This window comes from Telopea speciosissima, unplaced genomic scaffold (assembly GCF_018873765.1).
Source record: "Telopea speciosissima isolate NSW1024214 ecotype Mountain lineage unplaced genomic scaffold, Tspe_v1 Tspe_v1.0014, whole genome shotgun sequence".
NCBI lineage: Eukaryota > Viridiplantae > Streptophyta > Magnoliopsida > Proteales > Proteaceae > Telopea > Telopea speciosissima.
This window is the reverse complement of record NW_025317350.1, coordinates 387,769-459,857: the sequence shown is the minus strand read 5'-3', so window position 1 is coordinate 459,857 and position 72,089 is coordinate 387,769. Positions and strand designations below refer to the sequence as shown.

At 42.7% G+C, this 72,089-nt stretch overlaps 1 protein-coding gene and 1 long non-coding RNA gene across 3 annotated transcripts; both read right to left on the bottom strand.

Moving 5' to 3' along the window:
- Nucleotides 1–29,361: 29,361 nt before the first annotated feature.
- On the bottom strand, nt 29,362–48,824 carry LOC122647228. The gene is made up of 4 exons (XR_006330827.1): nt 48,749–48,824; nt 42,241–42,247; nt 41,849–41,853; nt 29,362–29,372 (listed from the first exon to the last, which is right to left on the bottom strand). It is a non-coding gene; the product is annotated as an uncharacterized LOC122647228 (long non-coding RNA).
- Nucleotides 48,825–51,066: 2,242 nt separating this feature from the next.
- LOC122647202 (adenine DNA glycosylase) lies at nt 51,067–54,559 on the bottom strand. Of its 2 annotated transcripts, XM_043840657.1 has the most exons (8): nt 54,133–54,559; nt 53,963–54,022; nt 53,420–53,536; nt 53,243–53,340; nt 52,204–52,748; nt 51,994–52,100; nt 51,371–51,479; nt 51,067–51,258 (listed from the first exon to the last, which is right to left on the bottom strand). In XM_043840657.1, the coding sequence occupies exons 1-7, from the start codon at nt 54,526–54,528 to the stop codon at nt 51,387–51,389; spliced, it is 1,416 nt and encodes a 471-aa protein (XP_043696592.1). In that variant the 5' UTR covers nt 54,529–54,559; the 3' UTR covers nt 51,067–51,258; nt 51,371–51,386. The 2 variants fall into 2 exon arrangements, with proteins under 2 accessions (XP_043696592.1, XP_043696591.1); XM_043840656.1 differs by lacking the exon at nt 51,067–51,258 and having other exon boundaries at nt 51,325–51,479.
- Nucleotides 54,560–72,089: the final 17,530 nt, after the last annotated feature.

Below are 72,089 nucleotides of genomic sequence, written 5' to 3'. Positions count from 1 at the left end.
GCGGAACCAACACTGTGTAACCAAGAAGCTCAGCACCAATAAAATACAGGGTAGGCCCTAGATAGTGGAGACTGGAGGGTGACTTGTGAGTAGTACTGAATTAGTACAAGTTGACAAGCTCACCATATCCACCAATCCTTATCACTTGTGGTTGACAAACTCTTCATAATTATGTATGAACTCGAGTCAAACAGATTCTAAGAAGTCTTAATAGAGTTTTCTCTCTCAGCTGTAACATTAACATAAGCCTGCAATCATAAATGACCCAACTGGGTAATTTTTTCTAGACTCGGACAAAATCACCGATCCAAGGGAACTTCGGATTGACCAAGACCAAGTATTGAGTTTTGGATGCCTGGCGACTGGCGAAGCCGTGAATGTCCATGACTCTTGATCAGATTTTATGATTTTGTTGATTTGTCCGAGTCAAAATCTGGTCCAATTATGATTTAAAATTTAAATGTTAAAATAAATAGAGAAATAAAAAAATAAACCAATACACAACTCACAACTCACAACTCACAACTCACTAAAGTGACAAAGCGAAATAAACCAATACACAACGCACAACTCACAAAAATGAAAAAGTGAAATAAACTAATACACAACTCACAAAAGTGAAAAAAGTGAAAAAAGTGAAAAACTCAAGGTCGTCAAATCCCTAACCCTAAGTCCCTAACCCTTGCAGATACGAAATAGGAAAATACCAAACACTTGAAACCCTTGCCGAAAATTGGAACCCTAACCCATTTCCCTTCCTCTTTTCCTTCTCCATTCTCAGACAAGTTTAGGCATTCAACAGCTTCCTTCATCTTCTCGGTTTTATTCCCAAATCCCAATTGATTGTTGAGAGTGCAGCAGTAGGAGTCTCTCTTGGTTCGGCCAGAAAATTGGACCTAGCGGTCTTAGCCCCTGCCCTTGCACAACCTTCTTCTCAGGCTCGGTTTAGCCTCTCTCTCTGTCTCTCTTTCTCTCTCCTTCAAATGTTTGCCCTTTGACTGGTATTAGAGGTTCATGGCTATAGAGGCATGCATGATCCATGAGATTATGTAGGATTTTTATCTGCTGCTGTACTGACACACTTCATTTTACTGCTGTACATACTTAGATGCTTGACATGTGTTTCAGACTAATCCAACGGTCATAAAACTAAATAAAAAATTTGCTTTTTCTTTTTGTCATTTTGCATTTTAATTTTCAATTCTTTTATGTTTGGTTTCATTTTTTTATTTTTACCTTTCTCTCTCTCTTCTCTCTCCCCTTTCACGAGACCTTTCGTTTCTCTCTGGTCTCCGGCCACTTTGAAGAAGTCTCCGCCAGTGAAAAAAAGAAGAAACCAATACATTCGAACAGAAATGGAGAAGTGTTTCTGACGGAACCGTAACGGCAAAGAGAATAAGAAAGGAACTTACCAAGATCCTGGCGGCAAGCGAATGCGAAGGATCTCTGTTGGAAAGCGAATTGAGCGCTACCTCCACTTCAGAGTGCTCAGCTTGCCCCAAGGTCATATAATAGTTGGGGCTCTCGAAGATCTCATCGTTAAAGTTAACTGTAGCCTTGAATCTCGGCGTTTGATCGGGATCTTCCCTTATGCAAGTATATGACCGAAGATTAAAGCAGCTTCTCTGCGCTAGCTCCTGAAGCTGGTTTTTATACATCTCTTACTTCTCCTCTCTTCCTCCTCTCTCTACTGGTCTACTTTCTCGCTCTTCTCAAAAGAACCCACTTACGATCGACGGGAAAGGCCAAAAGCCCCATGTCGCAACCGTTCCAGAGTGCACAGAATCGATCAACGGTTTTTGGACTCAAAATGCAGCAAAAACTAGGGCTTCTCTGCGGATTGGCAAGAAAAAATGAATTTTTCCCAAGGAGAATCAGGAGATTTTCTAGGGTTTATGAATCCTAATGTCCATCTTTATACTAGTCCCTGTTAAAGGTTACATGGCTGAAGCAAAAATTATGAGAACAGTCAAAAGCAATAGAAGAGGCAAGAGCAAAGATGTTACCACAAAGAAAAGTGATGAAGCATTGCCAGAAATGAGTTTTCCCTTCAAATGGAAAAACCGGTGGGTAACTCTAAATATTAATGAAATAATGAAACAATTCTATTACCTACCAAAACCCTCCCTACATCAATCAATATTCAAGACCAGTATCATCTCTTTCTCTAGCTAGTTCCTACTTCATCAATTGTCGTGCATTGCTCACACACTTGAAGTTATAGAGTTGAGATTTTGAGGGTGAACAGAGAAAATTAAGAAGATGCAAATGCAATGGGAATAGTCAAATACAAAGAAATCGGCATAGCCAATCTTGGTTAGGATTAGTGACCCCCAAATTTGGGCTTTACAGAGGGAGAGAGGAGTGAGAGACAGAATCGAACCTGAGAGTGGGAACCGCCTTCGCCGGTCGGAGGTTGTAGAGTTGAGTGGAGAGAGTATTTCTCTTACGAAGAGCCTTGACGGCGGTAGGTTGAAGCGATGTCCAAAGTGACTCGCCTTTGCCTTCACGAGGTTGCTGGGAGAGAGGAACACCTTCGCCGGAGGTTGCAGAGGTAGGTTGCAGCGGTGCCCACAGTGACTCGCCTTTGCCTTCGCGAGGTTGTTGGGAGAGAGGAACGCCTTCGCCGGAGACGATAAAAATCGTCTCGGGAAAGGCGAGAGAGAAAGGTAAAATTAAAAAAGTGAAAACTAAAAAATAAAAAAATTGAAAATTAAAATGTGAAATGACAAAAGGAAAAAGCAAATTTTTATTTGTTTTTATGAACGTTGGATTAATCAGAAACACGTGTCAAAAATCTAAGTATGTACAGCAGCAAAATGGAACGTGTTAGTACAGCAGCAGATAAAAAGGGTAGAGAATGTTCAACGCTTTCATCTTATTTAAACCATGCTGGGACATGTTGAAAAAATCGTCCCTGACACGCTGATCCGACTAAGTTGTATCTCTATCTGTCGAGACCGAGACCAAGACCGGTAGCAATATTTTAAACCATGTTGGGATATGTTGAAATTCTGCTGGCCTAATGTTAAAATATTTCTTTTATAAGGGAAAAAAAATTCTTTACTGAGTACAAACCATGAATGTCGGCTCTAACCACTGCCATGGCTTTTCGGAGTTGGCAATTATGCACCCCCAAGTGTTTAATAGTCACTCTTCTAGTTATCTTGTCTTGGTATGGACTCGTTGCATATTTTTAATGGTAAAATATGAACCATTTAAAAAACCTTTGCTTATTTGCGGGGTGCGGATTTTGACTAGTGTATTAGATTCATGATCTTCTCTAGGGTGTTTTGGGGTTTGTTTCTTCCCCAAAATGTTGGCTTTTTGAAAAAAAAAATTATCTCTTCAAAGAACTTACACATGTATATTTTAAATTTGTACAAATGTCAATGATGGAAGATAACATTGGCTCAAATCCAACAACTCAACCAAATGAGTCAATCCCTGTTCCGATTGAGGTATCATCTAATCCAGAAGTAGTAGGACGAACCGGTGTTTGGAATCATTTTAGTAAAATTATACCTCTTAATGGTTCAAGAGTGAAAAAATGTACTTGTAATTACTGTCACAAAGAATTTACATGTGCTTCTGAACATGGTACAAGTGCATTGAAACACCACTTGGAGAGATGTTTTCTATATTCATATAGTCAAAAGGACAAGAAACAAAAGCTATTGACTTTTGTAGTTGAAGGCACTGATGGTAAGAACATCCCCACTCTAGCATCTTGGAAGTTTGACCAAGAACTTTTTAGAAAGGAACTTTCCCTTATGATTATTATGGATGAACTACCTTTAAATTTGTAGAACAGGATGGTTTTAATAGATTTTTAAAGCTTGTGCAACCTAGGTTCAATCTTTTGTCATGTACCACTGTGACAAAAGATTGTTATGCATTGTATGTGAAGAAAAAAAAGAAATTAATAGATATGTTCAGGATAAGTAATCAACAGATTTCCATTACTACAGACATGTGGATCTCAATCCAAAACTTTGCTTACATGTGCATAACAACATATTACATTGACCAAGATTAGAAGTTACAAAAGAGGATTATTAGCTTTTGTGTTGTCCCATCACCACACACTTGAGAAGTTATTGGTAATATTCTTGAATTATGTCTGTTAGATTGGGGTCTAGAGAAATTATGTACTATAACCTATGGATAATGCATGTAATAATGATGTGGCAATTAGGAATTTAAAGAGGAGGTTGACCAAGAAAAATGGATTGTTAAATGGTGATAACTTTCATGTTAGATGTTGTGCATATGTTCTGAATTTAATTTTTAAGGAAGGTCTGAAATTTTGTGGGGATTACATAACTAAAGTCCGTTCTGTAGTGAGATATGTAAGGAGCTCAACTGCAAGATCACAACAGTTTAAGTTGTGTTGTGAGTAGGAAAAGATTCAATTTAAGCAAACTTGTGTCTAGATGTTCCTGCTCGTTAGAACTCTATGTATCTCATGTTACAAACGGTTTTAGAGTTTCAACAGGCTTTTGAATACCTAGAAGATAGGGACTCCAGATTCATAATGGATTGCAAGGCTATGGTTCCAAGTGAACAAGACTGGAAAAGGGCAAAAGTTCTATGCCATTTTTAGTGGTTTTTTACAATGCCACCAATAGAATGTCTGGGTCTCTTTATATCGCATCAAATGCTTATTTTTCATAAGTTTATCTAATTGGATCATTATTGTTGGAGTGGTCAGGAAGTGAAGATCCCATGTGTCATGAAATGGCATTGGCCATAATGGAAAATTTTAAAAAGTATTGGGATAGCACTGATAAAGTTAACAACGTTATTGCTGTTGTTCTTGATTCTTGTTCTAAGTTATTGCCAAACCTGCTCCTAACTGGCTGGGAATTTGATTGAAGGACAGGAATCCCTGACATGGCATCCAAACACACTGTGGAGCATCACTCCAGTGATTGATTAATGGAGAACCCCCAAGGATGTCCTCCTACGTACCTGTCAGAAGATGGATTGCAGACCCTTGCTGTTGTACAGCCCACTGCATAATGTACAGCTTGGACCCCAGGTATTCTCTCTCCTCCTCAAAATGTGGGTACCACACCTGAAATGGGGTGCAATTTACCCTGGGTGAGGCGTAGGTGTAAGGCCTAAACCCTGGGCCAAACCCCTGTGCAAGCCCCATTGAAATATTGCTTTGCTGTATTCTATGGGTGATGCACACATCACCCAGTGAATAGGCCAAAGTGGGAAAAATGATTATTTTAATCATCAAATGTGTGGGGACCACCCATACTGGCCATGGGCACCCTCCATAGGTTGATGGGAGTCTTGGGAACCACCACATACCCCTGGACCCTTGTGGACCCCACCAGAGTGCCCAGAATGATTGAGAATCAGTTTCAAAAATGCATTTCTGGAATGGATCTAAGCTGCCAAATAGGCCTTAAAAGAGGCTGAACTATAAATAGGGGACCTCAGCCTCGTTTTAGAACCTTATATCACTGCTAAAACCATGGGAAGGGAGAGAAGACAGAAAAGAGAAGGAGAAGAAGAAGGAGAAGAAGAAGGACGGAAGGAGAAGAAGGGGAAGGGCTCACCTTTGCATTCAACCAACTCCAGTAGCCTACCAAACCAGTTCAGGTATAAAAAGTCATGTCTTTACCTGCTGCCTTTGCTGGTTGACTATTATTCTCCTTAGATCTCTACAGTTTGGATGAGTTTTTGGTCATGGACAGCCCAGATCACCTAGGGGCTGCCATGTACCACCTCAGATCCAACATGCAAACATGTTGCATGGAAGATCTGAGGGATATTCATGTATTTTTTCTACTGTTTTATACTTGGGACCGAAATCCATCTCTATGCTAGATTGCACTGCACTGTTGCACCAAGAACAGGCAGTCTGGGCTTGGATCTGTGCACATAGGCTGCTTTCAGCCTAGCCCTGTGTTGCAGCAGCCCTAAACCACCCTACCTTACGTGGGATTACCCTTGCATACAGCCCAATCCATGGCCACATGCTGGAACACAGCTAGGTTACTATTCACTAGGCTATCTAGGCAGCTCCTGGCTGCCAAGTGGTGGGCCCAGGTCATGATCCATGAGGACCACTGCAAACTACTCCACATGGGGTCCACAATGACCTAACATGCATAAGGGGTCGACCATGGCACTGCTTATGGTGCAAAACCCAAGAAATTGAGCCTGTTCACATTCTAAACAGGCTCTGGGCGATGCACACATCACCCAGTGCAAAGCCCAGAGAATTAAACAGGGCTGATATGCAGATCTGACCATTGGGGCTTCCACCAATGGACTATAAATACTGTAAGAAGGTGGTAAATGACCAAAATACCCCTCCTCACATCTGTCCACATTTATTTGTACCTTGGGTACCCAAGTGGGCCCCGCAGGGCTTGGAAACCCTGTCTGTGTTGGTCCTACAGCACTACTGACCTAGGGACTGTATTATACTGTTGGGACCTAGAACCATGTACTACAGTGGTAAAATACCATACTGACCCTAAACCATATTCTCCGGATGATGCACCGAGATAGACCTAAAGCCCAGTGCAAGACCCAGAGAATTCCAAGTGATATCAAACTGAGCACCGAGTCAAACCAGTGAGCCTAAGTCAATACTAAAACACCCAAAAATAGTTTGAACATTAAACAACACATGTCTGATTTGACACTTTAGGATTTGACCCCGTGCTCGAGGTGTACTGCCAGACTACAGCCAAAACTGAAACAACGACTAATCTTATAGAACCAGGCCAACGTGAGTGGAATGTTATCGTGTATGTATGTGTAACATAAATAATATGCTAAAATTAAATTCCTATAATAATAACATTGTGTTACATGTTCAATTCAAATCTCATAATTATTACAACACTGTGTTGACTGTTGATCAATTATGCTTGAATATTTCATGCTGATTGTGAATGCTAGACTAGATGTCGTAGCCGGCTTGGAAATGAGGCATGTGGTAGCCCGTAGAATGGGATACGGTTGACATTGCCCGACTCATACGATGCCATATAGACATGGGGTTAGAGTTTCATCACCCGTGCTACGCACCCTTGCCAACAGGGGTTAAGGTGTTGGATGTCTGTGGGAGTGACCGTATATATGAGCTATATGCCGAGCTTTAAGCCATAAAAGAAAAGAAATATGATTATGAGCTATATGTCGGGCTTTATGCTAGAAAAGAAAAGAAAAGAGAAAAAGGGACAGATGCCTCACAGGTTAATCACAAAGGCCTAGTCGGGCTGACCTTAGTGAACGAATGCGAGAGCTGATTGGTCCTCTCTGACAACTCAATGGGTGTATCGCGGGAAGGGGTTAAAAGCCCACACCAGGGATACATGTATTGGGGATTGTAGTAGCACTAACCTGCCCTAGTTGTGATGTTAGGTGACTAATAAGTAACTGGACTGCATTTTCATGTAGGATCCACATGTTTGTGGTTGCATATGCATGCATGATGATATGTTTTACTCACAGGCTCAGTGGGTCTCACACTCTGTTATATATTCTTTTCTATTAGATGATTGTACTGGTGGATGTCACTGTTGCGGGGAGGCTCCTTACGCGGAGAGCCTTGGTGGTTATGACCATATTGGTGTGGACCACGACGGAGGTTGTGCCGATGGTCCGAGTGTTCTCGGTGACTACTGAGGACTGACCTGTGAAGGGTGTTGACGTGGATGCTGATGCTGCTTTTTATCTTGGGGACTCCTTTTTGACTTTGTCAGGAGTTTATCCCCGTCTTTGCTTTTAGTTTTCTTTCTTTCTTTTTGGGGCTCGAGTTGTCTCGCCCTGTATATATATTTTCCTTTCTTTTCAGCTGATGTATTTAGTATCTTTTACTGTTCAGTTTGTGGGTGTGAGAGAGGGAATGATTCAGCTTACTTATGTATATAACAATCATTTCCTGTACTGTTACGCTTCTTTTATCTTTCAATGTAATTATAGTTTCTGCAGCACTCTGAGTTTACATGTGGTAATACTATGGATGTGTGTTTGTGAATGTATTAACTATTTCTAGATCCGTGGGATTTGGCGGGTTGTTGTTATGCAATCTGGGTCACCTACCTAATCCTCCCAGGGGGTGGTTTGGGGTGTGACAGTTATCATTTTTGGAGACTTGTTATTTGTAAATATATTCTCAATCTGAGGTTGAAATGAAGATTGGAAATATTAGGAATGTCATGAACCAGCTTTGTAAGTACTACCAATCATATGAGTCGTCTCCTAGTGCAATGGAAAATATTTCAACTCTTAAATCTATTGATGCCCCAACAAAAACTTCTGGTAAAGATATTGAAAGCAAAATGCGTCAAAAAATGGAAAGCAAGGTGGGTTTAGAAATTGGAACAGAGTTGGATTGTTATTTGTTGGAAAGTGATGTAGATGAAAATAATACAGATGATTTTGACATCTTGAATTGGTGGAACGTTAATAGATCAAGATTTACCATTCTCAGTAAGATAGTTCGAGATATTTTACTAATTACTGCTTCCACTGTAGCTTCAAAGGCAGCATTTAGCACTGGTGGTCGGATTCTAGACTAATTTCGTAGCTCATTGACACCACAGATTGTAGAGTCCTTAGTGTATGCACAAGATTGGCTACGACAGGCACCAACACTTATTGATGTTGAAGAAAGCTTAGACGACCTTGAGAAGATCGTACCAGGTAACAAGCTTTCAGATTTTTAAATTTTATCTAATTACGTGTATTATTAATTGGATTATCTTACTAATTTTGTAATTGCATTTATTATGTTTTCAGATCATATTGAAGATAGTGCTATTAAAAGTTTGAGTTAATATTTTGCATTTTCAGGTAAAGGCATGAGTAGGAGATGTATTACTAAACCTTTCATCTTTGAGTGGGTGACCACCAACACTTGTTTGTCGTTTTTCTTTTAACTTACTCTTATTAGGTTTTAATAGGTAGAGATTTTATGATTTTATGTGATTATTCATTACATTTGAAAGGTAATAATAGGTGTATATATAGATGAAGGAATCCACATCTTGGAAACTCAATCACCTATAATACACATTCCAAGAATAAAGGATTACAATGTGATATTATACTATGCATGGAAGATATTATACAATGCTTGGAAGATTGAGAGAAATATTATAGAAGATTGCATGGGATTGCATGAGATTATGAACTTGATTCCCAAGAAACGACAGGTAAGGAAAGAAATCGGGTATGGTTATGGTCTGCTACACCCCCTCAACATGAAGATGTGAGCGGGTGAATCTTCAACTTGTCTCTAAGAAAAGTGAATCTTGTCGTACCAAGACCCTTGGTCAAGATATCCATAATCTGATCCTTAGTGGAAAGAAATCGGACCTGAAGATCACGTTTGGCAACCTTGTCCCGTACGAAATGAAAATCAATTTCCATGTGCTTGGTCCGGGCGTTGAAAACTGGGTTTGCCGAGAGATACGTGGTGCCGATATTATCACACCACAAGATAGGGGTTGAAGAGGTAGTCAGCCCAAGTTTGCCAAAGAGGGACTGGAGCCAGGTGAGCTCAGCGCAGGCATCAGCGAGGGCCTTGTACTCGCATTCAGTCGAGGACCGGGCCACAGTCTTCTGCTTTTTGGAACCCCAAGAGATCAGATTTGTCCCCATATAGATTGCATAACTTCTAGTGGACTTACGATCATCACCATCACCGGCCCAGTCAGCATCAGAGAAGGCCTATAGATCCAGTGAAGAGGACCTGGATAAATGCAGCCCGTAATCCTCAGTATGTTTGAGATAGCGTAGAATACGTTTGACCATGGTCCAATGTTCCTCAGCTGGATTGTGCATGTATTGGCAAGCACGATTCACAAAGAATGCCACGTCCGGGTGTGTAAGAGTAATATACTGTAGTGCCCCCACTATTGACCTGTACTTCATAGCATCAGAGAACTGAACACCCCCTATAGCAGATGCTTTGAAAGTTGTGGCCATTGGGATAAGGACCGGCTTGCAATCGGACATGCCAGCCCATTGTAGAAGGTCACTGATGTAGCGGGACTGACATAATGTGAGCCCATCGGGCTGATAACTGGCCTCGATCCCTAGAAAGAAACTTAGTTGGCCTAGATCCTTGATGGAGAACTCCGACGCAAGCTGCTGTAGTAAAGTGTCAATGTGTACGGGCTGATTTCCAGTGACCAAAATATCATCGACGTACACCAGTACATAGGAGGTCGTGGGACCTTGTGTATAGATGAATAATAATGGGTTTGTCAGTGAAGACCGAAAACCAGATTGTATCAAGAACTGGGACAGTCGACTAAACCAGGCCCGAGGGCCCTGTTTGAGGCCATACAATGATTTATGTAGTCGGCATACATGGGCTGACCGATTGGCATCCTCAAATCCCTGAGGCTGAGTCATGTAAACTTCCTCATTTAGAACACTGTGTAGGAAGGCATTTTGTACCTCAAGTTGTCGAACACCCCCATCCATTACACAAGCCAAGGTCAGCATTGTTCGTATGGTTGTAGGTTTGACAACAGGGCTGAATGTCTCATCATAGTCCAAGCCTGGTTGTTGGTGAAACCCCTTTGCCACTAGTCTCGCCTTGTACCTTTCAATAGACCCATCAACCTTTCTTTTGATCATGTACACCCACTTACAACCAACCAAATTTGCATTAGTAAGGAGAGGAACCAATGACCATGTGCCATTTTTAAGTAAGGCCACAAACTCATCAGACATGGCCTGGCGCCAATTAGAATCTTTCACAACCTGAGTGTAACATGTTGGTTCAATAGGTGGGGAAGGTTCTGATGTAAGTGGTGTAAAATGGGCATGAGGGGCTATGGTTGGGTCGGCATACAGGTCACTTAGAAGACATGTGTGATGTGGGGGAGAAGAAGGAGGGGTAGGGGATGGGGAGGGTAGCGGGTTAGGGTAAGTTATCGGGCTAGGGGACATGGGATCAGTCTCAGGTATGGGTGTGTTGAGTATAGGTGTTTGCTAGTTTGATGGAGTGGGAGGATGGGTAGTTGGAGCAGGTGGGTCAGGTATGACAGTGAGGGGTAAAGAAGCCCATGTGGGTGTGGGTGATATGGGAGGGGGTTTAATTGGGATTCCTGAAATGGGAATCTATGCTCATCAAACCACACGTGTCGTGCAATGTAAATGCGATGTGATGTGAGATGCATGCAACGGTAGCCTTGGTGATGAAAACTATACCCAAGAAAGACACAAGGAGCAGATTGGGGATCTATTTTATGACTATTATAAGGACGAAGAAAAAGGAAGCAAAGACACTCGAATACCTTGAGAAAACTGTAATCGGGTGGATGGGATGAGAGGAGCTGATAGGGGGAAAGGTTCCCAAGAGTGGGAGTAGGCATTCGATTTATTAAGTAGACTGTCATTTCAAAGGCATAATCCCAATAAAGTTGAGGGACTGAGGCGTGATGCAGAAGAGCTAGCCCAGTCTCAACAATATGGCGATTACGCCTTTCAAGGGTGCCCTGTTGTTCATGGGTATGAGGGTAGGAGATCCAGAAGGGGAGGGGATAAAAGAGTGGCCAATATAAGAAATGGGAATGGATTGACCATCACCAACCAACAAACCGTGCTTACCATTGTAAGGAGCATATGATGAGAGAGACTGCAGGTCCGGTGTCGCCTGATGTGTGGCCCCAGTGTCAAGAATCCAAGAGGCTATGCTAGAGTTGGTGGAGGGTGGAGGATAATGGCCATGGGGGGGTGGATGGGACGGTTGGGCTGGTGGCTGATATGGGTAAGGCCGTGGGGTAGGAAGCAATGGGGCATTATTGTTCATGGCAATATAGGCAGATGGTGTGGGAGTTTGCTTAGGTTGATGGCCAAGGGTCTTATTTTTGTAATAACAGGTGGTGGCCTGATGGTTTGTACGACCACAAATGGTACATGGACTGTGTGGAAAAGCATTTGATCGTCCAAAGCTACTTAGGCCACGACCCCTTCCTCGGCCACGACCACCAGAAGTGCCACGGCCTTGGGCCTGGGTAGGGGTATTGGTTTTGTATTGGGAGACATTGGCAGTGACATTGGCACCAGGATCAACAATTGCTTGGCGCGACTGGAGTAAATATTCATGGCTGACAAGGAGGCCATGCAGATCTGTATAGCTGATCGAGTCCTTGCGATCCATCATGGTTGGAACAAGAAGCTGAAACTCGACACGTAGAGCATGAAAGATATGCAGATTGAGATCCTCCATGGGGAGGGGTTTGCAGGCAGCCCTAAGTTCATCAGAGAGGGCTTTGGCCCGACTTAAAAATTGTGTAACTGTCTCTTCTGGTTTTTGAACCAGCTGTTGAAGAGTGGCATTGATTGCTAGAATGCGTGGGGTTGAGGCATTGCTATAGGCAGCATGGAGGACGTCCGAAAGCTCCTTACTGGTCTCACGTCCGACTGCTAATGACATTGCTTCCTCATAGAGAGAGGAAATGAGAATACTCATAATCAGGGAGTCTTTTTCTTTCCATTGTTCAACCTGCGATGCATCCTTGGGACAAGGATTGGAACCAGTAACATAGCCATAGAATCGCTGGCCCTTTAGATAGGGAACAATTTGTATCTTCCAATAAACAAAATTTTTTGAAGATAGTTTGATAGAAAGGATTTGAGAGAGACTAGGTGTAGGTGGAATTGGAGAAGAGATAGAAGAAGAGGTGGGGGTGGTGGGAGCGGAGCCCATTTCGGCCAAGGTAGATGGGACGTTGGGGACTAGGAGGTGGAGAAAAAGAAAGATGAGTTATCTTGCTCGGTGGAGCTAGGTGCTCTTGATACCATAATAGGTGGAGATTTTATGATTTTATGTGATTATTCATTACATTTGAAAGGCAATAATAGGTGTATATAGAGGTGAAGGAATCCACATCTTGGAAACTCAATCACCTATAATACACATTCCAAGAATAAAGGATTACAATGTGATATTATACAATGCATGGAAGATTGAGAGAAATATTATAGAAGATTGCATGGGCTTGCATGAGATTATGAACTTGATGCCCAAGCAATGACAGGTAAGGAAAGAAATCGGGTACAGTTATGGTCTGTTAGGTTTTATATAGGTGGGCTGTTTTTTGTTTCTAGCGGCGAGTTTGTCATTGAATGATGGCTTCAAGATGTTGTGTACTGATGCTGAATGACTTTTGAAGATGTATCCCCTTCCTGTGCATTCTCCTGTGATGGATGAAAAAGAATATTTTTTTTTTCAATGGGTTGGAGGCTTATGAAGACCGAGGGAGTATTCTTTTCCATTTGAAGAAGAATTGTTTTGAGTCAAAGTTTAGCATCTTTTGTATGGGTCTACCTCGAAATTTTGATTTTATTGTTGGAGATATTACACTTATGGAACCTTTTTAATGTGTGAAAACTAGATCACTAAATAGCAGTTTGCTGCATTGTTTTATGTTTATTAACTGTGAACAAGTAAGTTTGATATTAGTTAGTTTTGTAGTGAATGCTTTGACTGGCTATTGTTCAGTGGATAATATTTTGTGATTGCTTTAATCTCCTTGGCTTTATGTTGAAATATTGTGATCGATGCTGTAATATTGTGGTTGATGTTGTTGCTCTCTTTTAAGGAAGAGTGCTTGAAGAATATGACAATTGAATTTCGTAGAACATGACCATTAAATTGAGGTTGTAGATTTATATGTGATGTTGTAATATTGTAGATTTTTAAAAAAAAATTAATTTCATTTCCATATGATGTAGCTTGGGCCACTTGAACCATCAAGAACCTAGGTCGAACGTGGACCTGGTTCATGGAGTTATCGAGTCAGCCAGCTTTGGTTGAGATATCCAGCTCCTGGGAGCTGTATTAGCTACTTTAGTTTCTTTATTTCTTTCCTAGTTATAATAGGAATAGCCTATTTAATTCCTCTTAGTTAATTGCAGTTTAAGTTTGATACATCCAAGATTCACTGGACCAATCAACGGCCACCACGTGTCACAAGGCGACCCGCTCCAGAACCAAGGGGAACGAACTGGGGTCCCACCACCCGGGCGCGGCCTCACCCAGGGGGGCCAGCACCCAAGTGCGGCCTCACCCAAGCGCAGCCTGCACCCAGCGGCCAGCTCTCAGGTGCGGCGGCCACCACTCAGGCACGGCCTCACCTAGGCGCGGCCACACCCAGGCGGCCTCTCACCCAGGCGCTGTCCCACCTAGGCGTGGCCACACCTAGGCGCGGCCTCTCACCTAGGCGTGGCCTCTCACCCAGGCGCGGCCTACACCCAGGCGTGGCCTGCACCCAGGCACGGCATCGTGGGCACAGACGTGAGGTGCACGAACATTGGGGCTACTCATCTATGACCCGATCGTATCACTACAGACTCATATCACCACCAGGACTCTAGGCCACCGCTTAGAAGTCACATCACCCGGACGGATTCAAGCACCAATGACGTTATCACTACACGCGGGTATCTATCCACCAAGGATCTTGATACCACCAGGACACTCCTTCCGCGGGAGATGGTCAATCGAGGATAGAGCCCCGTTACCCGGGCCTCTATCCACTCAACGGCAATCGCCATCAAACCGGGACTCTCCACATCGCCATACACTACTATAAAAGGCAAGGTACACAACCCCATCAAGGGACATCTAAACTCATCTTGAATAATCACTATTCATCTGTTTGCTCGGGAGATCTAACTTTGGCATCGAGAGAGCCCTAGGTCGGAACCACACCGGTTCTCTCTGTTGACCCCTTGGTCCACTTACGGTGACGGCACTCGCAGAGACCGCTCGATGATTTCTTGATGCAACAGATTGGCGCCGTATGTGGGAACGACGCTAGCCATTACAGCTACTAGCTCGCTTCCATATTCATTCAATGGCACGAAGGAAGACTACCACCACCAACAACGGAGCAAGGAATGGATCACCACCCCGAGTGCTCTCGCCGCGAGCCAATGACCAGGACCATGTCCCTCTCGGAGGAAGAGATCCCCCTCAATGACCAGTTGTGGTCGACAAGCCCAACAATGACGAAGGCGACGATGTGGTGGTGGAGGTGATACCGACCCCAATGCTCCAGCCCACTCGTGGGTCGATCAACGACCTGCAACGATAGATCCTCGATAAACAACGACTCTTTCGAGAATACTTGAAATAGCGTGCGACTTCTCACGTCGAAGGACTTCACCATCGGCAAGGGTGGAGTCCGTACCTCGACAAGAGCGAGAACCCTAGGAGATCATCTCCCGGGCGTGAGATCGAGAGAGACTTGCGCAGGGCAACCCCCACTCCGCGGCGGGGACCCTTCCCAGCATCCCGGAGAACAAGAGACCCTCGCCACGGTCAAAACGTGGGAGGACGCCAACACCCGGGCGAGGGTATCTAGCCCACGAGATCGGTCCGGAGGTCCGTGTTCGACGAACGACTTGAAGAAGGTCACATACCACGACGCCGGACCTCAGAGGCGAAAGCCCCTCACCTTCACGATAGGGTTCATCACGGCGTGACCATTCACCATCCCGCCAACACTCAAGGCGGGAGGGGACATCCAAGAGAGAGCGTGAACGGGGTCTCAGCAAACATCCAGCCAGGTGCGAGGGACAGACACGGGACGAGGAGCTCGATCGAAGACTCCGTGACCTGGATGAGAAGTTGGAAGGGTTGAAGAAGCAGACCAAAGGCGAGACACATTCTATACCTGGACAACACCCATTCTCGACGGAGATCATGTCAGCCACGCTACCTTCCGGTTTCGACTACCCACCTTTGAACTCTACAGGTGGTACCACTGACCCTAATGACCACATCAACTACTTTAACGGCATGATGACACGTATGGTGGGTCGAACGTGGTCTCCTGTCGGGCATTCCCTACATCGCTCAAGGGAGCAGCCACATCATGGTTCTCTAGGCTACGACCGAGATCTATATGCTCGTTCACAGAGCTATGCGAACAGTTCGTCACCCGCTTCCAAAGCAACGTCAAGCGTAAGAAGACCACCGTCAATCTATCAACGTGGTACGTAACCCCGGGAATCTCTCGGGAATACGTTAACAGGTTCACCAAGGAGTCCCTGGAGGTTCGAGACTTGGATGACTAGACACAACATGCAGCCCTAGCAGGAGGCACCAGGGATCTAGACCTGATCAAGGACCTGGCACGTCATGAGACCAGGACTATGAAAGAGCTCCTGGAGCGGTGCAACGAGTTTGCAAATATGGCCGAGGTACTACAAGCTAGAATGAAAATAATCGAGGCCAAGCCACAGGACAACAAGAGGTCAGCACATGATGACAGCAAAGAGGGTAAGAGGTCGAGGACAGAGCATTGACAAGAGAAGAGCGACCGCCCATCTAAGAGAACAGACCGCCGCCCAGAGAGAAGTGAGAGGGCAAGCACCCCCTGAGTTCATACCACTAAACACCACCAGGTCCCAGATACTCATGCAGATCCAAGACCATGACCTACTCCATTGGCCACGACCCATGCTAGCAGGACCAGAGAAGCGAAACCCTAACAAATATTATCTCTTCCACAAAGAGAATGGGCACGACACGGAGGAGTGCTATCAATTGAAGAGAGAGAGATAGAACAACTAGTAAGAGCAGGAAGCTTGAACAAGTATGTGAAGGGGAGACGTGACAACCGCTCAGGCCAAGGAGATAGAGGTCACGATGGAGACAAAGTAGGACCAAGACGAGAAGAAAGAAGAACAGATCGAGAGAGAGACCGCCCAGAAGAACGGAGAGATGCAACAAAACCTAGTGGCACCAAGGGACCTCTTATCCTCACCATACTTGGAGGACCGGGGCAAGAGTCCACCAAAAGCTAAAGCTCATGCTAGGTTCGTGGGAGTGGCAGAGAAGCCAAGCAAGATAACCAGGACCGAGGCGGTGATTTCCTTCTGGATGAAGACACTGGAAGGACTAAACTTCCTGCATGAAGATGCCCTGGTAGTACAGGTGGAGGTAGCCAACCGGCCTGTACACGAGTCTGATAGACACAGGGCGTCTGCGACGTACTCTCCTTGGACGCCTATCGACGAGTTCGGGTTCGGGGCGACCAGCTCAAACCGAGCCCACTCACCTCCATGGATTCTCGGTGCCACCGCCTCCATCGAGGTACCATAGAACTACCCGTCACCTTCGGGTACACCCTCAACAAGTAACCATCATGGTGAATTTCATGGTAGTCAAGTCCGTGGTATCCTTCAACGGCCTCTTAGGGCGACCATCACTAACAGCCCTTAGAGGAGTTATATCGCCACTTCACCTGAAGATAAAGTTCCCCACCGAGAATGGGGTAGGCGAAGTCCAAGGAGATCAGAAGAAAGCAAGGGAGTGCAACGCCACCTTCATGAAAAAGAATAATGGTAACACCGTGGAATGGCACTCTGCCTAGAGAGCATGGTCGATGACTAGAGAGATGAACGCAGAGAGAAGGGAAGGCGTGGAAGACCTCATCCCATGGCCCCCACCAGATGACCCCTCCAAGGTCGTTCAGTCGGCTCCTGCTAAGCAAGGAACAGAAAGAAGGGCTTGGACACCTCCTCCAAGCGAACATGGATGTCTTCGCATGGTCGACCTCTGACATGCCGGGAATACCACGTTCCATAACGGAACACCGACTACATGTCGACCCAACCAGGAAGCCCGTTCAACAGAAGCGGCGTAACTTCGCCCTTAACCGATAAGCGGCAATCAAGGAGGAGGTCGAGAAGTTAAGCCAATCGGGGTTCATCGAGAAGGAGAAGTTCCCAACCTGGCTCGCCAACGTGGTCATGGTACCAAAGCCAAGTGGGAAGTGGAGGATGTGTGTCAACTACACTCGGCTGAACAAGGCATGCCCAAAAGATGAGTACCCACGCCCAGATCGACCCTGCGATCGACGCCACCGCCGCCATGAGATGCTTGAGTTTCATGGATGCCTACTCCGGATACAACCGATCCTCATGCATGAGGGTGATGAGTCCTACACTGCATTCCAGACGGACAAAGAGAACTATTGCTACAACGTCATGCCTTTCGGGTTGAAGAATGTAGGGGCCACCTATCAGAGGATGGTCAACAAGATGTCCGAGGAGCAGATCGGGCGCAACATGGAGGTATATGTGGATGACATGCTCGTGAAAAGCATCCACGCCAACCAACACCGACCGGCGAGAGGAAGCATTCACAAGATCGAGGAGGAACCGGATGAAGCTAAACCCCCGCAAAGTGCGCCTTGATGTAACGTCGGGAAAATTCCTGGGGTTCATGGCCTCGATCCGTGGAATAGAAGCCAACCCATCCAAGATCAGGGCCATCCAAGAGATGGCACCTCCTCGGACGGTCAGGGAAGTGCAGAGGTTGAATGGAAGGGTCGCCACCCTTTCCAGGTTCGTGTCACGATCAGGTGATAAGTGCTTACCATTCTTCAAAACGTTGAAGAACCTCCGAAGCCCTAAAGATTTCACATGGACGGAAGAGTGCTAGAAGGCGTTCGGAGAATTGAAGGAGTACCTAGAGAGCCCACCATTGCTTAGGCGACCAGAACCTAACGAAGAGTTGCAGCTCTACCGCCGCCACCGCTGTTGCGGTCGACAAGATCTTCTTGAAGGAAGAAGACAAAGTCCAAAGGCCTATCTACTACGTCACCATGTTCGATCGACGAGAGACCAGGTACACTAGGATCGAGAAGGTAGCCTATGCATTGGTAATAACAGCCGAGAAGCTACGACCATACTTTCAAGCCCATAACATCATAGTCCTCCGGACCTACCTACGAAGAAGATCGCACAAGCCGGACGTCTGGGGCGATTGATAGCATGGACGGAGTTAAGTGAGCATGACATCAGGTTCCAACCAAGGACAGCCATCAAAGGCCAGGCTCTTGCAGATTTTATTGCAAAGTGTACCTTGTCTGAGATGGAATAAAAAATAGGGGAGCCCAAGGAGAAGGATCACGGATCATGGGACATGTTCGTGGACGGGTCGAGTAATGCGGCGGGAAGCGACGTTGGTCTCATATTAACCAGCCCCGAAGGATTTCGTATCCAATATGCTCTCCGATTCACCTTCCAAGCATCCAATAATGAAGCAGAATCCGAGGCACTACTAGCTGGACTCTGGGTGGCAAGAGCCATCCAAGTCACATACCAATCCACCCGGAGCGACTCCCAGCTCGTGGTGAATCACGTGAATGGAGAGTATGAGGTGAAAGATGATAGGATGGCATCATACCTAGCACGTGCTTAAGCATTGATCGAGGGTTTCTTGAAGTTCGAGATGGTTCGAGTTCCCAGGAATGAGAACGCCGCCGCCGACGCCCTATCCAGGCTAGCTAATGAGGAACTCCGAAATTTGGCTAGCGCAGTCTATGTTGAAATCCTGCATGAGCCAACGTATAAGGAAAAGCAGGTTAACGAAATCGAGGAGGGACCTAGCTGGATGGACCCTCTACTCAACTACCTCCAGAACGACGTCTTACTAGAAGACAAGGCCGAGGCAAGGAAGATCAGGATGAGACCTGCAAAGTACACTATTCTAGACGGGTCTTACAAGTGGGGGCAACAACACCACTACTCCGGTGCCTAGGACCCAAGGGGGCGAGTACGCCCTAGCCGAAGTCCATGAGGGGATATGTGGAAGCCACATGGGGGACGAGCCTAGCCTACAAAATCCTCTCGGGGACTATACTGCCACGAATGCAAGAGGAGGCCATCCAATATGCCAAGAAGTACGAGCAATGTCGGTTGTTCGCCCCATACCCATCTACCCGCCACCAAGTGACATCAATCCTCAACCCCATACCTTTTGCCATGTGGGGTGGACATCTTAGGCAACTTCACCGCAAAGCCGGAAATAGAAAGTACACTGGTCGTCGCGATTGACTAGTTCACCAAGTGGGTCAAGCTAAACCCTTGGCCAAGATAACAAAGACAGAGATGGAGAAGTTCATCCGCAACGACGTCATCTATAGGTTTGGGGTACCACAGATCCTCGTCTCAGACAACGGCAAACAATTCAACAACCCCAAATTCCAAGCATTCTATCACGGCTACAACATCGACTATCGGCTGTATCGGTAGCATACCCACAGGCCAATGGTCGTGGAGTCACCATGAACACTACCGAAAGGAGTCAAGAAAGGCTAGAGGGAGCTAAAGGAAAATGGGTGAAGAGCTGCAAGCGTCTGTGGGCATACCGAACTACGATACGGACACCCACGGGAGAGAGCCCATTCCACCTAGCATATGGCATGAAGCATTGGCATCGGTAGAGTGCCGCCATGTCCCATGGGGTTACGCACTTCAACGAACATACCTATATCGACGGACTACGGGTGAACCTAGACTTTATAGATGAGGTCCGTGAGAGAGCACTACTAACGAACGTCGCCTACCGACAGCGTCTTGCCGAGGTACTATAATGCCGGGGTCAAGGAAAGGCTATTCCACCAGGGAGATCTAGTCCTACGGAGGGCAAGTGCATCACGACCCGAGAGGCGGGGAAGGCGCGTCGCCAACGGGAAGGACCCTACATAGTCTCCCAAGCGATCGTCCAGGGACCTACCGGCTGAAGACTCCGGGGGCAAAAAGGTAGATCGTACAAAACTCGAGAACATCCAAGAAGTATTACGGTAGAAGCAAACAGCTCCATCAATAGTAGCGATCAAGTAGTAGCAATAGTGGTAGTGGTAGCAAGATAGCGAGTGCGATAGCGATGAGACGACATCACTGTTTCAAGGTCAATTTGAATTTCATTCAAAATAAAGAGATGTTTCAGGAATACTTGTCTTCTTCTACCACTCAATCGAATCACTGCCACTACATCAAGGCGTCACGTCACCCCGGAGGCTTTATGCCTAAGGCAACATGCCACCACTGAGGCTTCATGCCTAAGGTGTCATACCACCACTGAGGCTTTATGCCTAAGGCAACATGCCACTACTGAGGCTTCATGCCTAAGGCGTCATGCCACCATTGAGGCTTCATGCCTAAGGCGTCATGCCACCACTGAGGCTGTATGCCTAAGGCGTCATGCCACCACTGAGGCTGTATGCCTAAGGCGTCATGCCACCATTGAGGCTTCATGCATAAGGCGTCATGCCACCACTGAGGCTTCATGCCTAAGGCGTCATGCCACCACTGAGGCTGTATGCCTAAGGCGTCATGCCACCACTGAGGCTCTACGCCTAAGGCGTTAACCCACCAAGGTCTGATGATCACCAAGGCGCAACGCCACTACCAAAATCCCATGACTATCAAGGGTCAGAGAGCATCAACGCGCAAACAATCACCAGGAGACAATGCAATCAAAAAGAAAAACAAAAGCGATCACATAGAAAAGTCATAATAGTTACAACTCAAGTTCAAAAAAGGAAAAAGGTTGAGACGTCTACAGGATCGGTACAACCGTAGGGTCAAGGGACCACAGAGTGGTGGGTCACCTCCGACCCAGTAGGAGACATCATGTCCACCTCAAGAAGACGCACGAAGCACCCCCTCGGCAGGCAGCAGCTCCACCTCTAACACTGGAATGCTCTCCACCACCGCTACACCCGGGCGCCGCAGCAAACTCGTGAGAACCCCAAGACAGAGAAGTCATAATCGGGGTCACCTCCAGGACACAAGCGGCTAAGTCCCGAACCCCTCCCTCATAGGCAGGCTGAAGCTACGCCTGATACAGCATTGAGAACGCAGAAGACGCCTAGAACTCAGCCACAGCTCGCTCACCTGCAGATGCCAGCTCCGCCTCATGCCTTCCCCTCAATGAATGAAGCTCCTCCTCCAAGGCAAGAACCCTAGCCGAGCTCTCGGCCGCACCAGCAGAGGTCACACGCAGCTCCTCAGATACCTCCAGGAGCTTCCTGGACGCCACTGCGAGCTCCCCCAACACCCTCTGCGCGTCGGCCTCGGCCCTCTTACGGGCATCGATCTGTCCCTGGAGCTCCTGGCCTCGGCCCTCTTACGGGCCCTCTTACGGGCATCGATCTGTCCCTGGCCTCGGCCCTCTTACGGGCATCGATCTGTCACGCAGGGTGTGCTGTATCTGCACCTCACGAGAAGCGTGACCCTCCAATCGAAGCACCGCCTCAGCAACACGGTGATGGACCTATAATCAACATGGCAAGCGATAAAACAATCTAAGAATAAATGAAGCAATGAACATGACGAGACAAAAAAGGGATAACTCACCGAAGCCATATCATGGTAGAGAGTCTAGGCCAGAAAAGCATCGCTAAGCCTCTGCAAGGCCACCCTCGCAGTAGGGAGCCCGCCCCTGTCCACCAACTCCCGCGACACACCGGCTCCGGCCAAGGTCGGCCCTCCGTACGCCCAACGTGATCACCGAGGACTCATCCAGCGTGGGAAGATCAGTGGCAGTACCACCAGAGGAACTCACACCTCTCCCCTTGGAGAGGGGCAATACAGAAGACCTGGAAGGGGCGATAGAGGGAGGCAGAGGCACAAAGCCCGAAATGCCATCATCATCAGGAGAAGTACGGGGAAGGAGGACACGCACTCCAGAGCTCGTCACGTGGGCATGTCCTGGACCACCCTTCCACTTCTCTCCAACAACCACAGGCGCAGAAGCACCACCAACATCGGTCACTCCAGCGAGATGGACCACCACCGAGAAGCGCCTTCCTCCGCAGATTGCCACGGAGCAAATCGAAGTCCTGGATGCATATCCACTTTGCATAGACCGCCCAACCAATCGGATGACATATATATTCAAATACCAACATGCCAATCAAGTACAAAAGACGATTGCTCTTACCAAGACTCGGCTTTGAGGGGGACAGGAAGGCCTCCGAGTCCAACTCTGGACGTGGAACGGATCGCGACCCGAGCACGGCTTAAGGAGTCACCCTCAAAATCACTCACTCAAGCCACCGATTGACCCTCTTGAGGTCAATAACTTCCTAACATTCCGTAGTGGGCATCGGGGGACCGTGGTAAAAAGAAGCGATCCCTCCAATACTTCACGTTGCTAGTGATCCCCGTGAGAAGCTCCACAGAGGCATAGGGCCCCTTGAGCACGCGGCGAGCAAAGTGATAACATCCATGGTTCCCCTTCTTCAACAGATAAAAGTGGGAGAACAAGAGAACAGTGGCGGCACGCCCAAAGAGCGAAGAAGACATAGAAACCCAAGATCACCCTCCAAGAGTTGGGCAACACCCGCCGGGGTGAGGTGCCAATGCTCTAACACCAACTCGACAAAGCGAGGGATAGGAAGGCGAAGGCCCTGGAGAAAAAAGGAACGTAGAGAGACAGATCTGATCCGCACGGTGAGAGAAGGCATACTCGCCAGGCCCAGGAGTACGCAACATGACCTCAACGGGAATATGGAACTCCTCACGGAGGGAGACCAAGTCAGAAGGTGACAAGATGCTAGCAACAGGGCCCAACCTATCGCCAGGACCGCGGCCGAGATGCCGCCCCGAGCACCTACGATCCCTAGTCGGACCGGAGACACTAGAAGGTCCCGCACCTCCATCAATAGCACTGGGGGAGGGTATAGAGGATGGAGTACCCACAGAAGAAGGCGATCCTGGGTAACGCTCCTCTAAAGATCCAACCCCGACTGAAGCAGGGCCAAGGTCACCCAGGACGACATGAAGGAGAAGAGAGGAATGGACTACTTACTCGAGAAAGCGATCTCCCGAAGCTAGCAAGAAAAAATGAAATGAAGGCCACCGCAAAGTATAAACAGCAGATCCATCACAGGACAAGAAGAAGAAAAGTGAAGAAGCATGAGGGTCCATCACACCCAAGCCGCGGCCACCATAGGCGCGACCTCACACCCGCAGGCGGCGGCCACCCGGGCGCGGCAACCAGGAGACCTCACATCCGCAGGCATGGACACCCCAAGTGTGGCCCCACGCCCGTAAGTGCGGCCACCCGGGGGCCTCACGCCCACAAGAGCCTGAGGGGTCCCGGGGGGGGCCACCCGAGCGCGACCGGGGACACCCGCAGGCGCTGCCTCACCTAGGTGCCGCCCTACCAAAAAAAAAAAAAAAAAAAGGAAAAAGAAAGAAAAGGGACCGAACTTACCTCGGGGAAGGCGATCGCACGGGAGAGGCAGCACACGACGACGAGGCCACACCACTAGCACGATCAAGTGAGAGAGACCACCGGAAGCAAAGCACTCAAGCCAAGCACCACTCAAGCCCTCTAAGCAAACAAGACACCAAGTGAGCACAAAGCAAACACAAGGACCCAAAATCAAGAAAAAATGGATACTAGTCTAGGTGACCCAAAGATAAACACATGGTGGGCACCAAAAAGAGGACAAAAGGCAAAAAGTGGAATGCAAAGGAAAAATTAAAGAAGAGCAAAATGGGAGACAAAAAGTAAGAAAGAGAAATGAGAAGTGAAAGAAGAGAAAGTGAAGGAGTGGAACATATATCTACAAAAAACAAAAGAAGAAAAAGTGCAGGAGGAAAGGTTTGAACCCCCAACCTCTCCTACCTCATTACTAAATTTACAGGCAAACCCCACAAAGAAAGTCTATTCGTAGCGGATCCCTCACTATGTAAAGGCATCTACTCTCTTGGACATCCTATCCCAAGAGAGTGGGGGGCAAATGATACATCCAAGATTCATCGGACCAATCAACGGCCACCACGTGTCACAAGGCGACCCGCTCCAGAACCAAGGGGAACGAACCGGGGTCCCACCACCTGGGCGCGGCCTCACCCAGGCGCGGCCTGCACTCAGCGGCCACCTCTCAGGCGCGGCGGCCACCACTCAAGTGCAGCCTCACCTAGGCCCGGCCACACCCAGGCGCGGTCCCACCCAGGCGTGGCCACACCCAGGCGCGGCCTCTCACCTAGGCGGGCCTCTCACCCAGGTGCGGCCTACACCCAGGCACGGCATCGTGGGCACAGACGTGAGGTGCACGAATGTCAAGGCTACTCATCTATGACCCGATCGTATCACTACAGACTCATATCACCACCAGGACTCTAGACCACCGCTTAGAAGTCACGTCACCCAGACGGATTCAAGCACCAATGACGTTATCACTACATGCGGGTATCTATCCACCAAGGATCTTGATACCACCAGGACACTCCTTCCTGCGGGGAGATGGTCAATCAGGATAGAGCCTCGTTACCCAGGGCCTCTATCCACTCAACGGCACAATCGCCATCAAACTGGGACTCTCCACACCGCCATACACTACTATAAAAGGCAAGGTACACAACCCCATCAAGGGACATCTAAACTCATACTGAATAATCACTATTCATCTATTTGCTCAGGAGATCTAACTTTGGCATCAGAGAGCCCTAGGCCGGAACCACACTGGTTATCTCTATTGACCCCTTGGTCCACTTGTAGGTGACGGCACTCGCAAGACCACTCGACGATTTCTTGACGCAACAAAGTTTAATAGTTGTTTAACTAATAATAGTTTTCTTAATCATAATAGGAGTGTGATTTTAGTTTGCATAGTTAGAATAGGAGTATGTTTGCTTTCTATAAAAATAGTTATAAGGCCTAAGCCAATACAGTGAATATAAGGTTTTGATTAATGAAAGTTTATTGCTTTTGACTGCAAAATTCTGTGAGAGATAGCGGGTGAGATACCCTAACTTGAGAGAGGTTTATCTATCCTTTCTTCTTCTCCTCCTTCCCCATTCATACTCTGTTTATCTAGTTTATACTACTTATTTGATTCTTCATTAAAATATCCTATGGTTCTGTATTTTACTTGTTTGATTTATGCTATCCAATTTGGAGTCTATTTGATCAATGATTTGTCTGCTACTTAAAAATCTCTTAGATCTACAATTTTCGGATTTCAAGTTTAATGATTGTTTAATTACTTCAAATCTAACATCTAATTTGTCTCAAATTTATCTTGAATCTTGATACCTGTTTAAAATTTGAATCAAGGGTTTTTTTTTTTTGGTAATAAAAATTGAATCAAGTTACAGTCTTATAGACTTGCAAGGAGCAAGGGCCATGGTTAAGGCCAGGGTCAGCCCGGCCTTGGATGGCGAAACAAGTTCAGGGCCAATTAGGGCCAAACCTGGCCCAACTCGGCCCAATCAAGGCCAATCAGGGTGGGCTTGAGTTGGGCTTGGCCCGGCAGGGTCAGGGTCAGGGTCAGGATCAAGGTAGGCTTGGGCCCAAATAAGGGGACTCAGGGTTGGGATGGGGTGTCAAAAAGCCCAACCCAACCTGATTTTGTTGCAGCCCTAATAAAACCCTTATTGAAAGAAAACCTAAGTGTAGTTTCCTCAACTTTAAAATATCTCACAATGGACCTCAGGGGATAGAATTAACTTGCTGTCATTGCTCTAGTCCACTGAACAACTAACATGAAATATCATGACCATTGACTGGACAATAAAGGAAAAAGAACTCTACTTGGTTGCGTGAATAGTGCATATTCCACACAGCCTGGTTTACAATCATTAGATTGGAATAATTTATTATTGACCATTAGATCTGATATAGGTATTAAATTAACAATTAAATAATTAAATACCGATCTAACAGGTAACTCATTTCTTCTCTACAGAACATCATCGTCCCACCCCTGTTAATCTTTACTTGGTTTTATTATTCGATTTGATTAATAATATTAAAAGTTTTATCTTTTTAAATGATTCAAAATTGAATTCAATTATTTCAAAATTGAATCGAATGAAGAATGATTTAGAAGTTCCAGTTTAATGTTTAAACAGTTGCATTTCATTTCGGTAATTTTGATTTGAAATTAACGCCCTAGTCTCCACTGGTTTCCATTCAAACGTGCCAAAATGCATGAACTGGAGTAGAAGATTCCAACCACTAGTAGAGAAGTAGAAGATAGGTGTCGAAAGGTCATTTTGCAGCTCCAACACGGAAAATTATCTCCTCCAGTTTCCTGCCTGGCCCAGCTCCTCAATTCCTTTAATAGGGGGATGGTGGATCCCACCCGAGCAGAGTATTTGGATAGGGGTAGGGTGATCATTTCAGCCCCTTTTGTTAGAGAAATTGGGGAACTGGCCAGGGTGGGAACTGGAGGTGATAAAGATCCTCTAAGACCCCACCAGTTCCCGTGTACTTGAGTATTACTGCCCCCAAGACCCAAGTCCAATTGCTTCGAAGTTCGAACTTGCTTTGAATTTTAAGGATTCAGTTCCAATTTCCAAAGCTTTCTAAAGCATTTCGTCCTGTTTGAGTTCTCTCCACACTCTGCTTTCCCTTCTTCTTCTTCTTCTCTCTCTCTCTCAATGGCTCTTCGTTTTCTTTTCTCCTCAATTTCCTTTCTCCTTGCAATCGCAGTTTCTCCAACTCTCTCTAGTAATTCTAAAGTTTTTGTTTCGTTGCCCGTGATTCCTTTCCTTTATTTCTAGGGTCGACGCGATTTGAAGCCCGCGAGGCTGGGAGGACGAACAAGGATGGGGTGAGATTGCAAAGGGTGGGACGTGGTTGGGTTGCGGAGGATGGGGTGGGGCGGTGGTGTCTTACAAAGAAGAAATGGGTTACCTGTTAGACCGGTATTTAACTATTAATTTAATACTTTTATCAAATCCAATGGCCAATAAAAAATTATTTCACTCTAATGGTTGTAAACCAGGCTGCATGGAATATGCACTACCCACGCAACCAAGTAGAGTTCTTTCTCCAATAAAAAAATATGATAAAAATTTATAAATATAAATTTATTACATATTTTTATAAATTCTTTGTAAACAATTTACATTGAAACAACTAAGCTCGGGATTTCGTCCAATCAAATTCAAGATTCCCTCTCGAGATATTTCTTCTTGAACAGAAAATGGATTCCTTATTAAGTGTCACTTTCGTTCACAGGAAAACACATTGGACCCAATGCAGTGCTGTAATAGCAAGTCAGATGTAGGCATCAACCTTATGTACACAAAAGTACAAAGTGTCGGTCTACAATGATGAAGACTTCTCAAGTCTAAGGACCACACAACTATCATGAGAACCCTTTTACATAAAATATTTGACAGTTAACTGTGCAAGGTTCTCAAATGATCAGGTTTGATACACACAAATATAAACCTGCATTTATTTTTAGAATCTCTATTCTTAGAAACATACAAAGCAACAACCATGTAAACAAAGAGACAAACTCTGTCCCTAGTTGCAAACACTCTGAGGTTATAGGATCGTATAGGCAATCCAAGAGGGGGTGAACAGGGTGATACTGAATATTGGCCCAATTCAAAAATCTTTTCAAACTATCTCAAAACTCCGACAAATGTTAGTAAGTAAGATCATAACTTAATTATATGGAGAATATAGAGAAATAGAGAGAGTACACATACCAATTTTATAGTGATTCGGCATGGCCTTAATATCTTCCTACGTCCAATCTTCAAGTTCCCAGGTTGGAATCCACTAACATGCTCTCCTTGCAGGGTAGGAGAAACACCCTCACACAACTCTCTTTATAGGATAGGAGAAACACCCCCTCCCCCACCATTATAGTTTTTTTGGATCTATCAACTCACACTGATAATTTTTTGGGATCTATCAATCCTCACAATGATCACCCCGTGATTATCCATATACAAGTTGGAGATCACTTCTGTCAAACCCTGCTCCTGACTGGCTGGAAATTGTGATTGAAGGACAGGAACCCCTAACCAGGCAACCAGGAACACTATGGAGCATCACTCCAATGACTGGGATTAATGAGGAAACTCTGTGCATGTTCCCCTATATACCTGTCAGAAGGTGGATAACAGACCCCTGCAACTACACAGCTCATGGCATTATGTATGGCCTGGACCCCAGGTAATCTCTCTCCTCCCCATAACTATGGGACCCACCTCTGAAAAAGTGTGTAAAAACCTCTAAATGGCATGTGGGGACAATGCCTTGACCAAGGGTCAAACCCCTGTGCAAGCCCCACTGAGTTTCAGCTTGCTGAAATCTCTGGGCGATGCAGACAAGGCCCAGAGACATCGCCCAGTGAGTAAAACAACATATTTTAATGGATTTAAATTGTGGGTACCACCCATAATGGACATGGCTACCCTCCATAGGTAGAGGGGAGTCTGAGGGACCACCTCATACCCTAGGTTCACTGTGGACCCCACCAGAGAGCCCAAAGTGGCTGAAAATGGAGTAAAGAATGCATTTTGAAAATAGGCCTTAATAGCCAAACAGGCCATAGTCATGGGCTGGCCTATAAATAGGAATGCCTTGGGCTCATTTAGAGCCCTTAGCACTATTGGAACTGTGAGGAGAGAAAGAAGAGAGAAGGAAGCGAGGAAGAGGAAGGAAGAAAGGAAGGAAGGAAGGGGGGGAGCTGCTCTCACACTTGGGCTTGATTTTCGTGGCACCCAAGCTCTACTCAGGGATGCATCTCCATGCCTATACCTGCTGCCTCCTTCTTATCCCTGTGTTTTGCTTGGTTTCTGCTCTCTGGCAGCCCAGAACAGCTAGGATTTGCCCTGGACAGCCTCAGATCTACCATGCAAGTATGGAGCATGGAAGATCTGAGATTCTTAGTAAATTTTATAAGGCTGAAATACTGTTTTTGAGAGCCGAATCTGGTTGTGCATGGCTGCATTGCCCAGATTCACTTTTGGCTGGCTGTGTGGAACCCTGGATGCAAGCCATGGCTACACAGACCTAGCCCTAGGTAATTGCAGCCTTGAATCCTCATAATACATCTGTTTCCAACCTTGCATGTGGCTGAAATTGAGATTCATGCTTGAAGAAAACCCTATGACACTATTCACTGAGCTGTCTGGGCAGCCGCTGGCAGCCAAGTGGTGGGCCCAATGGAGAACCCACTTGGACCAAAAGGTAGATCACCCCTAGGGGTACCTAGCACCCTAACATGCATGGGGTGAAGTTTTGAGCACTGCCCATGAAGACCAACCTTGGAATCTCAGCCCTTTGTTGATTTGAAGACTCTGGGCGATGCATCCAACGCCCAAAGACATCGCCCAGTGAGTGAATCACTGCTGTTTTGGCATTTTGACTTGGTGAACCTCACCCCATGGTCAGGGAACAGTGTGGGAAGGTGGGAAAAGACCTAAATACCCTTTCCCCACATCTATCCTTATGAAGGGAGTATTTGGGAACCCAAGTGGGCCCCGCAGGTGATGGAAACCCTGCCAGTGCTTAGTCCTACAGCACTGCCAAGTTGAGGACAGCACAGTAAGCCTATTATATCCTAGGGTCAGGTGCAATCACTGAGAATGACCATTTTACCCCTAGACCACCATCTCTGGATGATGCACGGGGACATGGACCTAAGGCCCAGTGCAAGGCCCAGAGGATTCCAAGTGAGAACCAACGGAATACCGGGTCAACCCAGTAAGCTTAGGCTAACCCTAGGACTACCAGAGACAGGTTAGAAACTTAATATGACACTTTCTGATTTATATCTAGGATTTGATCCCGCGCTCGAGGTCTACAATCAGACTGCTGTTGGAACTGAATTTGCAACCGAGTTCCTAGAACCAGAACCTGGTGAGTGAAGTATTATCATATATGCATGTGTAACTATATGCCGGCAAATAATTTTTAAATCTTAAATGCTGTGTTATTTAATTCGGTTCAATTACTCAAATTACTGAACAATGATTGTCTGTTGATCAACACTGTGAATATTATTTGATGATTGTGAATGTTAGACTAGATGTCGTAGTCGGCTTGGAAATGAGGCTTGTGATAGCCCGTAGTATAGGATGCAGTTGACACCACCTGACTCATACGATGCCATATAGACATGGGGTTAGAGTTTCATCACCCGTGCTACACATCCTTGCCAATAGGGGTTAAGGTGTTGGATGCCTGTGAGGGTGACCATATGAGTATATGAGAAAAGAAAAGAAATGTGTTTGCACCAGAATGGTGAATATGAGCTATATGCTGGGCTATAAGCCAGAAAAGAAAGGAAATGAGAAATGTGATGGATTGCCCTACAGGTTAATCACAGAGGGCTGGTCGGGCTGACCATGGTGAACGAATGCGGGAGCTAACTGGTCCTCTCCGACAACTCAATGGGTGTATCGCGGGAAGGGGTAACCAAGCCCGCACCAGGGATACATGTATTGGGGATTGTAGTAGCGCAGACCTGACTTAGTTGTATTGCTAGGTGGCTAATAATTAATCTGGACTTGCATATCATATAGGATCATGTGGAATATGGTTGCATGTGCATGCATGATTATATGTTTTGCTCACGGGCTCAGTGGAAGCTCACACTCTGTTATATATGTTTTCTTAGATGATTTTGCAGATCGATGCCGCTATGGCATGGAGGCTCATTACGAGGAGGAGAGCCCTAGTTATTATGATGATATTGGTGTGGACCTCGATGGAGGTCGTGCCGATGATGCGTGCATTCTCGGTGGTCATTGATGAAGACCGTTGAAGAGTGCACTTGATGCTTTTTATCTTGGGGACTCCTTTTTGCTTTGTTTAGGAGTTTATCCCCATTTTGTCTATGGTTCTGTTGTAGTCTTGTTTTTTTACTTTTTTTTTGGGGTTGAGTTTGCTCACCCTGTATATATATGTATGTAATAACTTTGCCTTTGATCTTGTCAGCTTTGCTTTTTAGTTTTTGTGGGTAGGTTGGGAAATGTATCAGAACAATCACACATATGTATCTGGCGGGCGCCCGGGCCTGGGCCCGTGGGCCCGGCCGGGCCGCCCGGGCCCGGGGGCCTCCCCGCCCGGCCTCACCTGGGCCCCTGGCCCCCGGGGCCTGTCCGGGCACAACATGGCACGGGGTGGGCCCCCCTAGACCGTCGTTCGCTAAGCTCTGTCCTACCAGGACTCTAACCGCCGCTTAGAGGTCACGCCTCGAAGCACCAGGGATCACCACCGGTCTTCCAAGGATCCGTGCGGGGACCCCCTCCCGGGGTGGCTTCGGAGAATAGACCCCCGCTACCAGGGCCTCTATCCACACTCGCCAACGGGACTCTCCCACCGTTGTATGCTACTAAAGGTAGGGCCTCAAGGGCTAAATCCTATCTCCAAGGATCATGGGGGGCCAGGCACCCGCCCCTTGGTCCTGGGTGGGGGTCTGGATATATTATCATCATTTCCCGTATCACTATGCTTTCTATTTGTTATTGCAATTGTAGTTTATCTGCAGCACTCTGATCTTGCCTATGGTAAAGTGAATGGATGTGGTTCCGTGAATGTAATAATTGTGTCTAGATCCGTGGGATTTGACGGATTGTCGTTACGCAATTCGGGTCACCTACCTAATCCTCCCAGGGGGTGGTTTGGGGTGTGACAACTTCCCCTTTACATAATCATAAAAAAAATGATAAAACAAATGGCTAAATAGCCAAAATATAAGTTACCTTTGCTGAGGCAAAGGATGTCATAAGTACCATCTATGAATATTAATGGTTTTTATGTTTTGGTGATTACGTTCTATTTATGTATGAAAAATCTATTATGTTCCTCTCATTGCTTTAATGAGTATATCATAGGTTCCAAGCATTGAGAAGTTTGTCCTTGAGCCCAAACATTAACCTGGATGATATCAAGTTGCTCAAGTGACTTTTGTCATGGATTGGTGGAGCAAATTGGAAGTTCAAGTCAAGCCATCCATGAGGATCAAAGCAACTCAATCAAAAAATGAAAGATTTATTTAGTTTCTTGAATGAATCCAAGGTGTTGGTTTTCATCTTATAATATCTAGGTGATCATAGGATCTAACGAGCTCAAGTGCTCAAGCTCAGCTAATCACCTATGGACTTAATTTGGAAAACCTAAGATAGGTGGTTCATAGTGTAGGGTGACTAAGTCAAACTGGACCTAAATGGTTGACATCTATCATGAACATTGACTTAGCCCTCTAGTAACCTGAATGGAAATTACATGGGTTCACTTAGCATGGCATGAGAATTTGCTAGAAATTATGTCCAAGTAATGTGCTTCAATTTGTGAAAAAAGCCATGCAGTACTGGCAAAAACGGTTAACCGGCTCTAAGTGGAGTAGACGACTAATGAGATTCATAGATGACGACGGGTACATTATCCATTGGTTACCATGAGCACCATTATGTAGACGAACATTAGTTTGATCGATCAAAAAATCGTTCGGAGGAAGTCTGAGAAGTGTTCTTCACAGTCTACATGGTAGCGGTCAACCATAGTTAAAAAAATAGATCTGCTTGAAATTATAACAACTACTCTTTTTTTTTTTAACTTTTGGAATCTAATCTATAAATAGTGGATTAGCCTGAGTTTCAATAAAAGACTTTGGGTCAAATATATAGAAACTCTATTTGGGGAAAATCGTGAAAAATTCCACCGCCTATGTGCTTCAACTTACAAATTTGATGAGCTATTAAGCAAAGAGGCTGAGAAAAAAAATGTTTGAACTTGCAAATAAAATCAACCATTGAGCATGAGCTACTGAGTAAAGGGGATCAATATATGTGCTAAAATTACAAATCTGGCTGTAAAGCGGTAACCTATGTTTTGGCCTTTGAGCCATTGCATAGACACCTCATTTTGTCACCCTAGAGTAGACCAAGCGATGATGAAATTGATATTGTCCCAAAAATGTAGGACCCGTTATTTATAGTCCGGGAGGTTTTCTAGGCCCCCAACAATATTCTGAGTCCCGCCATAGCTTAGAATTAGTCTCTAAAATGAATTGTCAAAATGAGGTTTTCAAAACATGGAATTGGGTTTATCAAGCATAGCACAAACCAAGCCTTTTTTTTTGCTAGAAGGTCAGCAAGTATATTAAAAATAATAAGAAATGTACAAGCAAATGATCAGCAGTTGCACAAACCAAGCCTTAAACCCCTTGAACTAAGCCCAAACCCAATTCAAAGCCTCAACCAGTCATAGTACTGATTGGGGCTAGCACCACAAAATTTGGAGTCGGCAATGTCAATAACCTTTGCCGATGTCGGCATCTTCCTACTTTGAGCCATCCAATGCTCATTTTGTATCGGATTTTGAGTCTTTTCAGAATTGAGGACTCTTTAGTCCCAGTTTGGAACAACCTTATCTCGTCATTGCCAACCTTCCAACTCAACTAGACACTTCTATAGAAGACTTATATTCAATACCCAAGTGCTTGATGGAGTCATTCTTCATCCGCAACTCAAAATTTATTGATCCCCTTCCCGAAGATATTGTGAACTTTCATCGCCAAGAGTGTCCTACTGCAATGCTTGTTGTTTATATTGCCAAGGCTTGGCATAATCGTATGTTTCTTATTGATGGAAACTTCAAGTTATGTATTCGTCTCACTATATAGAGTGGTTCTATACCAATCTGAAGCATTTGGAGAAGCTACCTTGTTGGAATTCAAAGGTATGGACTTTGGAGAGTGAAGAGGGGTCAACCTCGAAACAATAGAAGAGTAATTGGGAACGACACCAAAGATGACCTGGAGACTCTAAGGGATCGAGTTGAGAAGTTACAAGTGCATTTAGACAAAATTGCTAGGAAGTAGGACTTGGGATAGGAATTTTTCATTCTTTCTTTATTTATTTTAAGCTTGGAGACTATATGGTTTTTCTTTTCTTCTGATATGACCATTTTTATGGACCCATGGTCTATAATCATAGATTTATCTTCTTTCATGGTACCATATTTATTTTTATATTATCTGGGCCACACTTGATTTCCATCCCAAACTGCCTATGCATCCCTCTCTTTTGAGGAAATAGGTTGAACTTAGTTCTTGTTATTTATTTTTAGGGAAAAAGAACTCTATCCGGGAGTGTGGCCTACGCCAGCACTCCCATGAGTTTGTCTCTCTCCTTCACATATGAAAATACAGCTCTGCCCCCTTGTTTTAAGGAAGAGAGAGAGACACACGGGAGGAGTGTTGGCGTAGGACACACGGGAGTGCTAGCGTAGGCCACACTCCTGGACAAAAAACTGCTTCCCTTCTTTTTAAATATAGTACTTCTTTAGTTGTTCCATGTTAGTGAGATAGAAAAGTTCTATCCCATCTGGATCGACCAATCTTACTATTTTTCCTGGCAGAACCTCCATAACTGTGAATGAAACCGACCAATTGGGTTTAAATTTCCTTCTTGGATCATGTATGGGAGCCCTTTGCTCTTTGAGGAGTAGGTGTCCAACTTCTATTTTTTGGGGTACTACCTTTAGAAGAATTTAGAGAATAGAAGAGAGTTGAGAGAATGTGTCACCTTTTATTTATAGATATGAAAAGGAATTACAAATAAGGCATGCTAACTAGCACTTACTCATAGGCCTTATCTAGCATGCAGATACATTGAATCTAGACATTACATGGATAATTGGACCAATTAGGGACCCAAACCAATTCTTCAACACACCCCCTCAAGTTGGTACATATATATCTCGTATCCAAACTTGGCAAAAATAGGATGGAAGGACTTAACAGATAAGCCCTTTGTAAAAACATCTGTCAATTAGTTTTTTGTGGTAACAAAAGGAGTGCATATCAGCCATCTCAATCTTTTTCTTTATGAAGTGCCGGTCAATTTCAACATGCTTGTGTTGATAATCAGTTTGTCTTCCAATAGAAGCATAACAGGATCAGTAGCTATCGATGGGAGATGTTATTCAATAAACAGGAACAATGGAAGGATCGATTGTTACCTAGAGTTTCACAGATGCAAAACCTCCAACTGATGATAGCCCTTTCAGAGTCATTCCATGCACCATGCACAACTTTGCGTTCCCTCACGATCAAGGCAACTCCTCCACACTCTAGGGTTCTCAAAATCCTAGACTATCTCTAAGATCAAACACCAAGAGAGGGAAGGGAAGAGAGGACGGGTTTCACAAGGAGGGGGGTGCTCCATGTTTTTTTTTTTTTTGGTTATATGAGAGTCACTTGGGTTTTTGGCAATCCAATATATTTTATATTATTGCCCTCTCTTATCCCTAATTGGATGGAACACATAAGCAAGGAGATTAAGTTTCCTCAAGGGACTCAATCACTAGGCAATCAAATCTTTCCACCCAAAGAAAGACTCCTATTGCTAGAGGAATCTAATATTGATTCTAATATCCAATATTGGACTCAATATCTTTCCTTTTCTAACAATCTCCTCCATCCTTTTGTAAATCTTATAAGGGGATCATGAAAAGGAAATCATGATCAACCGTGCTGCGTAAATGAATGGAATCAAAAGGAAAGGGGTGGTTCCCAATGGGATTCTACTCAGCTTCTAAGGTGTTCAACACAGAAGATGCCAAGTAGAGTGTAACAATCAATACCCAAAGTAAGTAGTTAAAACAGACACGCATTAGTCCCCCACAATCACAATGTTGTATGGTTCAATATAAGGCATGTGTTCGACACTGTCAATCCTCAATGAGCTGATACATTGTGCAACAGATTCTATTACCTTGATTGGACGGAGGAAAAACATTTCAAACCAAATGTTCAAGAAAATAGATAATGGTTTTATAAATATATATCTAAAAACATTTTTAAAACATTTAGAAAATGCTATCGGAACCGGATTTGTGTCCAATCTTGTATAGAATGCTCTCCTCAATATACTCCCAACGTATGGGTTGTGGGTTTCATGTTGGATATCTCTTTTGAATACAGTCACACTGTAAATCCAGTGTACCGATATATAGTTAAGGAGACATCAATCGTTGGTGCACCAAAACTCACAGCATATGAATACAATGATAAGGACCCCTCAGGTCAAGGAACCAATTGTGAACTACTTAAGAGAATCTCATTTTCTTTATAAACTGACAGTATACTACATGTGAAATTCTCAAGTGATGCAGTCCAATGTACACTTCGTATGTACACTCACACTTGTGTCTTAGGAAAAACAACATCCCTAAGCACACACAGTGTGACCTCCATATTAGACAGGATGTCCAGTCTCATCCCTAGTGATGAACAAATTTAGGTAAGAATACCTATGGACTAATAACTGAGCTCAAGAATTGATCATGCTAATCAAAATTAAATTTATTAATTCAACAAAGGTTTGTTCATCAATGCCAATTACCCATGAACTTTATGCCCATATTTCCAACATGTTTCTAAAAAATACAAGGGGATAAGCCTTTAGTCACAGGGTCAGATAAATTATTTGTAGTGTCAACCTTAGCTATGGCTATGTCACCACGCTGAATGATCTCATGAATCAGGTGATACGTCTGCTCCACATGCTTATTTCTCTGATGAGCTCTTGGCTCCTTCGCTTGTGCTATAGCTCCCCTGTTGTCACGTAACAATGGAATGGGTTGCTCCACTAGCTCAGGCACCGCCCCTAAGTCGGTCAAGAACTTCTTGACCCAGACACCTTCCTTGGTGCTTCATTAGCTGCCAGGTACTCAGCTTCGATTGTGGAATCGGCCATTGACTTCTGTTTGGTACTCCTCCAAATCAGTGCACCACCACCAATCATAAAGACCATCCCAGAGATGGACTTTCTATCATCTTTACCAGTTTGGAAATCCAAATTAGTATATCCAACTACCGAAAACTAATCATAACCATACACAAGGAAGTAATCCTTGGTCCTCCTTAAATACTTGAGGTTCCCCTTGACAGCTGTCCAATGTTCTTGTCCCGGATTGGATTGATATCGGCTCACAATTCCTATAGCATGATAAATATCTGGTCTAGTACACAACATGGCATACATTAGACTTCGTACTGCTAAAGCATAAGGAACTCTCTTCATAGCCTCAACATCCTCAGATGTTTGAGGGCATTGTGACTTGGAAAGACTGATTCCATGCCTGAGAAGCACATTACCTCTCTTCGAATCCTGCATGTTGAACTTGTTAAGCACTTTGTCAATGTAGGTGGATTGTGATAACCCCAACATCCTATTCTTGCGATCTCTCGCAAGCTTAATTCTTATGATGTAGCTGGCGTCTCCCAAATCTTTCATTGAGAATGATTTGTATAACCAAATCTTTACATATGAGAGTAGTTCCACATCATTCCCAATGAGTACATCCACATATAGGACAAGAAAACAAACGGCATCCCCATTGACTTTCTTATACATGCATGGTTCATCAATGTTTTGCTCAAATTCAAAATCCTTGATAGTTTGATCAAAATGGATGTTCTAGCTTCTAGAAGCCTGTTTAGCCCATAAATGGACCTCAACAAGCTACATACCTTATTTTCTTCTCCTGGGGAAGCATAACCCTCTGCCTGATCCATGTATATGACCTCATCAAAATATCCGTTAAGGAAAGCAGTCTGTACATCCATTTGCCAAATCTTACAATCATGGTATGTAGCAATCGATAATATAATCCTAATGGATTTAATCATCGCTACCAGTGAGAAGGTTTCATCATAATCGATACCTTCCTTCTGAGTGTATCCCTTCGCCACCAGTCTTGCTTTGAAATGTTCCACCTGTCCATCCACAGCTCTCTTCCTCTTGTAGATCCATTTACAGTCAATGGGTTTTACCCCATGTGGCAGATTTTCAAGAGTCTAGACGTGGTTAGAATCCATGGAGTCTATCTCACTGAGCATAGTTTCCTGCCATTTCATAGAATCAACATCCTTAAGAGCTTCAGCATAAGTATAAGGATCTGTGTCAAAATAATCAAACACTATGTGGAATTCTCCAACCTTTTGATCTTCCTCTATATGAAGATTCAAACAAGTTGGTGGTCGGATAGACCTCCCACTCCGTCTAGGCTCTTGTGGTTGTTGCTCCTCAATGGGTATGTCAACTGGAATTTCTGTGGGTGTAGAGAGTACCTGGTCATCAAATATTTCTTTTATGACCACTGGATCTGATCTCGGTGAGATCATGTCATCCTCAAGAAACATCGCATGCTTACTAACTATAACCTTTTGATTAGTAGGGTAATAGAAATAGTAGCCTATAGTAGTCTTAGACTATACTAGGAAATAGCATCTATCTATATGAGATTCTAACTTATCCGTCTGTTGCTTCCGCACATGTGCTATGCAGTCTCACACCTTAGTATGTTGAGAGGCTGGGCTTACACCCATACCACAATTCAAAAGGTGTTTTGGATACAGATTTTGTCGGTACCCTGCTAAGTATATAGATCGTAGTTTCTATCACAAAACCCCAAAAACTCAATGGCAATTTTGAATAACTCAACATGGATCGAACCATGTCCAACAAGGTTTGATTCCGTCTCTCTGAGACTCCGTTCTGTTGAGGTTTCCCTGGAGCCGTCAACTGAGATACTATCCTAGCTTCTTTCAGATAGTCCTTGAACTCATCTGATAAATACTCTCCTCCATGATCAGATCGGAGGCATTTTATGCAATTACTCAACTTTTTCAACTTCCGCTCGGAACTCCTTGAATTTATCAAAAGTTTTCGATTTGCGGTGCATCAAGTAAATGTAACCATAATGAGAGTAGTCATCAGTGAAGGTTACAAAGTATTCTTAATCATACCTCGCTTGAACATTAATGGGTCCACACACATCAGAGTGTAATTCTAACACAGCGTCGGCTCTTCTTCCCTTATTTGAGAAGGGTTTTTTGGTCATCTTTCCTTGCAAACATGACTCATAGATTGGAAAAGATTCTACCTTCAAAGAATCCAAAGGTCCATCATTTACCAACCTATTTATCCTTTCTACACCAATATAACCTAACCTTAACTGCCAAAGATAAGTTGAATTATCCTGAGTTGATTTCTTTTTATAGATGTATTGGAGATTTTATTCACATCAAATACCAGTTTTAAGAGATATAATTCCTTAGTTAGCAAGCCAGTAGTAATAAAAGAATTATTAAACCGAATAGTCAACTTAACACCAAATTGAAAAGTGTAACCATCCAAAACTAGCTTACTAACAGAAACAATGTTCCTCCTGAAACAACAACGACAACAACCATAACCCTATCCCAACTAAATGGGGTCGACTACATGGATCCGAAGAGTCCAAGACAGTAATAGAAATAAGAGCAGTTGAAGGAAGTAAAAATATAAAAAAAAGGGGGGGTTAAAAAAAATAATAAATAAAATAAAATAAAATTACGAAAGGAAAAAGTCTAAGCAATAGTTAAAGCAGCATCCTAGGAACATCCCCCTACGAGGGGTCGGCTACACTGGTCCTTGTCCTCCAAACAACTCTATCCGCGGTCATACTAGGATTGAGCCCTCCCATATGCATATCCTTACTTATTACTTCTCCAATAGTCATTTTAGGTCTACCCCTACCTCTTTTAGCTCCTTCAAATTGAATCTGGTCACTCTTCCTTACTGGTGCATCTAAGGGTCTCCTTTGGAGATGACCAAACCACCTTAGGAAGCTCTCATGAAGCTTGTCCTAGATTGGTGCAACTCCCAATTCGGTTCTAATGCAAACATTCCTTACTCTATCTCTTCTGGTCTTGCCGCACATCCTCCTCAACATCCTCATCTCCGCTACACTCATCTTATCTATATTACTCTTCTTAACAGTCCAACATTCCACTCCATATGTCATCGCTGATTTTATTACTGTCCTATAGAATTTCCCTTTAAGCTTAATAGTTTGTCACATAAAACTCCTGATGCTCCTCTCCACTTCATCCATCCTACTTTAATTCTATAGGAAACATCATCCTCTATATCACTCTCTTTGTTAATGGTTGACCCTAGGTATCTAAAACATTCAATTTGTGGTAGCTCTTTCTCCTCAAGTTTCACCACATCATATACTCTGTCTTTGTTCTACTTAACTTAAAACCTCTTGACTCCAAGTTTGATCTCCATAACTCCAGCTTCGCATTAATCCCTTCCACTGTCTCATCTATCAAAACAATATCATCAGCGAATAGCATACACCAAGGGACCTCATCTTAAATATGTTTTGTTAAATCATCCATGGTAAGTGCAAATAAATAGGGGCTTAGAGCTGATCCTTGGTGTAACCCAATTATAATTGGGAATTCACTACTTTGTCCCTCTATAGTTTTGACACTTATCACCACACCCTCAAACATGTCCTTTATTATATCCACATAGCTACTTGAGCTCCTTCTCTTCCCTAGGACATGCCAAATGAGCTCTCTAGGAACTATATCATAGGCCTTTTCTATTTCAATAAAGACCATATAGAGATTCCTTTTGTAAGCTCTAAAGATTTCCATAAGCCTCCTTAGCAGGTAAATAGCTTCTATCGTGGATTTCCTTGGCATAAAACCAAATTGATTCTCCGATGTATCAGTTTCTCTTCTTAGGTGGGCTTCAATGATTTTCTCCCAAAGTTTCATGGTATGACTCATAATGCTTCTATAGTTATTGTAGTTCTGGATATCACCTTTGTTCTTATAGATCGGGACTACGGTGCTTCTCCTCCAATCATCTGGAATTTTCTTTGTACTCAGAATCTTGTTAAACAGCTTGGTTAGCTAAGATACCCCCTATCCTCCTAAACTCGTCTCGCTCTTAATGCATCTAACATGGTCCAAATCTATGCTCTTCTTTTCCGTTATTTTAGCTATCCGATAGATCGCATTTTCCCCTTCCTTTGTATGAAGTTTTTCATAAAGTTCATCATATTTCTTCACTCTTTCTTTCCCCGCAATCTTTTGAGCTTCATTTTTGGCTGCATAATAGCTCACTTTATCCTCTGGGTCGTTAGTCCTTTGCCATGTCTTAAAATGATCTTTTTTAGTCTTAATGGCTGCTTGGACCTCGTCATCTCTTCATAGCCTCTACGATCTCTGCCCACATGTCAGTTAAGGTCACCTCCAATAACAATTTTATCTCCCTGAGCAAAACCTTGCACTAAACCATCCATGTGTTCCCAGAATTATAATTTAACACTCTCATCTAATCCTGTTTGCGGTGCATATGCGCTAACTATGTTGATAACCTCGTTGTCTAGCACCAGCTTGATAGATAGGATCCTATCTCCAAATCTATTAACATCCACTACTTCGTTCTTAAGATCTTTGTCCACAACTATGCCCACTCCACCTCTCCCGCTTTCGTCTCCTAAGTACCATAGTTTGAAGTCATTGAGCACATTGGTTTTGTAGCCCTTCCATCTTATTTCTTGGATACATGCAGCATTAATTCTTCTTCTCCTCATAACATCTCTCAGCTCCAAACTCTTACCCGTCAAAGATCCAATGTTCCAGGATGCAAATCAAATCCTATGCTTACAAATAAGATTAGTAGTAAAGGACATGATATACGGAAATATAAGGAGGGATAGTAAAAAAAAATATAAAAATAATCAAAACCAATAATAGGATCCATGCAAAAGGGATTGGATTGGTAGAATATAGTGTCGGCTGCCTACCTGACGCACCAATAAAGATAGGAATATACAAAGGGTTCTATCTCATTAAACAGTTATACAAAAAAACTACACAAAACATTAGTAGCCAATACTAGGAAAACAATAGAGTAATAATGGAGCGCACAAAAAAGAACACCAATAAAAAATACTCGGGGGAATAAAAGGGGGAAATAAAGGGGAGACAACAATTAAAAATCAATAATCAAATAATTGAACCAGTAACACAAGTAACAATAAGGGCACATATAAGTCAACAATCAATTAAATCAAGGGCACAAGCAAGTGATGAGTAAAACAGCCTACAAAGCCAAGGCTAAGTTGAGTTAAGTACCCCAAACAAGTGGTCACCAGAGTTCCTACCAAACTGAGTTTGTAAAATCTTACCAGAGGTGGCCAAGATGACTATGTAGTCTTACCGATGAAGTAAACCAGGAGTGCAGCAAGTGTACTCAAGAGACTAAATGGCCGTTGGTCACAGGCTTAAAGGGCAGAGAAGGTGCATCAAGGGCTTAGGGGATCACAATACCACACTTGTATAGGCTACGAAACCAGTGATATGGTTTGGGGTATTTGAGGATTGGTGTTCGGGAGGTGGTTTGTGGCTAGATGCTAGGAAGAAGGTTGGGGCTGGAGATGAAAAGAAATGTGTTGGGTTTTTTTGTTTTCTCTAAGGTAACAGTAAAAAAGAAAAACAATAAAAGGAGAAAGGTAGGGGGCAGGGACTTAAATGTTTGAGAAGCGAAGGTCGGGGTTGTGTTGAGCGATCTTCTTTGTGTGGCTGAGGGAGGGATCTGGGAGAAGAGAGATATAGGTAGAGTAAATCGAGAATGAGAGAGAGAGTGGAAATCGGAGCGGTAATCGTGGGTATGGAGCAACAGGAATCAAGGGTTGAAGGTAGAGAAAATCTGGGGTGGGAGAGAGTGGAAATTAGGGGTGAGAGAGATAGAGATAGGGATATAAATTATCGTGGGTGGGGGATCGATAGGGGATATAGGTTAGTTGGGTGTAGGGGTGGGGTTAGGGTTGGAGTGCTATAATGGCGGTAGGGCAAATCAGAGATGAGAGAGATAGGGATAGAGGTATTAGGGGTATGGGTGGGATGCAACTGACCAGTAGAGGTGGAGAAGTAATCGCAAGTGGGGGAGGGGGGTTACTTACGTGAGCAGGGTATTTTTTTTCTCCACCGAGAGGCTACGCTTCTTAGACCTGAAGAAGGGACCTGCTAATGGAGCTGTGGAGGCCTTCGAAGTGAGCGAGAAGCTCACCGGAACCCCAGGACACACCTAAAATTTTCTAAGCAGTTCTTACTATTAGAGAGAGAGAGAGAGAGAGAGAGAGAGAGAGATGGCAGAAACAATCTCTCAAAACTAAAATAACTTTATTAAAACTTAAAGTAAAATCTCCAATAGCCTTAGCAACGGCCTCAACTCCTATACCCGTTCTCAGACGAACTTCATCCTTACTTAGTCTTCTTATTAGCTTGAACCCCTGCAACATGTTGCAAATATGGGTAGTGGGACCGAGAGTCCACCAACAATGAATTATTAGGTTCCTCTGACAAATTAGACTCATAAAGGACTAAGGGTTTCTGAAATACCTTCTTCCGACTTCTTTTTCTAAGATGCCAGGAAAGCTCGACATTCCTTCTTCCAATGCCTGTCCTTTTTGCAATAGAAACAAGTACCCTTCTTCTTGTTCTTTTCTAAATTCTCTTTGACTCGACCTTAGGGTTTTTACCCTTGTCAATCTTCTTCTTCTTCTTCTTACCCTTAGGCTTAGAGGAAGAAGACTTGTTCTCTGTGGTCAAGATCTCCACTTTCTGCTTCTTGGATGCAGCCTCTACCTCTTGCAACATGTTGCCCAGCTCAAGAAGTTCGACGGAGAGTTTATTCATGTTATAATTAACAATAAAGGATCCGTAGATATCCTGAGGCAAAGAGTAGAAGATAACATCCATTTTATAATTCAGCTTCAAAGACGTCCCAAGGTTCTCCAGATCTTGGAACAAGTTTCGCATTTTCATCACATGATCTATAACTGGAGTTTCTTGGGCCATTTTGGTGCCGTGGAGAAGTGTTACCAGTTGATGATGGGCATGTCTTTCTTCTCTCCCATACATCTCCTTCAACTCATCCATCATGTCCTTCGTCAAGTACAAATCCTTGACACAATCAGCGATGGTATTGTCCAGAGAACTTAACACGAGGAGCTTGGCCTTAGAGTTTTTCTGACGGAATAACTCATAGACCGCTTTGGTTTTAGGGTTTTCCTCATTGGGGAATTCAGGTTCTTCTTCATCCAGGACAGACATCAAACCTTTTGAACATAGGAGTAACTTGATGTTCCTCATCCAGTTAACATAGTTTGGACCGATCAAAATATGGTCTTTAATGAGGGCAACGTAGTTGATTTAGGTCAACATAGTATTAAATCTACATGATATACAAAAATTAACGATTAGCACTATCGATAACCATTGAAAAATGGGTAAAACAATCAATGGTCAATTATACCTTAAGCTTCCCTCTTGCTTATGAGGAATGTATTGGAACTTATCGACCCTTATGCTCCTGACTTAACCTATTGGAGTTCATCATTTGCATGTTGGTTGAGTGGACTATTCTATACGTCACTAGACTTCCAATGTGATTTAACCACCTGAGTGTCATGCACATTCCTATCGGCTGACATACACTCAAGTCAAGTGTATACCCTTAATTTTGGAGGAAATTATGGTGTTTGTGGGTTAATGTCTGCTATCGCAGTGCACGTACCACTAACCATATTCTCTTCCTATCACATATGAGATGGGTGTAGACAATCTCATCAACCTATCCAAGTATTATCCTATCGGCATCTACAAGAGTAGATCGATAAAATTTCTACACTCACTAACTAAGGAAGGCCATGGGAATTCCACCGATCAGGGTTTCCCATATCGCACTTGTTTTGATCAAAGAGGGATAATGGGAACGCATAAAATCACAATCATACATCCAATGTATAAGCACATAAACATATCCATCACAGGAAAATTAAATACCAATGGTTATGGGATACCATCTTTAATCAACATGAGTTCACATCCAATATAAACTCACTTTAACTACAAGATGGATGGGAGTAATCATAGCCTCGTATATCACTCCCACACATAGCAATAATGTGATAATGAAAATGCAACTAGCTATTACAGAAAAATAAATTCCAAAACTGTAAACAACTTGAACACTTCAAGTGAGCAAGTCCCTCCAATCTTCTCACCAACAAACCGCCAAGAGCATTGATCCACGATCACAATCTTGTTCCCATCACGATCACGATCACATCGCGATCTTGAACAATTACATCAAATAAATTGAACAAATATAAAAATTATTACAACCCCTTTGAATAAGAATAAAAACTCAGAAAACCAGTCCACCAATTTGAGCTGCCCATGGGGAATTACATAACCTTTATATCAAGAGATAAGGATAAGAATGAGAAGATTAAAATTACATCCAAAACCACATCCATGCCATGCCTAGCACACACATCCATCTAATCCATGTATATTTTAAATCCCATAACCATGGTCGTCATTACATACACGATGCTCAAAATAAATATTCCATATTTTATGTGAAAATTATCAAAAACACATAAAATTACCATTACCATGACAACCCATGTCACAATGGTCATGTGCATCAAATGCACTCATGACATAAACACATACATGCTTAAAATAAAAATAAAATAAGCCATTATGCAAATTGGGGAAGGTGGGTGAAGGCAAGAATCTCCCCACCTATCTTCTCCAAGTGATCTCCCTTTAAAAAACCTAACCAGATTTCTTTTTTTAAAATTCTGCTACACAACGTTGCAATAGGAAAACAAAAAGGGAGACCGTAGGCTACCAGCACACGTAAACAACACCAGTAGCAGCACGCACAAGGCGCGGCAAGGGCCATCGCATGTGAGGGTGCGCACGGGTTACAGTGGCAGCATGTGGCAGAGGGCTGCAAGTGGCAGGCGGGGGGGTTGGGTGCGGCTAGCGGGGAGTGCGGCAGCGAGGGCAGTAAGCCACGGCCTCTGGTGTGCGGCGCATGCACACCCACTTGCGAGTCAAGTCTTTAGGAAAGAGATTTCTACCTCATCACCACCGATGATCACTATATCATCCACATAGAAAATAAGGGTTGTGACCTTGCCTTTCCTGTGTTTGATAAACAAGTTGTGATCTACATTACTCTATTTGAAACCTAACTTCAACATAGTTTTTTGAAACCTATCAAACCAAGCACGAGGTGATTACTTCAAACCATAGAGAGATTTTCGGAGTCTGCATACCTTGCCAGTTGTAGTGGATGAGACGAAGCCAAAAGGAATATTCATGTAGACTTCTTTCTCGAATCGGGTATTTAGTAAGGTGTTCTTTACATCCAATTGTTGAAGATTCAATACAAGGGGCCGTACATGATAACAGAGCTCGAATGGAATTCATTTTTGCAATTAGGAAAAAATTTTCTTGGTAATCGATGACATGGATTTGAGTAAATAATGCTTTGGCAACTAGTCTGGCCTTATAGCGAGCAACGGTTCCATCTGCATTTTATTTTATTGTGAACACCCACTTGGACCCTCTTGGTTTCTTTCCTCTGGGAGAAGGGACAATCTCACAAGTATCATTTTTCTTCAAGGCCTGCATTTTCATCTATCATAATAGTCTTCCATTTAGGATCTGTTGTAGCTTTTTTCCAGCCCTGTGGGATAGACACAAAGGATAAAACTAGAGGAAACAAAAGCATGATAGGTGGGAGAGAAATATTCATATGAGACAAAATTAGAAATGGGGTGTTGGGTGCAGAATCTAACTCCTTTTCTAATCCATTTAGTTTTATTGTCGTTCTGGTACTCTAACTCAACTCATTTTGAATTATCCTATTTTGATATTTACAAGAGCCTTTAACCACATCTTGAACGATTTAGACTAGGCCTTTGGTCTATTGTACCAAACGTAGTTAGTAAGTCCGCATATTATAGCCTATCCATATGTATTATTCAAAGAAACATTTTTTAACGGATTTGTCAATAGATACGGATAAAAATGTGCTTTTTATGGGACCCCGTATTATGCATGTATAATACATGTGTTCCATATTATTTGGTGAAAAAAACACTACCTTATCTCACCATCAGGGATTTGATAAGCTGCGAGTTTGTTGCTCCTTTGCTGGAACAGCCTCAACATCGAAGAACAACTCGTAGATCTTGCTGGCGATGACTCTCTCACCACTCACCAGTCGCGACTCACGACCTGCTTCTACAACAGAGAGAGAGAGAGAGAGAATTTAAATTCCTTGTTCTCTCTTCTTGTGGAAGAGCTGATACACTTGAACCCCCTTCCCCCCTCTCTGGAATGTTCTGCTTGCTAATTGATATTGCAGAGCATGCTATTGCACAGTGGTAGATAAAAAGACTTTAACAAAAGAAGGCATAAGAATGTATGTCAAGATATATTTCATCTGTAGAAATCTTTTGTATCGTGCAGTTTTTCTTATGTTCCCAAGGTCCTCCAACACTCTGACGGACTCCTTGGCCAGATCGGCCCTTTCGATTGAATCTCCGATAGTTTGGCCGCTTACCTCTCCATGGCTTCTATAATTGTGTAATGCAGATGTTGCTGTTTGTAATGATTCTTCTGATCAATAGATTTTGTTTAAACAAAAAAAAAAAACAGGGTCACAAGCAAGACGTTCCAAAAGCACTAATATCCAACTACTACTTTAATAAATAATAGGAGAAATTACTATCACTATCCTACACTTAGCCTATATTTACCAAAACTATCCTACCTTAAATTTCTTTTCTGAAACTACCTTGCTTTTAAACTTTTAAATCTCCTTCCACCCTAATGTTTTTAAATACCCAGATTGCCCTTCTTTTTCACCTAGTAACCTGCTAATCTATTTAACCTACCATTTTTCTTCTATTTTTTAAATATTTTTGTCATTAAAATAGTAAAAAATGAAAGCACCCACCCGCTTCTTCTCTCTCCCGTTTTTTACTCCATTCACTTTTTTTTTCTTTTTTGTTTTTTCTTTAATTTTTCTATTTAATTAATTTTATATTCAACATTTCATCCTCATTGTTCTTCTTCGAACAGATCATGGTTTTAAGTATCAATATCGTATCGCCCGCATCAGGTGATATGTACCGGTTTAGCTAGTCAACGATATTGTGCTGGTACCGTATTGATAGTACGGTGCATATAAGGGGTAAAATGGTTAGAAAACTCATTTTTTAAGGAGATTCAGAAGTAATTTTGTTCGATACAGCCGATCCAGGCTGATACCGTATCGGTATCATATCGATTTTGTAGGTTACCGATACCCGTTCCGATACCATGCACTAAAACCATGGAATAGATCAACTCTCTTCAAAGCACTCCACTTCTTCTCTCTCTTCCTCTTTTTATTCAATTTACCTTTCCGTATTTTTTATTTTTTATTAACCTACAAAGCGATTCTCGAGTCTTCACTCTTCTTCTCCCCCTTCATATTCGCAGAAGCAGAAGGCAACCCTCCCTCTCCATTGCAATTGATCTCTACACGACCATCTTCATCTCTCCTCAACCTCGCAGCCATGGGATAGAACGACACAATATCAATCATCGGATTGTCTCTGCCTTCTTGGCGATTTCAGTTGAGAATCCATGAAAGATGGATTGGTTGCAAGAAGGGAACACATCTATAACGGAGATGAAGGAGAAGAACTAGATCACGGTGAGGATCAGGTCAATCTGTTCGAAGAAGAATGATGAGGATGAAATGTTCAATAAAAAATTAATTAAATAAAAAAATCGAAGAAAAAAAAAAAACGAATAGAGTAAAAAACAAGGAGAGAGAAGAAGTGGGTGGGTGCTTTCATTTTTTACTATTTTAATGACAAAAATAGTAAAAAATAGAAGAAGAATGGTAGGTTAAACAAATTAGCAGGTTACTAGGTGAAAAGGAAGGGTAATCTAGGTATTTAAAAATATGAGGATCGAAGGAGATGTAAAAGTGTAAAAGCAAAGTAGTTTCAGAAAAGAAGTTTAAGATAGGATAGTTTTAGTAAATATAGGCTAGTGTAGGGTAGTGATAATAAATACCCCTAAATAATAAAGAATAGAACTGTAGTGGCTTTGGTCATTGTGCCCCAAACGCAATGGAATTATTTGAGTAGATTTGAATCCCTTTGGGGCTCTCTCCCATGTCTGACTTTCTAGCGAAAAAAAATTTCTACGCGGTATTATTTTACCTTAAAATTGGTTTTCTATATACCATAGTTGGAAAACAAGATTTTCTAATTTGGTTCGTCTTTCAAAAAAATCTGGTGACTCGATAAGTCATTTTTCTAATTTTTTAATGCAATAAAGTATGTATAGATTAGTAAAAAAAATCAGAATAAATTTGAGAATAAAAAAAAAAAAAAAAATCAAGGAATCACATATCAATGCATTTTGAGGTTTTACCATTGAACAAGAGAAGGGAGTCGAGGAGTTGAGGGTTTCTTCCTGTTTTAGAATACGGATTTATTATTTTACTCAACTCGGTTTCTAAGTAAACCAACTTTATGATTTTTTTAAAAACGACTAAACTCACCAAATTTATCATGACTCGGGTAAAAATATTGAATCTTATTTGATTCGGACGATTTATGACACAGTCTTGTTATTTTTTACCTTGATCCAACCTACTTGATTTTTTACCAGGTTTTCCAAAATTTTGACTTGACTCGGACAACTTGCCCCAATCAAAATCCAGTTTTCTAACTATGCTATACAGTCCTTTTAAGCCTCCTTCGACTTGAAATCTCAATTATAACCCCCCTCAATTATAGGTGTATTATATGTAAATATATAACCGTATTTTTTATATAGAGAAATCGTATTAAACACATATTAAACGTGTATCATATTATTGCCATACAAGTTTTTTTATGCCAAATCTTTAAAAAGTATTATTGCCACTTAGTCTGGTTAATACTCATACATATCCGTACCCTTTTTTCCTGTACCCAAACTTACTATGGTACCAAGGCAATTTTCTTTTGATAGAATTGGGTAATGTGCTGACAAGCAATCAAGTTAAAGCCGAAGCCAGGGTTCTCTTTCAAGGCCTCCAAGCAACAAATAAACTAGGATGGAATGCAGTTCATATTTGTACTACATCTCAAAAACAAAAATTGCAGGATATGGTGACAGAGCCAAACAAGTTTTTGTAGCCAAGTAATTCCCTTTTTTTTTTATCTTTTTTTTTATTTTTTATAATCCAAATAGTATTTCTCATGATGTTTTTTGCATAAAGATGATGTAATATCTTTATTCAACCGGTTAGCGCTCAACGAAATGAAAAAAAACGTCGAATTATCCAGCTTCTAAAAATTGTATAGATGTATTTCCTCTCTTGATTTAATGGAAGTTTCTGGTTTTTCTCATCAAGAACAAAAACTAGTTTGCTTTGCTAAACATCAATCCATCCCCAACCCCCCCAACTGGAAAAAAAAAAAAAAACAGAACAACAAAAGGTACTATGTCCATCACAAAGAACTATGCTGCAAAAGGCAAAATTAAAACCGATGTCATCATAACTGCCAAACTTTATGTGCATTCTTTCCAGTAATTAAGATGTAATCACATGATCATCTTATTTTTGGACATAAGTCCAATCCATCAGTTGGGTCTATAACCCTTCTTTAGGCATACCTGATAATTTAATTGCCAGAACTTGGTATACTATTCAAGATTTCTGGTAAATGATATTCTTTCAAGCAAGTTCTGTTAGCATAATCGGCAAAGGCTCATTGCAGCACAGTATATATAGTAATAGATAAGAAACTGCAAAATAGCAATGTCGTAGATAACATCATCGCATGAAGATTTGACACAAATGATCTTTGTAATGTATGAAATAAGATTTGATACAATCTTTGGGAAGAATCCAGCCATCTTGTATTACACCCAGCAGATACCTATCCAAAGGGCATATCATTTAATTTAGTTTCGAAATCCTTTATCGTGTGTTTGTGAAATTTGTGAGCAGTCTATTCTGCCCAAAAAAGAATTTCAGCAATCTCATAATGCATACACAAATTTTTTTTTTTTTTTTGGGGATGTGGGGGGGGGGAGGGGAGGGGGATAGAAACAAAGCAACGGATAACCCATCAGAAGGACATTTCATTTAATTAGTTTTTGCTGATTCCTTTTTCTTTTGGTTTTGGAATTTGTGAGCATTCTACTTTGCTTGAATTTCTGAATCATATTGTATACCTGCATCAAGAAGGCCGTGGGGCAAATCAATGAAAATGAAAATACAAAGAAAAGCTGAGCATAATTAGAGTAAAAAAGAATGTCAGGCCTCCCCAAAGGAGGAAAAAGAAGAAATTGAAAGATGATCGAGAGAGGAAAAATAAATAAATGCATTCTCAAGCAACCAATACAGTACAAATGTCAAGGGTACACGGTTTTGCGTTCTACTATCCTACATGCTAATAGTGGATAACACAAGGCTCCTTTACTTTTGCAAACAGGTATTCCATATCAAGCTAAAGTCTGAAAATTTAAAAAGTTGGTCCATAATTAATTCTACGAGTGAAATCGAATGTAAGCTATTAAAAATGACTGAATCAATGACCAAATGAACCAATATCAACATTTTGAAATCTCAAGCCATTTCTAAGAATTAATCATTGTCTAGTGAGAACCCAAAAGATTTCTTTAAATGGAGGGGGTGAAGGAGAAAGAGAGAAAGGTCATGAAAATGTTTGGTAAGTTGCAACTTTACCATTCTTACTCCAGATGTCAATCCCATGCTCTGAATGGATTTGCCATCTACCAACTTCCATGTGATTTTTTCTTTGTCCTCCTTTCTGTTGAGTAGATTTACCCCACCTTTGTGCAAATAGAAAACTTATGAGATTAATAGATTGAAGCCAACACTCTGTGTTTGTAGAGAGAGAGAAAGAGAAATCATAATTTACAAGGGTCATCAAACCTTTTAGATTTAAAACCAACAACTCTACATACATCCTCAGACGTATGTGACTGAAAACATGGACATACTCTCCAATATCTTCCCGCAAAGTTATGCAGGAATTCCTCTTAGCATCAAGTTTGAAAGATTGCTTCAAGTACTGATCCATTGCTTTTCTCCTTGTGGCCAAGTCAGCTTGTCCATCCAGAATTACAGATGGGAACTCCCAGAGACCAGCAAGCAGCCCTTCTTCTGGCCTCTTTACAAGGAGAAACTTATTGTTCTTACTATGGGCTCCCTCCTGAGTTTCTGGACCTTCAGCTATTTCAACAACACAGACAGCAGAGAAATCACTTCTTTGCTTAGGTTTTTCCACCTTTACTGGATAATCTGTAACCTTTATTGATTCGCAAGTTCTAGAGATTACAAGTGCACGACATTGGCCTGACACAGGGCATGTGGAGCAGCTTGGGCTCAAAGGAGTGCATAGGGTTGCCCCGAGCTCCATTAGAGCCTGGTTGAAGTCTCCAGGTGTACAAAGATCAACTAATTGCCCAGCTAATTTCCTACAAGAAGAGAAATGTTAAAGAGATTTTTTTTTTTTTTTGGGGGGGGGGGGGAGATTAGAGAACTGTATCTGAGTATTTTTTTATGTGTGCTTGTCTCTGTGTATATTTAGTCTAAACATGTAAAGACCAACAACAAAAACAACATCAGAAATCTCATCATTAAAATCATCAGCACTATAACTGCACAATGTTACTTCAGAAGTGAATGTTGTAGCACACCTTAAACAGCTGAAAAGTAGGAAAAAGATTAAAGCTCCACAAGCTATTATTGGTGATAGGAATGGCACTATTTGGCAAGATAAAGCATTCGGTTCAGTTGCAACTGAGATAATTAAAGTTTTCAAAATTTGTATGAGTTGCATAAAATATTATCAAAGAGAAAGGAAGGAACTTAAAAGTAATTTCCTTCCTCTCCCTCTCCCAGAGTAGAATTTATCATGCAAAAGAGAGGATTTCGTCGAGTAAGTAAATAAATGAATCAGATGCCTCACCAGAAGCTCTTGACAGTCTCACACTTTTTCGGATTTGCAGATACAGCCTTCAGTCTAGCAATCACCCTGATGACATTTCCATCTACCACAGGCACTGCCTGAAATTACAGTCTCAGCTAGGCAGCCAATGATCTTTATCAGGAACTTATGAAAAACAAAGTAGAATAACCAACTTGCCTCTTTGAAAGCAATAGAAGCAATTGCTCCAGCAGTGTAATCTCCTATTCCCCGAATTGAACGAAGAGTGGAGGCCGTCTTAGGAAACTCACCTCGTTCAACAATCAACTTTGCTCCCTGGCCAACAGAAAATAGATACAGTTAGAAAGTCCATCCATGTTTGGATTGAAAAAGCGGATTCATGCGGACAAACAACCCTCTTGTGCAGTAGGAAACCAATCACTTTCTCATGGAAATATGTAGCTGAACAAGCCCTACATGCACACACAGATGACAATTGTGAGTTTGAGGTCACTTGCATCACCTCTCAGGTTCAGAGAAAACCTGCTCTGTTCTTTGAACCTCTTCTCCCCAAACCCACCCACCCAACAACTAAACCACTTATACACACGCAGACAGAATGGTTGATTATGGTGCTTGCAAGCATTCAAGCAATGGTACTTGTACAGCAACAAGAGGAAAGTAAGATGAAATAAATGTTTGTGACAGTTCAAACTATCTACATAAAAGATATCGTTTGGAAGTGAAAGGAATATAACAAACCTCTAACAGAAAGCGAGCCCGCCTATAGTAACCCAAGCCAGCCCACATCTCATTGACCTCCTGCGCACAACCATGAACAGATGCATTTAAATACCGTAAGTGAGAAATTCTAATTTGGTGAACAGATTTAGAAAATTTTAATGTCGAAGCTCAGTTATTCTGCTCCAGACATCTTGAGAAGCTTGAGCTAGATGATGAACGGTGGGCCATTTCTCCATCCAGCGGTTGTAATAGTCGATAACAGCAGTAACCCTAGTCTGTTGGAGCATTACTTCGGAAACCCAGACGGCATATGCTCGAACCTCTCTTCCTTGTCCATCTCCGTCATCGCCGTTGACGTCTTCTTCTTCGAGTTGGTTCTTCCTCCATGGCAAGACTCTCTGGTTCTCATAATACCACTTCAGTAGAGAAGCCCTAATCTCTAGGGTTTCTTGAGGAGAGAAATCTTCGATATCTCCTACTCCAATAGTGATTTCAGTCTCAGGGATAGGTTTCAAAGAGGATTTTTTCAAGTTCACCCTTCTCCTCTTCTTCTTGTTGTCGTTCGCGGCTTCTGCATCATCCATGGCGAATGTTACACCTGAAAGAACCAAAGAATTAAAATTCGAGTTGGAAGACTTTCCCGCCAAGTGTAGCGGTGGAAGGAAATGGAAGGATGGAAGAAGGGATGACAGTGGGATGGGCATATTTCTTCCCCTCTCCGCCTAATGACGAAAATAACCTTCGGTTTTGTTTATTTATCCTTATTTATCCCTATTCACACACACACACACACACACACACACACACACAAAAAGAGTAAACTACTTAGAACACCTCCTGAGGTTTGTCCCGTTTACTTTTACACCCTCTATTTTTTAAAAGCTTACTTTCAGACCCTTTGGGACTTACGGTGTTAATTAGGTGTTAGTTTTACGATGTAAAAGATCAAAATAGCCTTTGTATATAGTCTTTCAAACAAACCAAAAGCAAAATGACCATTGTACCCTTATTCCATCTCCAACCTTGAAATAACAATTTAGGGCTCAAAATTAGAAACAAATGTTGGAAAGAAGAATATTGCAACTCAGTGTGGCTACGAAGCTACGATACCTCAGTGGCGATTGAAACTCCAGCAACCCTCCGAGAAGGAAGGTAATTCTAGTCTTCGACAATTGAAACTCTTGCAATTCTCTGGCATTCGAAGGTCTACAACTCTAATGTGAGTAATCTCATGATTCGGGAGTTCCATTTCTGGGCATTGCTTCGGTGAATTTCTCCATTAACAACATCTTTTGAGTAAAAAATTGTAAGCAATGTAGAGAAGTATAAAAATGGTGTTCAATATTTAGAGTTAAATTCAGAACTTGGAGGAAGGTCTTGGCTCGAAGAATTTTTTCCTTTCAAAGTCTAGATGGTTAGTGGGCAGAAGCAATATTTATGTCTGGCTTGATGATTGGCTGGGTGTTGGCCCTCTCATAGATTTTGTGGATAGTGCATTAAGCATTAATCCATATGCATTGGTTAATGAATTTTTTAATATTTATAGATAATGCAGTAATCTTTTACAAAAAAAAAAAGATAATGTGTTAATCAAGGAGTTAATCATGGAAAGCAACATTACCCTTACTGATAGAGATGACATGCTGGCGTGGACCCTAACTCCTGATGGAAAATTTGCGGTAAAGTCGGCTTGGCAGGTGTCTCGTTCCAGGTTCACTCCAACCCCCTAGTCAAAATGGTTTTGGAATACTACTTTACCTACTAAGATTGGGTTTTTTTTTCTTGGCAAATTATGAATGGCAAAATACCTACAGATGCAAAATTGATGAACTTGGGTATTCCTTTGTCCTCCAAATGTAGTTGTTGTAGGGAGCCTTGGAAGGAAACTTCTAATCAGAGGCACAACCTCCAAAATTTGGGAGTTTTTCAGTTGATTGTTGGATGTGGCTATTATTCCTACTCAAGATATCAAAGGTAGAATTTTATTTTGGCATTCTCACACAAATACTCATGGTGTGTGTGAGTACATTAAAGGTTTGGGAACTTTGGAAGGAAAGGAACACCATGTTGAAGGAGTGCGGACGCATCAACTACTCAAAATTGTTTCATGGATTAAGGTGTCACACCCCAATCCTTGGTATGACAGAGCGAACACGATCATCTAAAGGCTAACTCATCAAACCACAATTGATATATCAACAAGAAAAGTATAATAATAACATTATGAGTAGTGAAAATTGATTATATCTAGTAGCATTTAAGGACTTATGTATAAATATTATTTAAATAATACATCTTTCATGAAAGGAAGCAAAAGAATACGTAAACATATCAAAAATATGGTCACATGGCCGAGAATCACTGTTCTCCCAAGGAACAAACATTGCAGTAGCAGTCTAGTCTGTGCTCCTTAGTCTCAAGAGTCCTCCAGTCATCACTACCGCCCTTATGAATCACATAGTTTGAGTCACCCGACTCCAATACACTAGCATCGACATCTAAAAGAGAGGACCCTTGAGGGATGAGCTTCACTAAGCCCAGTGAGTAATCAGATCACACAAGCAAAAATAGATACAAATGAATGCACATATATCATGGAGTATGAACGCATTAGTTGATTTTTCACCTAACATCACATCACATCTTAAGTCCAGTCTAGTAGCATCGGTTCTCTAATGATAACACATAGTACACTGTTCATAAATGTAACCATTCAAACTCTCCTATAATTAAACACATAGTTTATACATGAGTGTGAAATGAAGACAAAAAATTAAATGATAAATAATTGCCACAAGGGCACCAATCTTGGGTGTACGTCTGCATCCAAGTCACAGTCACCAGCTCCACTTGATTCGCATCCAACGGTGCTCATCTAACTAGTATCTCCTGCATAACAACTAAAAAGAGGTTGCGCAACGGGATTAGCTACACTAGCTAGTGAGGGAGCAAAGGGGAATACGCATACATCATTCAAACAATATCAAGCAGAATGATGCATGTTGATGTTAGATTCATTTTTCTCCTAGCACACAATTCTAGCGGTCAAGTATATGCTACTGTGATAACTCGGGAGACACTGAGGGTCACTTATCCTATCGCCCCAGTGAAACCTCAATTATCACGAGGGGACCTACGCCGGTAGAAGCCATTATGACCACCCAGTGGCAGACCTCGATAGCCATCACTACCCCTGTCCTGGCCTCTCCCACCTCCACAGACCACAGGTGCTCAGACTATCCAACACATACACCCCTATTAGCAAGGGACATAGCATAAGGGAAGAAGCATCCTAGCCGCAGATATACTATATGCAAGTCCTATCATCCCGAGAGGTATTCCGGGTGCATCAACGTCCTATTCCATCTAGTACCCGAGTACCAGCACGGCATGGCACATACAGATCAGGATGACATATAGCAGTTTTTATAATTTAAATAAATTGGGGTTCCAGTGCCGACACACCCGGAATCGTAGCCCGATACAATGGTGAGCATACTATCACATTCATAACAGATCACATTTGGATAATAATGCAATGAGCACAATGCTTATAAATATATAATAACATGCTTAAGATTTCATATTAAATATATATGTTCAAGCCCAAAAAATCACCCAGAACCCACTCACCTAACACGGGCGTCGCCGTGTGTGGTTGACATGAATCTCACCTGGGCTCCCCGCTATCCATCGAGTTGGGTAGCCTAGGAATACAAAAATAATCATTAAAGCATGCATAGAAGGGTCCCATGCTAGGCCCTCGAGGTTAAAACTAGATTTCAACCAAGACAGCATGAGCGGACTCACGGACGATTTCAGCAAAGGTGAGTCCGTCCCTGACTCCGTTCAGGCTAAAAAGTAAAATAGAGCGAGCGGACCCATGAGCAGAACTTCTTACTTGGATCCGGTGGTGCATCAGTTCGATACCAGAGACGCAGCTAAAAGGGAGCGGATCAACGGGCGGATGTGCTTCTTGGGTCCGCCCCTGCATCCGTTCAATCCCTGAGACATACCCGAGAGCAACTGGCCTCAAGCAGATGCAACAGACTTGAGTCCGTTCCTTCATCCGGGCAGTCCAACACACAGGGGTTATACTGGGCGGACTGATGGACAATACCACGATTAGTGGATCCGGTCGTTCGTCCACCAGCAGTCTCTTCCGAGATTTCAAAGGGCTTTTGCTCTAGCTTGAAGCTTGGAGTGCCCCAAGCTCTCAGGGATAAAGGAGAGGTGTCTAAGCCTTCCTAGGGTCACTAGATCCTAGGCTCACCTCATGGATCCAAGATCTTATAAGGTTTGGTCTCAAATAAGTCCAAGGGTTGGGTTTCATGGCTTAGGACTAAGGGTTCACCAACAATGGCTGCATTACAACACCTAGAGGTTTAGATTAGCTCCATTAGAGCTCCCAATTAGGGTCAAGCATCACCTTGAGTCCCAAATGGAACCCTAGGTTAGCTCAAGGTCAAGAACTGCTACCAAAATACAAAATGAAAATGAAGAGAGAGAGATTCTAAGCTTGGAGTCTTACCTTGGTGAGATTCTCCTTCCAACCATCCTCTCCATCTCTTCCCCTCCTCTTTCTCTTCTCCCTTGGGTCCGATCAGCTTGGGGAGGAGATGTGGGGCAACCAGCTATCTTGGCATGGCCTCCATCTTCTTCGCTTCCCCTCCTATTCCTCTCCTACTTCTACTTCTTCTTCTTCTTTCCCTTCTTCTCCTTCTTCTCTTGTCTCTTCTCCTCCACGGTTACTTGGGAGGGGGAGAGATAAGAGAATAAGGATTCTCTTATCCTTTTAAGGGTCAAATGGGCCTTAGGCCATGTTTGGTTTGGGTCCCCCAAAACACTTAGTGGCCCTTAGGTCTTTAGATGGGTTTTAGTTAGGTCTTTTGGCCTTAGTCATAACCATTAGATCCATTAGGTTATGTTTGGGATGCACCCTAAATCCATAGGACTTAATTGTCCACTAAGGTCTGTTTGGTTTAGGTTAGGATATATAAAACCCATTATTCATTTAAGTTATGCTTTGTGGGCCCATTCTCATGGTTCAACTAACCTTCTAATGGTAAGGGTAGGGGTCCATATGGTCCAAAGGTCTAATTATAGTGTCAGGGATATGGCGTGGGACCAAAAATGCAGATGACAGCATGGGCGGATCCTCGAGCGGATTTAGTACGAGTGAGTCCGTTCGTGACTCTGGTGCTGCTGTTAGGGCCCAAACTTCAAGGAAAATTATGGGGCTTTGGCCCACATTTCCAGGTCTTCGAGGGTATCCCTATAATATTATTTTAAGTCTAAGATCACAGGTGTTGGCCAGTGCCACCATGGCATTGCCCCTTAGGTAAAGGTCTAAACTGCCCCGGGTTTAGGGAGTATATTTGGGGTGTGGGTGTAACATCCCCCCAGCCTTATAAAAAATTTCATCCTCAAAATTTGAGGCGACTAAGGTCTCAAGGATAAGGACTTGTTGACTAACAACATGTCTACTTGCCCACTACTTGGATTAAGTCAAAGGTCAGGTCAAAATAAGACAATGCCTATTTGACACAATAAGTCGGGTGCTACAATTCTCTTTCCTTCTAGGGTCGTATGTCCACAGGGGTGTGGTTCATAGTAACTCTAAGCTCCATTGCGTTAAGGGTCAATGGTTACTGTATTCCAGAGGTAACACAGGGCTTTACACACTAAGCTAAGCCACTAGGAACAGGAAGTCCCCTAGATCTTCCAGATCAGGTGATACCACTCTAACTTTCACCACTCTGGTCATTCTTGGGTTGCAAGGCTCAACCTGTTCTAGTCCCCGACACAAGATTTACATTCTGAATGCTTTTACTTCGGGCTATCTCATTATCTAACCCAACTTTAGAATGATTTAGAATATTGATGGGATCTCCATATGTGTCACTCCCAGCACGGAGGGAACGCATTTGGTGACCCATTACTCCCTTCATATCTATCATTGGAAAAGGTCTTATTATATCCTTCAGCATCAGCTTTCACAACCTTTAACCCTATCACACAATTATCCCACAGGGGAAAAGTCCATACTAGTCCTCTCTGGAGAACCACACAATCCTCTCATGGTTTGAGTCTGAGTCAATTCCTTTAAACAGGTTCCGTTATTAACCTACTCGGTCATTATTAAATTAGTTCCCTCTTACATTGGGGTCTGGTGGGGCTTAAACTAGCTAACACCATAAGGTAAATCCAAAGTCACAGTTGTGGCTTAAAAGAAAAGCTCTAGCTACACGCAAAGGTTTAAGAAATACATTTATATATTTATATTCACACACGTCATAGGTATAAATCTGATAATACATTCATATCCCTATGGGCATATCTGTAACCTAGGTCAATTCATAGGAACAAGTGGTCTTCAAGTACGGTATACTAGGTCTCTTTGGAAACCAAGTCACGGTGTAGGATTCCCTCTCTTCGCCTATACAAGTTTTGGATGAACCAAGTAGATTACAAATAGAGTCGTCACTAACTGGAGGTGCCATGAATGATTTCCAAGTACATGTGGCCCTTATGGCTTGTTCAACTAAACCTGACCAAACCAGCCTAGTGTTTCCTTCCTTCAAGCCTGGCTAAGAGTTGGATCCTATGTACCCCCATAAGGGTTTCTACACTACGTAGGTTTAGGTTTCTCTATCCATAGGTTCCGGTTCACTCACTAACGGGGTGGTCTAAGGATTTTCATCCACAAAGGTAACTCTCCTTCTCTCGAATAGGAGGCGAGTCACAACGTACACTGATGCCTGTCATCTCATATTGGTTGGCCCAGTCGGGTATAAGTCCTAATCCCTTTCAATTTTGAGGTATTAGACGAGGCTTAGGTGGTCCCCACAAATGGGTTACACAACCAGGGTGTTCAATCTAGGGTATAGGCACAAAATCATCATACATGGGTGGGTCAAAAAGGCTTCCAAAATCTGAGCTCAAAATCCTAAAGGAAATTGAGCGGATTCACGGACGGAATCAGTACTCCGGGTCCGTTCGTGGCTCCACCAAAAAATAGAGAGAGCGGACTGACCGGGCGGATGCAGAACGTGAATCCATTCATTCGTCCGTTCTCAGAAGGGTCAATGGTCGAGAGGAAATGAATCGAACGGATCTACGGGCAGACTTGTGAATGTGGATCCGCTCATTGATCTGCTCAGGCTAATATTCCAAAATTTCAAGTTTTATGCGGGATGGATCTACTGGCGGAGTCACGATTAGTGGATCTGTTCGTGTTATACCCAATGGATCATTGAGAGGGGGGGTGAATCAGTGATGTCTAAAAACATTCCCTCACATGCCACTCTCGTCAACAAATACCTGAAAGCACAAACACAATCCACAAGGCACACAGAGAATTACGTGGTTCACCCGAAGGCTACGTCCACGGTGCAATGACCACTCGAGCACCAACTTAAAAAGTGGCCTATATGTATTAGCACGATACGGAACAATTCCACTAGCACCCACCAGTGAGGAGCACCCACCCCTTACAAAAATTCAACATAGCACCCACTATATTTGGAGCTATAACCCCAAAGACACTAGTCACACACCCGCGTAACAGTGTTTACAGCCAATCACCAATAAATCAAGGTTTACAATGAAAACCCCTAATACATGATGTCTACCCAAGTCCCAAAGTAAACATACATGTAAAAATGTAAAAATCAGAATTTAAATAGACATTGCGGCACCCTCTCTGATTTCTCTATCTTCTCACAATCACCACACACACCTTATCAAACAAGGTGCAACAACTCCAACTTCACCAATCAAAAACAGATAAGTATGGCAGCACCTTACAGGATATGATAACCAATCCTCCAAGAGACATCAGTTCACAATCAACAGCAATATATCAAGTCATGGCAGCAACAATACAGAACAGTGGCAGCAACAACAATCCTATAACCCTCTTTATAATTACTCTCAAAAAATCAAAGAGGAACAGCATGAAATCGTGGCAGCATAATCTGAGATTACTTCTTACAGTACCAAAACTTTAGTAAAACAATAGCAGCACCATTGCGCCATTCGATCATAACAGCAGCAATTAAAATCAAATCACCAAGGAATGTAATGGCAGTAGCAACAATACCTCTTCTCAACGTGCACCTCTTGGATGACAGTAGCAATAATAGAAAATCCAAGGCTGCCTCCTCTGTACTCAGATTCTCAACTCCACATGACCTGAAGCATTCATCTCTATCTTCTCAAATATGGGCAGCAACATGGTGGACTTGATTTCAGGACAGTAACACATGCAACACCTTCCTTCTATCAAATATATTCGAGTAATTCCTCTTTAACTTCTGCAAATAGAACCTCCTTTCAAATCTGGACAGCAGCAGTAGCTTGGAGATCATCAATATATTCTGTAACACAGTAGCAACATCCTTCAAATCTCTTGGCAGCAAGCTTCATTAAACCTTAATAAGCACAGACCAAATCTCTCGATCAAGCTTCTCTCTTGAATACTAGTATAATGCCTTCTAACAGAACCACGACAGCAACCACCATAATTTTCAGATCTTCTTTCAGTTCTGCCACTTCACATACTCCCAAACGGCTACTCTATTTCTCACTCTTTTCCTTCACAATTCTCATGCACTAGAAGAGATTTTTTTTGCGTACTGCAGCCCCTCTTTTTATATGAACATAGATAGGCAGCACAACTTCTGCAAGAGAAAAAAGAAACTTAAGAGTTTCCATTCTATGTGCAAACTTGGGCCACAAGGTTATTTTAATTAGGAAACCTTGATTTAAAATAATCAAATCCTTTCTCTAACTGTATTGGATCTATATTAGAGAATAAGAAGAGTCCAAAAATAGATTATATCCAATCCACAAGGGTGAGGGAGAGTTTCTAATTTCATGGAACTTCTTTGCCCATCATGCCAGCTGTCCAAATTACCATATAAGAATTCTGAAATCTGCCCGAGACTTCTCCTAGAATTGCATGTAGAGTCCTTGTTTAATATGTCTGCTGCCTTCTCCTTTTTTTTTTTTTTTTTAAACCAACTCAATAGCTATGCAACCTGCTGTCTACGCATGAGATTTATCTCCAACACTTGTTGAACTTATGTGCATGAAGAATCCTTGAAGGGCATGTGGCAGCTTCTTTTTCCTTTTTATTTGATGATGATGCGTTGCTCTGCCTCTGCATCATACAGGCAGTAGCTATGTTTATATTCAACTAATGTGCATGTGCTGCTGACATCACCATTCCACTTGAGCTATCATCAATCCACAAAAATAGAATTGGTTTGGTTCAAACTGAGCCACTTAGAAATTGAACCACAAGGAGCTGAAATAACTAGTCCATTAAATGTACCAATAAATGTAGACACTTTGGCAATGTTGACACCAATTACAATACATGTGTTGCAAATATGTTGCTCAACACATAGATAACAAACTCCCCCTTTGAAATTGGTGGCAACACATACAACTTCAAACATCACACATTGCCAAAACTCCCCCTAGCTGAGATAGCTTGAAGTTGCCTCTCTCCCCCTTTGTCAACAATTTCAAAGAGAAGATTCATACCTTGGGAAATAGCTTCGTTGGGCTCCACCTTCACCAACTGAAGTAGAGGAGCAAAAACGTCAAGCAATAAGCTCGACCTCCCCCTTTCCCATGCACCTAAGCACCTCAATGCTGGGGAAGGATAACCACACCCAATTTCTGACGAAGATACTCAAAGGCATCCTTGGGTAATGGTTTGGTGAATATATAGGCAACTTGCTCCTTAGTAGGAACAAAATCTAACTGAACATCACCGTCAGTAACCTTCTCTCGTAGGAAATGATAACGAATGGAAATATGTTTCGTACGAGAATGCATGACAGGATTTTTTGAGATACTTATGGCACTTGTATTATCACAAAATATTGAAATGGGTCGTACCTGCTCAACACATAGATCCTTCAGCATCTGTAGCATCCACATGATCTGCGTACAACATGATGTCGCCGCTATGTACTCTGCCTTTGCCGTTGATAGGGATAACGAGTCTTGCTTCTTACTATGCCATGCAACCAAATTGTTGCCTAAGTAGAAAGCTCCACCACTAGTACTCTTACGATCATCTACACTGCCTGCCCAATCTGCATCTGAGTATGCATTAAGTGTGAAGTCACTCCCCCTGAGGTACCATAAACTATGCTCCATGGTCCCTCTAAGATATCGAAATATCTGTTTAACCGCTGCAACATGTGACTCCTTTGGATTGGCTTGATAGCGTGCAACTATGCATATAGCTTGCAAGATATCTGGTCGTGATGCAGTCAGGTACAATAAACTCCCGATCATGGATCTATACATTGTCTGATCAACTGGAGGTGACTCATCATCTTTGCTCAACTTGCATCCTGTCACCATAGATGTACTCATCGGCTTACAATCTTCCACCATAAATTTCTTGAGTGTCTCTTTCACATTCTTGATTTGAGAAATGAATATGCCATCTTTCATCTGACGAATCTGCAAACCAAGAAAATAAGATAACTCACTGATCATGGACATCTCGAACTCTGTTTTCATTTTTTCTACAAAGTCCTTACACAACTCCTCCATGTGGCCTCCAAAAATGATGTCATCAAGGTAGACTACCACAACTATCTGACTGTTGTTCTCGGACTTGATGTAGAGATTACTATCCACGAACCCTTTCTTGAATCCCAACTGACATAGATAGGTATCCAAGCGTGAATACCATGCTCTCGGTGCTTATTTTAGTCCATATAGTGCTTTCTTCAATCTACACACCATGGTAGGATCTTCACTCAATTGGAATCCATCTGGCTGCTCGATATAGACTTCCTCCTCGAGCATCCCATTTAAGAATGCTAACTTGACGTCCATCTGATATACTCTAAAACCTCGATGCACTGCAAAGCTAGGAACAATTTAATACCCTCCATTCTTGCAACTGAAGCAAACATTTCTTCAAAATCAATGCCTTCTACCTGTGCAAAGCCCTTGCATACCAATCTTGCCTTGTTTCTCACTACTTGGCCATCTTCATTTAGCTTGTTTCTGAAGACCCACTTTGTACCAATAATATTCTTATTAATTGGTCTTGGTACTAAAGTCCAAGTCTTGTTCTTCTCTATCTGATCAAGCTCCTCTTCCATTGCTTTCACCCAACTTGTATCTTGTATTGCCTTTGCAACTGATTTGGGCTTTACAAGAGACAACATAGAGTAGGTGTTAGCAGTCTTCATCCTCCTGATTTGAACGCCGACACTTAAGTCACCAATGATTTGCTACCTTAGATGAATCTTCTGCCATTTGTTGGGGGTAACTATAGTTCTATTTGTTCTTCTGAGTCTTCATCTACTGGTTCAACTAACTCAGGTGTATTGTCCTCCTTTATTTCACTATCTTCAGGGTCATCACTGAAATCCTCAAACATTGGTAGCTCTCTGGTGGGGTCTTTGGATGCAGCCCTCTTCTCATCAATAGTAACATCAACACTTTCAACAAGCCTCTTCAGTCTTTTATTGTAGCACCTATATGCCTTGCTTTGACTGGAGTAACCTAAGAAAATGCCTTCATTAGCTCGATCTTCAAATTTCCCCAAATTATGATCTAGCCTCTTTATGATGCAGCGACTACCAAATACTCTTAAGTGCTTAACAGTCGCTTTCCTCCCAAACCATAGCTCATAAGGTGTTTTGCTCTCATGGGGTCTGAGCATGCATCTGTTCTGTATGTAAACAGCAGTGTGGACTGCTTCCTTCCAAAATGTGGCAGAAACTTTGCTCTCAGTCATCATGGTGCGAGCCATCTCCTATACTGTTCTATTTTTTCTTTTGACTACCCCATTCTGCGTAGGTGTCTTGAATGCTGAAAATTGTCTTTTGATGCCGTGCTCATTGCAATAATTTGTGAACTCATCTAGAGTGAATTCGCCACCTTTGTCACATCTCAAGCACTTGATCCTTTTGCCAATCATGTTCTCAACCTGATTTTTGAAGATCTGGAACCGATGTAGTGCCTCTAACTTGTGTCTCATGAAAAGTACCCATGTCATTCTAGAATAATCATCAATACAAAGCATGAAGTACCTGTCACCGTTCAAGCTTTGTGTCCTCATGGGTCCACACAAGTTAGTTTGTACCAACTGCAGTGGCTCTGCACTGTAGTGTTCCTTTGCCTTGTGAGTTACTCTGGTCTGCTTGCCTTTCTAACATGAGCTGCAAATAGACTCTACAGGTTTGCTGATTTTTGGCATGTCTCTTACTGCGTTCTTCGAACTGATCTTGACTAGGTTTTCAAAGCTGATATGGCCTAGCCTTTTGTGCCATAGCCAGTTTTCATCCTGTTGTCCAAATAAACAAGAACCTTCCATTTCATCAGTCAACATGTATAGGTTTCCAGAAGTTCTTGTACCTGCTACTACGAGCTTGCCGTTACTTGATTTCTTGATCTCACATCCATAGGTGTTGAAGATGACATCATGCCCTTTATCACAGATCTGACTGATATTGAGCAAGTTATGTCTCAACCCTGTCATGTAGAGAACATCATGGGACTTTGCTTTTTTTCCAAAATTGACTGTGCCTTTGCCAACTATTTTTCCTCCATCATTGTTGCCAAACCGGACGGAGCCTCCATCATACTGCTGGTACTTCTCGAACATTTCTTTGTTACCTGTCATATGACGTGAGCAACCACTATCGAGAAGCCAGGGCATTGGCTTGTTATGAGCTTTGAGAGCTGTCTTTACTACCATAAAATTGTTCTCCACAACATCCTTCTTCTTCACCCAAATAGTTTTCACATTGGTTGATTTGGGCTGAACAGGATTTTTTCTTTCCTACATGTGGTTAGTATGCAACATTTTTCTACAATATTTGGCAATATGTCCATACATGTTACATTTATAGCATCTTAACACACCATGCATCAAAGGGAAAAAATGATTCCTAGAGGAGTAGTTTCTAGGGGCACTATTCATCCTACACTCAGAAAGTCTATGGCCATAAGTATTGCAATTATAACAATAGCCATAAAAAGGAGTGTACCTGAGTGATGTAGCTGACCATGTAGATGGTGCATACCTCCAAGATTTCTGGTATGCCCCTTTGCTTTTGTTTTGTCTGTGGGGTACTTTCTTCAACTGTATGGGATCTTCAATAGGGCCTTTGCCTTTCACCATCTGCTTTGATGACTCACCCTCATAACCTAGGCCAAACTTGATGTGTGCAGGCCTCTGACAACTCAGTATCTCATCAAGTTTGTCTATTTTAGGATCACTGGGTGAAGGAATGCTCTCAACAGATATGTCCACTTTGTTTCTAAGCATAACAACTTCTTCCTCGAGCTTGTATTAATCACCAGACTTGAGGGAGAGTTGAGTTTCAAGCTCATCAACAACATTCTTGAATTCTTCAATTTGAACCTTCATCTCAAGTATTTTCTTCTCAGCTTCCTTGAGTTGCTTTGTAGTCTTCTTGTGGCTTTAGTGTTTAGTCTTTAGCTCATCAAGAGCTGTAATAAGTTCTCCTTCTAAGTCTACCTCAGCCTCCTCATCATCATTATCAGACTTGGGCTCAATCTTCTTTTTCTTTTGAACCTTAGCCGCCTTGGCAATACCTTTAGGTCTGTCAATTCGCATCTCGAAAGCTGAAAGGGAGCCGTGCAGTTCATCCATGCTAAATGTATCAAGATCCTTGGCTTCGTCAATGGCAGACACCTTCGAATCGAACCGAGGTGGTAATGATCTCAACACTTTCTTTATGATCACAGGGTCTTTGATTTCGTTGACTTCCTCATTAACCCTCAACATATAAGCGTCGATAGTTTCATCTTCAACCATCTTTAGGCACTCGAACTGGGCTCTATGAGTTTGTAGCTTTGCTTCTTTGATATTGGCGTCACCTTCATGAACACTGCATAGCTTGTCCCAAATTTGTTTGGCAGTTGTACGGCCCATGACTTTCACAAGTTCACTATCAACTAGTCCACTCATCAATGCATTTTGAGCCTTACTGTCATTTTCGTAGGCTTTCTTCTGAGCATTCTCTGTCAATGGACCTTCCACAGGTGTGTAACCAGTCTCAACTGACATCCAGACATCATAGCCAAGTGACCTCAGGTAGGTTTGCATCCGAGGCTTCCAAAATGCATAAGTTGTTCCATTGAACAGTGGTGCTTTGTTGGATGAAGATCCTTCACGATTGGCCATTGGGTACTCAGGATACTTCCCACGTGGTCAAGCGATGATAGGGAACCTCTGCCCTGATACCACTTGTTATACCCAATGGATCACTGAGAGGGGGGGGTGAATCAGTGATGTCTAAAAATGTTCCCTCACATGCCACTCTCGTCAACAAATACCTGAAAGCACAAACACAATCCACAAGGCACACAGAGAATTATGTGGTTCACCCGAAGGCTACGTCCACGGTGCAATGACCACTCGAGCACAGACTCAAAAAGTGGCCTATATGTATAAGCATGATACGGAACAATTCCACTAGCACCCACCAGTGAGGAGCACCCACCCCTAACAAAAATTCAACACAGCACCCACTATGTTTGGAGCTACAACCCCAAAGACACTAGTCACGCACCCACGTAACAGTGTTTACAGCCAATCACCAATAAATCAAGGATTACAATGAAAACCCCTAATACATGATGTCTACCCAAGTCCCAAAGTAAACATACATGTAAAAATGTAAAGCAAAATTTAAATAGACAATGTGGCACCCTCTCTGATTTCTATGTCTTCTCACAATCACCACACACACCTTATCAGACAAGGTGCAACAACTCCAACTTCTCCAATCAAAAACAGATAAGTATGGCCGCACCTTACAGGATATGATAACCAATCCTCCAAGAGACATCAGTTCACAATCAACAGCAATATATCAAGTCATGGCAGCAACAGTGCAGAACAGTGGCAGCAGCAACAATCCTATAACCCTCTTTATAATTACTCTCAAAAAATCAAAGAGGAACAGCATGAAATCGTGGCAGCATAATCTGAGATTACTTCTTACAGTACCAAAACTTTAGTAAAACAATAGCAGCACCATTGCGCCATTCGATCATAGCAGCAGCAATTAAAATCAAATCACCAAGGAATGTAATGGCAGTAGCAACAATACCTCTTCTCAACGTGCACCTCTTGGATGACAGTAGCAATAATAGAAAATCCTAGGCTGCCTCCTCTGTACTCAGATTCTCAACTCCACCTGACCTGAAGCATTCATCTCTATCTTCTCAAATATGGGCAGCAACACGGTGGACTTGATTTTAGGACAGTAACACATGCAACACCTTCCTTCTATCAAAAGTAATTCCTCTTTAACTTCTACAAATAGAACCTCCTTTCAAATCTGGACAGCAGCAGTAGCTTGGAGATCATCAATATATTCTGTAACACAGTAGCAACATCCTTCAAATCTCTTGGCAGCAAGCTTCATTAAACCTTAATAAGCACGGACCAAATCTCTCGATCAAGCTTCTCTCTTGAATACTAGTATAATGCCTTCTAACAGAACCATGACAGCAACCACCATAATTCTCAGATCTTCTTTCAGTTCTGCCACTTCACATACTCCTAAACGGCTGCTCTATTTCTTACTCTTTTCCTTCACAATTCTCATGCACTAGAAGAGATTTTTTTTGCGTACTGCAGCCCCTCTTTTTATATGAACATAGATAGGCAGCACAGCTTCTAAAAGAGAAAAAAGAAACTTAAGAGTTTCCATTCTATGTGCAAACTTGGGCCGCAAGGTTATTTTAATTAGGAAACCTTGATTTAAAAGAATCAAATCCTTTCTCTAACTGCATCGGATCTGTATTAGAGAATAAGAAGAGTCCAAAAATAGATTATATCCAATCCATAAGGGTGAGGGAGAGTTTCTAATTTTGTGGAACTTCTTTGCCCATCATGCCAGCTATCCAAAATACCATATAAGAATTCTGAAATCTGCCCGAGACTTCTCCTAGAATTGCATGTAAAGTCCTTGTTTAACATGTCTGCTGCCTTCTCCTTTTTTTTTTTTTGTTTTTTTAAACCAACTCAATAGCTATGCAACCTGCTGTCTACGCATGAGATTTATCTCCAACACTTGTTGAACTTATGTGCATGAAGAATCCTTGAAGGGCATGTGGCAGCTTCTTTTTCCTTTTTATTTAATGATAATGCATTGCTCTGCCTCTGCATCATACGGACAGTAGCTATGTTTATATTCAACTAATGTGCATGTGCTGCTGACATCACCATTCCACTTGAGCTGTCATCAATCCACAAAAACAGAATTGATTTGGTTCAAACTGAGCCACTTTGAAATTGAACCACAAGGAGCTGAAATAACCAGTCCATTAAATGTACCAATAAATGTAGACACTTTAGCAATGTTGACACCATTTACAATACATGTGTTGCAAATATGTTGCCCAACACATAGATAACAGTTCTTTCGTCCGTTCGCGGAATTTTAACAGAATTGAGCCACGAGTTTTAAAACTCACGTTTGGCTCCAAGAAGGAAAACACAACCGTAGGGGAGAAAGGCTCTACAGGGTCTTTTGTTTGGGCTTTCTTGCACTCCCTTGAGTGGTTTCCTTGCAAATCTCAAACCCCCAAAGTTCAACTCTAGCACTCTCAAGGTAAGGTTTCTCTTCTCCTTCCTCTTTCCATTCTTTCTTCTGTTCATTGGTGGAGTTGTGGCTTGAGTCTCTTCATATTCCTTCCCTTCTCTTCTTGGATTTGGGATAAATAATCCTAGGTTGTGATTGGATTTGATTTTGTTTGCATTTCATGGTTATGTACATCAAATCCATGCCAAAATCTATGTAGGCTAGGATTCTTGGGTTAGAATCAAGCCCTAATCGATCAGTGGCACTACATGGTTGGGTTCCTTGTTTGTTTATTGTATTTCTTATAAAAAAATTTTAAAGCCCTTGTAAGCATTTTAGAGATTGATTGCTATGGTTGTCAAGTGTAGTCGGATTTATTTGGATAATTCTAGGTTTAAATTGGGGTAAAACCTCAATCCTTCCATACTTTGGAACAACCATTGAAGTTTGTGTTTAATTCTTTATATGCCCTAGAATCTCATAGGGATTTATCTCATTGTTTTATCTTCAAGCGTCTTCTCTAATTTGTAAGATTGTTGACAAAACCCCTTGAAATCTATCCTCTATCCTCCAAATAACTCATTCACTTGATGTATCCCCAATGCATTTCTTATATATGGGATTATTTGCATAATTCTTTTATTCATCCCCCTTTTTAGTCCTTGTCTCTTGTTGGGATATCTCATTCAATAACTGGCTTGTTTGGTGTTGATTGGGGTTCACACGTGAATTGATCTTGTTTCTTTTCTTCTCAACATATCTCCAATGGTATCCATATTCCATATTCCATATTCTCATCATTTACATATGCATATTTTGATTTTCCTCATCATGCATAGCCTTTTCTTCAAGTCATTTCCATACCATTTAAGCATTTTTCTCCTATAAGTTATTTGCCAATCATATGTCGTCATTTCAATTTGGCTTACATTTATCGTCCTTCTTTGATTTGTGCCTTATGTGCAGGAAATCTGATCATGGGTCCAAAAAGAAGGAGAGTTATCCATTGTATCTTCCATTCCTACGGCTTACAACGTGAACCATTTTACCTCCGAAAAGATCGAAGGAATCTACAGGGAGCATCTCTTCAATAGGAAGATTCTTGTAGAGAGAGATGTCACAGTGGAAGACCTTTTGGCCTACAAGGTGGGGGCCAGGTTTGGTAGATTGAACTGGACCGATATGCTCATTCAGCCAGACTATTCTACTACCCCATACTGGTCAGGGAATTCTATGCAAATCTGGTAATGGTCCAGGAGGATGACGATGGTTCCAGATTGACTTCCTATATAAAGGGAGTGGTCATTAGTTTCAATGTTATGGAGCTAGGGGCTCTTCTCAGTGTATCCTCAGAAGGTGAGAGGGTATACTATCCTCCAGGTAGTCATCCGGACAAGTGCCTCCCTTCAGATGAGAAGAGAAAATTATTTAAGGTTCTCTCCAATGACAGGTTCGAGGAGAATGAAGATCTTTCCAAGTTCCCTCCTTCACAGTGTGTTCTGATCTTTATAGCCAAGACCAATTTGGCTCCT

What these genes read in the sequence shown, in the direction of transcription:
- LOC122647202 (XM_043840657.1), bottom strand. Translation starts at nt 54,528, where the DNA reads ATGGATGATGCAGAAGCCGCGAACGACAACAAGAAGAAGAGGAGAAGG. An exon ending in CTTCTATTGCTTTCAAAGAG is followed by an intron (nt 53,341 to 53,419) that starts GCAAGTTGGTTA and finishes CTGTAATTTCAG; the next exon opens with GCAGTGCCTGTGGTAGATGG. An exon ending in GTTGGTTTTAAATCTAAAAG is followed by an intron (nt 52,101 to 52,203) that starts GTTTGATGACCC and finishes ATTTGCACAAAG; the next exon opens with GTGGGGTAAATCTACTCAAC.